Source organism: Miscanthus floridulus, chromosome 1 (assembly GCF_019320115.1).
Source record: "Miscanthus floridulus cultivar M001 chromosome 1, ASM1932011v1, whole genome shotgun sequence".
NCBI classification, from domain to species: Eukaryota; Viridiplantae; Streptophyta; class Magnoliopsida; order Poales; family Poaceae; genus Miscanthus; species Miscanthus floridulus.
In genome coordinates this window covers 184617717-184688154 of record NC_089580.1, presented here as the reverse complement: position 1 = coordinate 184688154, position 70438 = coordinate 184617717, and the positions used below count along the sequence as shown (strand labels likewise).

General features: G+C 47.6%; 4 protein-coding genes across 7 annotated transcripts; 3 read left to right on the top strand and 1 right to left on the bottom strand.

Moving 5' to 3' along the window:
* Positions 1–28148: 28148 nt before the first annotated feature.
* LOC136550734 (uncharacterized) lies at positions 28149–31979 on the top strand. Of its 4 annotated transcripts, none has more exons than XM_066542346.1 (4): positions 28149–28327; positions 28440–28492; positions 28972–29554; positions 30666–31979. In XM_066542346.1, the coding sequence occupies exons 3-4, from the start codon at positions 29003–29005 to the stop codon at positions 31512–31514; spliced, it is 1401 nt and encodes a 466-aa protein (XP_066398443.1). In that variant the 5' UTR covers positions 28149–28327; positions 28440–28492; positions 28972–29002; the 3' UTR covers positions 31515–31979. The 4 variants fall into 4 exon arrangements, with proteins under 4 accessions (XP_066398443.1, XP_066398450.1, XP_066398429.1 ...); XM_066542353.1 differs by having other exon boundaries at positions 28393–28492; XM_066542332.1 differs by lacking the exon at positions 28440–28492 and having other exon boundaries at positions 28150–28327; positions 30666–31975.
* Positions 31980–32486: 507 nt separating this feature from the next.
* On the top strand, positions 32487–35236 carry LOC136550762 (uncharacterized). Its single transcript, XM_066542362.1, has 4 exons — positions 32487–32830; positions 33523–33778; positions 34583–34676; positions 34757–35236. Exons 1-4 carry the CDS (start codon positions 32592–32594, stop codon positions 35089–35091), a joined length of 924 nt encoding a protein of 307 aa, XP_066398459.1. The 5' UTR covers positions 32487–32591; the 3' UTR covers positions 35092–35236.
* Positions 35237–37829: 2593 nt separating this feature from the next.
* LOC136505049 (peptidyl-prolyl cis-trans isomerase CYP65-like) lies at positions 37830–41401 on the bottom strand. The gene is made up of 11 exons (XM_066500131.1): positions 41131–41401; positions 40715–40777; positions 40502–40605; positions 40208–40299; positions 40037–40126; positions 39872–39947; positions 39417–39778; positions 39072–39328; positions 38685–38973; positions 38422–38526; positions 37830–38324 (listed from the first exon to the last, which is right to left on the bottom strand). The coding sequence occupies exons 1-11, from the start codon at positions 41256–41258 to the stop codon at positions 38121–38123; spliced, it is 1770 nt and encodes a 589-aa protein (XP_066356228.1). The 5' UTR covers positions 41259–41401; the 3' UTR covers positions 37830–38120.
* An 85-nt stretch (positions 41402–41486) lies between these two features.
* On the top strand, positions 41487–55378 carry LOC136505055 (uncharacterized). Its single transcript, XM_066500140.1, has 5 exons — positions 41487–41786; positions 54328–54472; positions 54559–54629; positions 54718–54921; positions 55028–55378. Exons 1-5 carry the CDS (start codon positions 41538–41540, stop codon positions 55058–55060), a joined length of 702 nt encoding a protein of 233 aa, XP_066356237.1. The 5' UTR covers positions 41487–41537; the 3' UTR covers positions 55061–55378.
* The last annotated feature ends 15060 nt before the right edge of the window (positions 55379–70438 follow it).

Sequence of the window (70438 nt, the reverse complement as noted above, 5' to 3'; positions counted from 1 at the left end):
AGACGTGTCCGGTCAAAGAAATACGCCTCAGGGAGCTTACTAGAAATGACCGGACACTAAGGTCTAGCGTCCGGTCAGTTGAAGCTGCTGCGTCCGGTCAGGTCAAGTGACCGTTGGAATCGGGACATGTGGCCGTCTGCAGGCGACCGGACGTTGTGGTCCAGCATTCGGTCAACATGACCGGAGCATTCGGTTGGCCCGATTTTTGCCCAGTGAAGGGGTAACGGCTAGTTTAGCCCTTGGGGCTATAAATAGAAGTGGCCTTCGGCCATGGCTAGAGCTGAGCACCTTGGGAGACTTTGTGTCCATGCCTGAGAGTGCTTAGGAGCCCTCCATCTCACACATATTTGATAGTGATCATCTGATTGTGTGAGTGAGCGATTCTAGTGTGATTGCATCATGAGGTTGCATCGAGTGGCACTAGGTGATCGAGTTGCAAGCTGGTGGTGCTTGTTACTCTTGGAGGTTGCCACCTCCTAGATGGCTTGGTGGTGGTCTCCGTCGAAGCCCGCTAGAAGCTTGTACGACGCTCTAGAGAAGTGCTTGTAAGGGGCATTGTGCTCGCCCCGTGAGAGCCGTGAAGAGCAACTCTAGTAAAGTGTGTCATTGAGCTACCCTCACTCAAGGGGTAGGTTCTTGCGGCGCCCGATGTGCAGGCTTAGTGGGTGATGCTAATTAGCCACCGAACCACCAAGTGAGTGGTCGACACAACGGGGACTAGCATGTTGGCAAACATGTGAACCTCGGGAGAAAAATCATCGTGTCAACCTTGTTCTTCTCGTTGGTTTGCATCCCCATTACACAAGCTTGCAATTACTTTTATACATATTAAGCTTGTGTAGTTGCTCTTGTAATTAGATAGCTTGTGTAGCTTGCTAATTACCTTCTTGCTTGTGTAGCATAGAAGTAGCTCCCTTGCATGGCTAATTTGGTTTTAGTAACGTTGTTAGTCACATTGCTTAGTTTGTGTAGCTAAGTATTTGTGCTCTTTAATTAGGCATTGGTTGCCTTGTTATTGAGCATTGCTAGTGAGCTTAGTTAGCTTTGTGCTTTTGCTTACTAGCATGTGTAGGAGCTCCCTTGTTGCTTAAAGTACTAGTGGCATAGGTTTGTGTAACCTTGCTCCTAGAATTGTTTAGGAGAGCTCTAACTAGCTCGGCACCTTTGTTGCATAATTGTTGTCTTTGCAAGGTGCTAGTGAACATATATAGCGGGGTATAGTCTTGGCTAGACTGGTAGTTTTAATTCCACATTTGTATCAGTTAGCCAACGTGATTAAGTTTTAGAAAAGACTATTCACCCCCCCTCTAGTCGCCATCTCTACCCTTTCAACAACCCTCCCCCCTTAGAAAAATCTCATCCCGAGATTTGGAAAGCGTACCATTTAATATAGAAAGCCGGATAATTTTCCTTTAGATAATCTTCCCGCTCCCAAGTTGCATCCCGTTCACTATGATTACTCCAAACTACTTTGTATAACTTAACTACTCGCGTACGAGTCACTCTTTCTTGAGTATCCAGAACCTACACTGGCTTCTCCTCATAAGAAAGATCAGATTTCAAGTTGACTTTCCTTGTTGCTATTCTTTCCTCGGGAATACGAAGACACTTCTTCAGCTGGGACATGTGGAATACTGGGAATATAGCTCCCATTTCACGTGGTAGATCGAGCTTATATGCTACTCTTCCACTTTTCTCGATAATACGGTAAGGTCCAACATATCGAGGCTCAAGCTTCCTTTTAATTCCAAAACGCTTGACTCCTTTCATAGGGGATACCTTTAGATAAACATGATCACCTACTTTAAATTCAATAGGTTTTCTTCTCTTATCAGCATAGCTCTTTTGTCTAGCCTGAGCGGCAGTCATATTCTTCTGGATAGTTCGGACTTGCTCTTCGACTTCTTTTACAAAATCAATACCATAGAATCTTCTTTCTCCAAGTTCCACCCAGTTCAAAGGAGTTCTACACTTGCAGCCATAAAGAGCTTCAAAAGGAGCCATTTTGATACTCTCCAGATAACTGTTGTTATAAGAGAATTTAGCGAGAGGCAACCAGTCTTCCCAAGAGCCTTTGCAAGAGATAAGACAAGCTTGAAGCATGTCTTTAAGAATTTGATTAACACGCTCAGTCTATCCTGATGTTTGCGGATGATAGGCAGAACTACGGATTAGATGAGTGCCAAGATTCTGATGTAAGCACTCCCAAAAGCGAGCCATGAATTGCGGTCCTCTATCAGAAACAATGGATTTGGGTACCCCATGGAGACGTACCACTTGTTGAAAGTAAATCTCAGCATAATTGTGAGGGTGATAGGTAGACTTGACCAGAATAAAGTGAGCAGATTTAGTTAGATGATCTATGATAATCCAGATGGAATCACAACCCTTTTTTGTAGTGGGTAATCCAACAATGAAATCCATGCTAATTTCTTCCCACTTCCAGCCAAGAATAGAGAGTGGCTGCAATAATCCGGGCCTCATGTGAATAGCCTTGACTCTGCAACAGTTATCACACCTTGCCATGTAAGCTACGATTTCTTTCTTCATCTTGGTCCACCAATAATACAGCTTGAGATCTTGATACATTTTACTGCTACCAGGATGGATGGACAATTTAGAAGAATGGGCTTCAGCCATAATTTGATTTCTAAGTTTTGTCTTTGGGTACCACAAGCCTATCATTAAACCAGAGAATTCCTTTGTCATTGACCCTAAAGTGCTTGGTCTCTTTCTCTTTCATCTTCCGCTTGATGTGAAACACACCCACATCAGTCTTCTAGAGTTCAATAATTCGACTTCTAAGAGAGCAATCCACAGTGATATTGTGGAGTACTATAGGATGAAGGAGGTGTGCCAGATGAAAGTCTTCACTAACTAAGGAATTGCAATGGGCCTTTTTGCTTAAGGCATCAGCAACCACATTTGCCTTACTAGGATGGTAGTGCACTTGAAGGTTGTAGTCTTTGATTAATTCAAGCCATCTTCGTTGATGCGTGTTCAACTCGGATTGAGTAAAGATGTACTTGAGACTTTTATGGTCAGTATAGATGTTGCACACATTATCCAGCAAGTAATGTCTCCAAATCTTTAGGGCATGAACAATCGCGGCTAGCCCTAAGTCATGGGTAGGATAATTGACTTCATGTTTTCGAAGCCGGCGCGAAGCATAAGCAATGACCTGGCCCTCCTACATAAGAACACACCCCAAACCGGTGCCACATGCATCATAGTAGACATCAAAAGGCTTCTCGATGTTAGGTTGTGCCAATATAGGAGCAGAGGTTAGTAAGGTCCGTAGAGTGTGGAAAGCCTCTTCACACTTCGGAGTCCACACAAACTTTTCATCCTTTTGAAGTAGTCGAGTCATGGGCTTGGCGATTTTAGAGAAATCTAAGATAAAGTGACGATAGTAGCCAGCCAAACCTAGAAAACTTCAGACTTCTATGACCGTAGTAGGTGCCTTCCACTCAAGGACTTCTTGCACCTTAGTAGGGTCAACCGAAATTCCATCTCTAGATAACACATGACCTAGAAAAGGTACCTTGTTCAACCAGAATTCGCACTTGCTGAACTTAGCATAAAGCTGGTTGTCACGTAACCGAGTTAAAACAATTCTTAGATGTTCAGCATGTTCTTCTTTATTCTAAGAATATACAAGGACATCATCAATGAACATGATGACAAACTTGTCCAGTTCCGGCATGAATACTGAATTCATTAGGTACATAAAGTGTGCCGGAGCATTTGTCAACCCAAAGGACATGATAAGGTATTCGAACAAGCCATAACGAGTAGAGAAAGCTATCTTAGGTATATCTTCAGGACAAATTTTGATTTGATGGTAGCCAGACCTCAAATCGATCTTGGAGAATACCTTAGCTTTGGAGAGCTAATCAAACAGAATATCGATGCGAGGAAGAGGGTATTTGTTCTTGATGGTAACAGCATTAAGGGGGCGATAATCTACGCACATGCGTAGAGATTCGTCCTTCTTCTTCACAAAGATGGCCGGACAACCCCAAAGAGAAGAACTAGGCCAAATCAAACCTTTCTTTAGTAACTCATTCAACTGACTCTTCAGCTCAGCCAACTCATTGGGCAGCATTCTATAGGGCCTTCGAGAAATAGGAGCCGTACCCGGAATGAGTTCTATTTTGAATTCTACATCACGGTCCGGAGGCAATCCAGGCAAGTCATCAGGGAAGACATCTAGAAACTCATAGACAACCGGTAAATCTTCAATGGCTTTGGCTAGGGTAGCATTGGCTGTATTGTGGATAGCGATATCACGAGGTAATTGCACTAGAAAACCCTTCTTATCCACAAGATCTCTCAACATTACCACACGGGTTGATGTATCGATCAACACTCCATTCCCACTCATCCACTTCATTCCTAGGATTACATCGATTCCTACCCCCGGTAGAACTACAAGATTCGTAAGGAACTCTCGATCCCCAATCTCAATCTTTACATCTTTAACTACTTGGTTAGTCAGGATATTATTTCCAGCAGCACTAATACAATAACCACCCTTGATAATTGTAATCACATTCATCTTATGCATAGACGCAAAAGTAGAACTCACAAAGGAATGTGAAGCACCCAAATCAAAGAGCACAACTGCAGGGTGATCATTAACAAGGAACTTACCAGCGGTGACCACTTCATCAGCAGGAATTTCCTCCACAGTAGTGTAGTGAACATGCCCCTGACGGATGTTTCCCTGAGCATTCTACTTGGAAGGATAGGGACACTTATTAGCCCAATGACCAGGCTAGTTACAGTTCCAGCATGGCCTGTTAGCTGGTGGGGCATTGGAGCTGCCCTGCCTAGAGGTATTCTTTGGCAAGGAAATTGTGTACCCTTTGTGAAAACTAGTTTTAGCTTGATTCTTCTTCTAAGGTGGGTGGTACCAGACATTAGCATTGAGTGGATGATACTGGGTCTTGGATACCACTGGTGCCTTAGACTGAGAAGCATCTGCCTCAAAGTTTCTTTTATGGGTCTTGGAAGCAGCATATATCTTATCATTATTCTCTTGAGTCAGGGTGTCACTGATAAACTCATTGAAGGTGACACACTTGCAGTTGCCCATAGACTTTATCAGTTTAGGGGAAAGTCCCCTCTTGAAACTAGCTATTCTTTTAGCATCAGTATCGATGAACTCGGGAGCATACCTTGCCAGGTTATTGAATGCCGAGAGGTATTCATTAAGACTCTTGTTGCCTTGGGTTAGCTTCATAAACTCGGTATGCTTAATGGCCATGAGACTAGGAGGGATAAAGTGTCCCCGGAAAGCTGTCTAGAACTAGTCCCAAACTATCTCAATGTTAGTAGGGAAGGTGGTCCTATGATGGGTCCACCAGATGCCTGCAGGGCCTTGGAGCTAGTGTCCTGCATACAAGGCCTTCATACCTTCTGTTAAATGGAGCAATCCAAACCTTTGCTCTATCGTAGTCAACCATTCATCAGCTTGTAATGGTTCTTCTACCTCATGAAAGATAAGAGGCTTTGTGTCCATGAAGTCCTTAAAGCTGCTGTAGTGGTTCGGCTCGAGTCCCTGGCGGACATGTCGGTCATCACGGTTAGCCATATGGTGCATAGCCTTAGCTAGCATGTGCTGACTTTCAATGACTGTCTGCATTAGCTCAGCTGGTGTGGGCGGTAGAGGAGGTGGTTGTTCCTCATCTCCCATGCTACGACCGCGACGAAGGTAATAAGCCATCTGCAAAAGGTATAGTTAATGAGCACTGACGATGTGGAAACTTTTGTAGATGAATTGTATAATTATGCCAAACTGATTCCATTGAAGAGAATGCATTTATATAATCAACAGAGGCACAATCATTCATCACAATCACACAACTCATCAAGCGCATCAATTGACACAGTAATGCGATGAACTTAACCAACAATGAGATCTATAGGCCGCAAAGATGGAATACATCAAAGGCTCACATACGTGGAGCATAATACGTTTGATAGGTTACATCCAAGCCATAGTGGTTCCAAACTTTCATCCAAGATAACTTAAGGTTCGATATTACAACCCAATGATTAACTTATTACAAAGCTACTCGTTCATGCATGAGGATCAACAAAAGACTAGCTCTTGCACATTAGCTAAGTAGTAAGCTAAACTATGCATCATCCTCAGAGTCAGTGTCGAAGATCTCTCCTCCATCTTCATCACTAGCAGGCTCTAACTCCTCATCTTCCTCCTCTTCAGGTGGAACGTCCTCAGGTCCATTGACCTCAATGCCATCATCACCTTCAGCCATGATGACACTAGAACCCATCTCATCCTCATCATCAGGTGGCAGGAGGGGGTGAAGTTGATTGTGTAACAGGTGAACCTCCTCATGGAGATGGTCATTGTACTCTTCGGCAACTGCCAACTGCTGCTCTAGCTCCACCTATCGTGCTCTCAACACATTCTCTTCGTGCCAGGCTTCATTCCGTTGGTTCATCACGTGAATCAACATACGTTCACAGTTGTGGTGAGCAACTGTCAACCTCTAAACCTCCAGGGTCTCTTGGTCCCGTTCCTGTGTTACTTGCTCCAAATGGTGCTGAGCCGCATTCCTCTCAGCAGTCACCCGGGCCAGCTCTGTCCTCAGCCTTTCCGCCTTAGTAGGCTCAGGACGGGGCTCACGAGGAGCTAACCGGTGATGAGGCGCCTTGCCTCCAGCGGACTTGCGAGCAGTGAGTTTCATGCATGCCATCTGTAGCAAAAAGTTGCAACGTAAGGGGAGAATCATTTAAGGGATACAAAATTTAATTAGTCAGGACAATCATATTTTAAAGGAGGGAGTAATGCAAGAAATGCCATGTATGCTTGAACATGATGCATGCATGATCCGTACGTCCTCACAAACCTAGAAAAATTTAAAGGCTAGCAAATATACAGTGGCATACATATGTTCTCTCATATACGGTAGCTAGTCGATCTACAATGATACGTTGTTAGTGTACCTGCAGAAAATTTCATTTCAGCCCAATAATTTCCCAAAATGCATAAAAAGCAAGCAGTAAACTAAATACTTTCATACATACATCCCCCGATGCATATACTCTAGTATCACAGCTACCCATCAGAGATACCCACATTTAAGTACTCTCATAGATACATGATCGAACATGTAGGTATGCGAGCAACCACAACTACTCTCCCCTAGACCGATGATTGGACGGTCATGCTCTTACAACTCCCACTTACCAGAGCATAGAGGTATTTTGATCCATACATTACCACCCAAGCAGATGGCATCCATACAATAGCACGCCGTATGGACGATGAAACAGAAACAAGCAAGAACCCCCAGTTTAGTACTTTAATAAGCCACCTAAGAGTCCTTATTTGGGCATAAGGGATATGACCACTGACAATACTTAGTATTTAATTTAGGATTTTCACAAATACTTTTGTTTTAAATACACAAATGATATGTTTAGTGTCGAATCTTGCTCTGATGCCAGCTATAACAGAACCGACCAAATCATAAGAACGTAAGTACAAAAACAATCACCGAAGTGATCAAATTCCTATACTTAAGATCCCATAATCCCAATAGTCCAGAAATCATGAAGGATTTCAACAAACTCTCGACATACAAACCAAGACCGTAGTGATTCAACACAACATATCATTCGTTACAATATTTCACAAGTAGCATTCGGATTACATCCATTAGAGTTCAAATAAAATATTACAAACCAAGTTTGAATGTGCGGAAGCAACATAGTTTAGTACATAACTTCATAGTTTTCAAATACATTGCCAAGTCTGAGTCATGTCCCACAAAAGCATCATCAGGTATGAGAACTACGAGAGACTGCACCCAATGGTCTAGTCTTCATCCCCAGCTAGGAGAAGGCAGTACTTGCAGCAACCAAAGTAGAACTGGTCATCTGCAATAGGTGGGAGATAAACCCTGAGTACGAGAAGGTACTCAGCTAGACTTACCCATCAAAACCAGAAATAAAAGACACCAAGGGTCATGTTTAGGCTTATGAGGTGGGCTAGCTTGACATAGTTGCATAAAAGAGCTTATGATTATAGTAACCAATTTAAACTTAGCATCAAACTTATCATCATTTACCTGTCCACTAGATTAGCACATGTACTAGAGCACTCACTTATTAGGAGCAAGCAATATTAACCATAGCAGGTATAATAAGGTTGTCATCATCATACCATCATTTCCGAACCATTAGGTTATTTAGTGTATCTACTTTGGAGATAAGCCCGTCAAGTTCTCACTAACCGGGAGAGACGGTGACTCGAATCGAATTATAACTCAGCTGAGGGGGTATTCCTAACTCTCACCCTGGCATACTTAGCAAGGGTAGCCGTGGGTTACCTTTGGGACAACTCAGGAACCAAATTCGCGGGTTCAATCAGCGCCAGCACTCTCAGGGATTACCCTTCTGCCAGGACGATCAAGACTTTTAAATCACCTGCCCTTGGACTCACGCCTACGACTCCCTTCTAAGGCGCACTTTATACTTATCGACTCCCGGTCTGAGTTGAGCTACTCAGCTTCACGGTCGGTCTTCAGACACGGCCAACTAAGAGAGAGGCATGCATTCAACATGAATAGGAAAGGCTCCAAGATTTAGTCCTTAATCGACACAGACGGAGTCACTGCAAACCGACAAGCCTCTGTCTGGTCTTCATTTCAAATTAAGACTGGTTCTTTTCCACGATAGCAAATATAGCCTACTGTGCCATATGTATCTTCCTATATCTCGTAGGTGATAGGAAATCACCTGACTTCTACCATGTTTAAGCAGGGCTAAGCACTACACGAGCCTGAGCCACATAGGATTTAGGGTAACAATATCTGGACAAGGATTGGATAACCAATGCAGCAAGTGTTTGCATCCAACACCTAAACTTAATGCAACAATATATATATGTCAATAATACTATAACTGCATTGCGGAAATTAGGAGGCTTAATATGCTCTGGGGCTTGCCTTTCACAAAGTTGGACGGATGGTGACCCGGGCACTCAACGGTGACCTCGTCTGGCACTTCTCCTGAAGGATGCACCTCCTGTACCTCTGGTGTCGGCTGCTGCTGCTCGCTCGGTTCCTTGAATTCCAGTAGGGTCACTCCTTCCAGTACACCTATTGCATGCCGATGCACAAGATAAATATCATGGATGCATAAGGAATGACATGATGCTCATGATGAATGAATCACAGTAAGTGTTTAACGAAACATCACTGGACACTCGTTTACTGAGTAAGAATAGCTCTATTCAAATCATGTTAGATATGTATCTATCTTAACTTGAAAAACAAGATTAACTTACCTAACTTGCATAACCTAAGATAAAGATGCTCATCTTTAGTTAAAGGCCTAACACCTAGGAATATTACCACAAACTTAGAAATAGTAAAGGCATACTTAAAACAACAGTTAAAGTTTCATATGCACACAAGTAGTCCCTTAATTCAATCACAACATGAGTTCTAAAATCCCAAATGACTTGCATGAGGACATTCTGGAAAGCTTATGAAATTCTCTACAAATCATTTGTAAACATCAAAGCATGATTCTTACATTAACTAATTTGAATTCTAGTAAACCTAGAATCTGTCCAGAAATGACAGGGTTACTAAATTAATTATTTAATGATGATGCAAAAGCATAATTGGACCAAACCAAGTTTACCAACATGTTTTACATACCAGAGAAACATTAGAAAGTATAGTGCCAACTTCTAAATAAATTATTTAATATCCTTTTCAAATTTATTTAGTTAATTAGGTGATTAAAGCAATATATAGTAAATCTATTCCGAAAAATCTACAAAAATTATAGTAGCTATCTCATGCTTCACATAGACTACCATAAAAATTTCAAAGCCATTGAGCAAGTAGAACTTGTTGTACCCAAAATAACAGGTGGCATGTCTATTTTTAGCATAATTAGGAAACCCTAATGAAAAGTGTCAAGCAATAGATTTCACATTTTTCCTAGCATCATTCTAGCATAAGAATATCACTCACCAAATTTTACCTTTACTGGACCTATAGAAAAATTATGAAAATTCACACAAGATCCATCCATGCAAACAAGAGAATTTTATATCTCCTACATACAGTGTCCAAAATATATGAGAATTTAACTACAAGCTATTCATGATATGAGAAGTACACCATAAAAATTTCATGCCATTTGGAGCTACATAGAAAAAAATATAATTATCCCTATTTCCTTTATGATTAAAAGAGATAAATAGAAACTCCCATTTTCATAACAGAACATAGCATAAATTATAATTTTAATAAAAACTAGACATTATCATGAACTCAGCAAAATTGGAACCACATCATTTAAAGCTACCAACTAGGAGATACACATTTTTGAATCTATACACAAATCTATGAAATAAATAAAACAGAAATGAATTTGAAACCCTAACTCTACTTGCTGGGCCGGCCTGAATAGATCCGGTGGCCCACAGCACATGCGCAAGCGACGCCAGCGTGGCCCAGAATGGTGTGGCCCAGAATGGCTCCCGCCTTGGCATCAGCGGCTGACAAACGGGACCCGTGCGACAGCGAGACAGATAGGGGAACGAAGGAAGATGATGGTGTAGCTCGTCGCCGGTGACTCCTCCAGTGAGGCCAGCGGTGCTACAGCTCACCTCACCTATGCGCATCTATTAGAACCAACGATTGAAGCGATAGGCGTGGGTAAAGACAATAGCGACGGCCATGGCGGCACATGGCCACGGCATGGCCGGCTCCGGTGAGACGATGGCGTCGCAGCCCTAAATGGTGACTCTACGAGCTTCAACAGCACTCACAGTAGCTAGTGCAAGGGATAGAAGGGATGGAAAAGGCTGCAGTGGCATTTGGCCATGTGGAACGCCAGCTCCGGTGAGGTCAGCCATGGCGATGGTGGAAGAAACGATGAATTCACGCTTACCAAGACTCAATTGAACCGACTAAGAGATGAAGGAGAAAGAAAAGCAAATGGAGCGGGCGAGTGCGTCGGGCAGGCACTGGCCTTCTTCAGGAGTGTGGACACACGACGTGGTGGCATCAGCAGAGCATGAGCGCCACACAGCGAGCAGCTCCTGCGCTGATCGGCCACGGCGGCTCTGAACGTTTTCTGAAACTTTTTGATTCAGTGCTCGATGACTATGACTGACAGCGCGACTTCAACATGTTGATATGGCTAAACGATTGATCCAATGCAAAAACTATATACATGAAAAATGTAGGCCTACCATCCATATACAACTTATTTTCAAGGACCATCATCTAAATCACCATGGATCAGAAGTTACATCAAGCCAAAGATGGCTCAATCAAACTGAAAATGGATTATGACTTAGCAATTTTTCCAAGTGTGAAATCAGCATGGAATTTTGACTTGTGGGCCATGTTTGAGCATGTTCTAGCCATTTTCATGAGATGATCATAAAACAACTTTTGTTCCTTGATAAGTTAGCTACAACTTTGGTAAAGAGTGCACAGCCATGGAAAGCCTCTAAGTTGGTCTTTTGAATCAGTCAAATTGTGACACTCTAAGGGTCAATTCAAGTCAAACCTCTCCCAAAGGGCAATTTTGTCATTTTGATCTACATGAACAATGTCCAAACAATTACCCTAAGTGTATTTAAGGTGTATTAGACCATGATCAACCACTTTACACAAATGCAAATGCCAATTTCTAATGATCACATGTGATGAAGCACAAAACAAGCAATTCACCCAAATGTTGCAATTCAATGTTTCACATGTTTCATGACTTTGTTGTTATTTTATACTTGTCACATTACTACCATGTTGCCACATTTCAAGGTATGAGAAATTCATGTTGCATTCACATGTTGCACTACCACCATTCATAAGCAATAAAGTATGAAACAAACAGAATATGCGAATGTTGCATATGTATGTTTCAGTGATAATGGTATGGTGACATGGATGATGCATATATTTATGAAATGAAGTGCAATTATGTGGAAGCCAAACACCTAGGGTGTTACATGCTTCCCCTGCATCGGATGATGCCCGGAATGTCATTCGAGGGGACGGTGCTTGTTGACGAGGCGCTCCCTTTTTCGGAAGTGGCGCAGCGCATTAAGGAGGCGACGAAGCCGACGAAGGATTCTAAAGGCAACGTCCTCGACATTGTGTATCTGGTGCCTGGACATCCCCCAATGTGGCCAGAACTTGGGTTCTTCGAATTCGTAAGCCCTCTTCTCCCGTGCTCTTTCTTTTTCCTGAATCTCCATTTTTTTATACTTGCTTTTGCGATGTTGGGACCAGCCGGGGGGGGGGGGCTAGTCTTCAAAGATAGTCCGGTTCCACTGCCGAAGGACAAGGCCGTGGCGGTGGTGAATCGACTCATGGCCGAGCAAGACAAGAAAGCAAGGGAGCACATGAAGAAGGCAAAACGACTAAAGCAGGAGGCACGGGATCGAGGAGAGGACGTGAGCAGTGATGACAACGATGACGACGATGATGATGATGATGATGAGGTAGTCATCGACGTGGATTGGGGCATCCTGGAGGACGAGGACACGCTGACAAGTGCCCACCCGTCCATGCAGGGACCCTTCCCGTTCCACGCAGAGGGAAGTGAGTCGGTGGAGGCCGGAGAGTCCACTGCTTCACATGGCGTGCCGGCCAAGGATCGGTGGATGGGGGAAGGCGGGCTTGCCACTGCCGACCACGAGGTGATGGTGGAGGGGAGTGGCTCTGATGCCACACCCCATGAGACGATGGAGGGGAGCAGCTCTGGTGCCACGCCCCACGAGGTGAGGGAGATGAGCCCCACTACCTCGGAGCAGGGGGCAGGCTCGAAACGGTCTCGCCCAGACAAGTCAGGGTAGGGATCTGGGGATCTGTCCCCAAAATGCTTCCACCGGCCGAGGGCGTCAGCATAAGCTGCCGATTCCCCTGTTTTCATCCTTTTTCCATTTCTATTTTTACCTAATGGCTATTACCTTTGTGTAGGTTCTTGCGGATGGGTCACCCCCTAGGGCTGGCGCCCAAGAAGAGCCTCACCATTCAAGTGGGATGGATGGCGTCGCCTGGCATCACCCCTGTTTCAAGCAGGAGTGGTGCCGATGTTGGAGCCGCGTTGGCCGACCCGACGGTGTCTGTGGTGGCGCCCACACCCACGGTGGTTATCGAGCAGGCGGCTTCCTCCATGGTGGACGTGGTACAGCCGACCAAGGGCTGCATACCGCCGGTGGAGGTGGTCATGATCATGCCAAGCTAGGATCAGCCAGGCGCAGCCATGGTGGCGCTCGAGGGCATAGTGCAATCCACGCCACCAGGGGCCCAGGTGGATCTGCCTGTGGCGCTCAAAGCGGCCCAGATGGAGGAGGGTCCGGTCGGAGGGTCCTCGAGCGCGGCGGTGGTGCTACATAAGGTCAGGAGGGAGCCGCCCCTGGCCCTTTTGTTGGGAGGAAGCCGCTCCCCTGCGTGGGGGGAGCCGCCGCTCCAGTGGATGGCCACCTAGGATCCGACGTCGGCTCTTTTCTGGCTCAATGATCATGCCGAGAGCATGGAGCGGGAGGGTCTTGACATCAGAATCTCGACCATGTTGGATGCCCTGGACCAGGCTAGATGAGCCCTGCGTGAAATCATTGTTCCTACTACCCAGGTATTCGTTTGGTTTTCTTCTTTCTTTACATGTTTTTGTGTTTTCACATTTCTGATACCAGTCTTCTTCCTCTTCAGATTCTTGTTGCTCGTAGCCAGAATAAATCCTGATTCCTCCATGAGCAGAAGGTAGAGTGGGATCACCTTTCTAAGGAGGCCCGGCTACGAGCAGACATAGCCGCACAGCTTGTTGCCACCTAGGAGCGGGAGGCCCAGGCACGTCAGGACGCAGAGGAGGCCCACGGGATGTTTGAGGATTTGTTGGTGAGGTCAAAGTTGGATGGGGAGGAGATCACCAGGCTCTGAAAGGAGTGAGATGAGCTGCTGCAGAGGAATGCCGCGGCTAATGAGAAGGCCGGCGAGGTCCTAAAGGAGATGGAGATGGAGCAGGACCTCAGGCAGAAGGCCGAGAGTAGGACCATGGCCCTTCAGTAGAAGGTGGACGAGGATGTCGAGGTGGTCCATTCTCTTTGGGTGGATCTCGGTGACACGGTGAGCCGAAGGTTGAGCGTCGAAAACATCTCGGTCAAGCTGGAAAAGGAGCTTGCCCATGTACGAAGGACCCTTCAGACTGAGAGCGACGCGCATGATCTTCTGCAAGCTATGGTCGGGGTGGTCCTTGATGCCCTGAAGGTGGTGGAGCCAGTGGAGACCAGCCCGCTCACGGCTCGTGCCACAGGTATCATAGCTCGGGTGGGCTAGCTTGAGGAGAGTGCTTTTCACGTTGGGATCACCTAGGCCTTCACTGTTGCCCACGCTCATTACGAGAAGGAGATCAACCTGAAGGTGATGAGCGAAGGTTTCCCGTCTACCTATGAGGATGATGAGCTGGAGGCAATTGAGAAGATGGTTGCTCCCCTTGCGAAAAACCTGGCGGATAATCTGAAAGAGATGGTTCTCCCTTTGCGGGAGTAGTTAGTCGAATAATTTTGAGAACAACTTATATGTAATATGTGAACAAGTGTTGGTATTTTTGAGTCTAGATGTAGTTTCATGATTTTGCTTCATAATTTTGTTTTGTTTGATTTTTTGCGATCTTACCAATCTGTTCCCCCGAATCTTGCCGCTGGTCTTGATGTGAGGAGATTGTTTCAAAAGAAGGAAGGGAGGTAGCCATACCTTAACAAGCCCCCGAGTAAGGTCCGACCCCCTGCATTTGCTTGGGTCGGGGGTTACTAGAGACCAGAACATTCAGATGGAATCTCATTCCGTGGTTTTGGCGATAGGGTCGGCGAAGTCCTTGGATGGCATTGTAATATTCCCCGCCCTGTCTTCCAACAGAATTCCCCAAATGGGGACTCTATGGGCTCGACAAGGTAGGGCCTTTGAACCTATGTCCCTATATTGAGCGGCTCGAGCCCCTAGGACTTGTCAGGGTTTGATAGGGGTCGGCCATAATTTGTGTGTTACCCCGTCCTCGATTTTCGTAATCAGAGGGGCTGAGTAAACGACACTTGCCTCAATGGCTCAAGTATCGCGCTCAATGAGCTCACTAACGGGTACGTTCGTGTGGAATCCGGGTCCATCATTTGCTGATGGGGTCGGTAGAGCCCTCTAGTGGCACTCCACAACTTCTTAACCCACCTCCCGATAGATGCCCGAGCCATTTGATAGGCTCAGGTGGCCCGATGGCCTCTCCTCGATGGAGATTCTGTGGGTTTGGCTCGGGGTTAGAATTGAACGAGAAAAGGTTGAAACGTCCCTGTCTGCTTCTGAGCGGGGTTGGGCAGGGCCGCTGGGGCTCATCTCAGTTATTTCTCCCTGGCTCTGTTCAGCACGAGGTGGCCTCGAGCCCTTCATGGGCCGGCCTTCGAACCTTGGCCTGCTGCCACCTATATCGAATGAGGCGACGGCCATTTCGTGATGCGACACGAAGCATTAGGATGTAATGTTTTGCATATGTAATGCTTGAATGTATAATTTAATCAAAATAAAGGCGGGGTCGGTAACGTTACCTTGGTGGCATGAGTGACGGAAAAGCTCCTACCAGATGTGTTCGTGCGGGGTTCGGGCCCTGATGTTTGTGATGAGGCTGGAGTAACCTACATAAGAATCGCTACTCTTTATTTTTCATATCTCGGTGGCGGTCTGAGCTATTTAATTAACTTGGGCAACCTGATAGCTTCTCCTTTGGGGGAGATTCCATAGGCGGACCCCTCCGAACCCTTCTTGAGAAGGCAGATGTCGAAGCTGGAGACGCAAGGGGTGTTGAGTATGATTTTTCTGGTCAACAGAAACACCATAGCTACCGAGGTGTAGGGTCTGCTAGTTCGTCTAGTTTTACTCAAAGTTCTATGCCCGTATTCCACACCCCTGGTTTCAAGCGTACAGAGGGGTCGGGTGAAGAGGATGTCTAGACTGGTAGACATCCTCAATAGCCCCCGAGTAATGTTCGTGTCCCCATCGTTTGACAGGGTCAGAAGTTCGGTAATAAATCTTTAACGTGTAAAGTAAGAAGGCAGAGATGCTTATCTTTCTTTGGACATTCGTTCATCATCTCTCCTGGGCCACATGGTCGACCTAGGAGAGCCGTTGGGCTCCCCTTTATAGAGGTCCTGTCGTCGGATCATTCCGTGGTCCTCCATGGGGAGCGAAGGGTCGTCTGCCTATGTGGGCACCTTAATTGCCATGTACAGAGCGGGTTAGTGGCGGGCCCTACCCAGGCAGTGACCAGTTTGACCGGGGGGACGCCTCATCGATCGGGGCGCGTCTTGTCAGTCAGCGCATCCCCTCAGGTGTCTATCAACATTGATTCTGTATTTAAGGAGGGGAAGGGAGAGGGTTTTTCGTCCAACCTTTCACCTTTCCTTAGCTGCAGTGTCTCCTCTTTAAATAGGGAGGGGGAGGGGAGTTCTCATCCCACCTCTTCTTTTGCCTCTGAGCCACTACCTCTCCTTCTCCCTTTCCACCAAATGCATCTGTGCGTCACGGCGGTTCCTGAGTGAGGAAGAGTAATGCTAGAGAGATAGAAAACTCACAAATCTGCTCATGAATCTGGAGCCTGATGTCGAGCCAGAGGTCATCCACCATAGATGAGATGGTGCGTGCCGCCCTTGCTGAGGAGTCGCTGCTGCCGAAGGAGAAGGAGCACTAGCGGGCACCGTACGTTGTCGACTTCACCGTCGTTTGCTGTGTTCCTCCCTTGGCGAGAGGCGATTCTTGCTCTGACGCCATTGTTAGGGTTGTGGCTGGAGACAATGGCGTAGTCCGCAAATGTCCTAGCGGAGGCGTCGCTGTCGAGGTTGCGGCTGACGATGATGGTGTAGTCCTCGGATGCCCCAGCGGAGGCATTGCAGATGATGGTGCCTTCGAGGATCTCGTGAAGCGGCGGGATGTCGCCGATGGAGAGTGTGGCGCGGTGGCCGTGGTACACAAGCTGGCCTATGTACATGCCCCGGGCATTGCCATTGGAGAGCATGGCGCGGCGGCCACAGTAGACGAGCTGGCCCGTGTACATGCCCTAGGCATCTCCGACGGAGAGCGTGGCGCGGCGGCCATAGTAGATGAGCTGGCCTGTGTACATGCCCTGGGCATCGCCGATGGAGAGCATGGCGCGGCGACCACAGCAGCACTTTAGTAAAGCTAAGCAGGGACTGTAATTTAATAATTTTGTGGGAAAGCCCCCGAGTAATCAGTCCTCTGAATTTATAAGTATATTAGTCCTTTTTGTAATAAAATCACTTTGTAAGTGGCGAATTTGTGCAAAAAATGAATAAATTTTTATCTTTTGCTTATGGCAAGCAATCTTTTTATCTTTCTCTTTTTTGTAGAAACGGTTTTAGTGTCCTCCGACCCTTCTCATGGTCTAAGTCGTAAGAAACTAGGAACGTGGGTGAACTAATTCTGATTGAGCTGGTGAGCAAAGAGGTTGCAGCCGTTGGGGCGTGGGTCTCCCACAATCCTACCAATTGTATTCAGAATTTGTTCCCAAAATCTTAGCCCTTAGGACTTGTTTATGAGAAGAATGGAAAATTAGAGAATGTTTACAAATATAACACAGGAGGTTTTTGCAAGCGTAATACTTGTATTACTCATTTCAGCCCCCGAGTGAGGTCTGACCCCTCGCGATTTGTAGGGGTCGGAAGTCACTAAGGATCGAGGTTTTGTAATGACAAAAACTGATAAGGAAGAGTATATGCTTATTTTAAGGGTAAAAATGATGTAGCTGCTCAATGTTCCAAGCGTTGGTGAAGACCTCGCCATTGATGGTTTTCAACATGTAGGCGCCTGGGCGAAGTACTTCCGCAATGACGTAGGGCCCTTCCCAGGGCAGGGAGAGTTTGTGGCGGTCCTTGTTGCTCTACACAAGGCAGAGGACGAGGTCCCCGATGTTGAAGGCTCGACCCTATACCCATCAGCTGTGGTACCGTCGAAACGCCTGTTGGTACTTAGCTGAACAGAGGAGGGCGATGTCGCGGGCTTCATCTAGCTAGTCCATGGCGTCTTGGTGAGATGCTTCAGCCCCCTGTTTATCGTATGCTCTGATTCTTGGTGCTCCATAGTCGAGGTCTGTTGGGAGAACAGCCTCGAAACCATAGACCATGAAGAAAGGTGTGTAGCCGGTGGCCCAGCTAGGAGTTGTCCTTAGGCTCCAGAGCACGACCGGGAGCTCAGCGAGCCAGCACGCGCCGAACTTGTTCAACCGGTTGAAAATTTTGGGTTTGAGGCCTTGAAGGAGCAAGCCATTTGCACGCTCGACCTGCCCATTCGTCTAGGGGTGTGCGACGGCTGCCCAATCGATCCGAATGTGTTGTTCATCATAGAATTGAACGAATTTCCTGTCGGTGAACTGCGTGCCGTTGTCTATGATGATGGAGTTTGGTACTCCAAAGCGATGGATAATGTTGAGGAAGAATAGCACAGCCTGCTCGGATTTGATCGTGGATATTGGTCGAGCTTCAATCCATTTTGTAAACTTGTCTATGGTGACAAGTAGGTGGGTGAAGCCCCTGGGTGCCTTTTTGAGTGGCCCAACCAGGTCGAGCCCCCAGATCGTGAAGGGCCACATGATGGGGATCATCTAGAGTGCCTGGGGCGGGAGGTGTGTTTACCGAGCGTAGTACTGACACCCTTCGCAGGTGCGTACAATTTGCTCGGCATCGGCTACTGCGGTGGGGCCAATAAAAGCCTTGTCAGAATGCATTTCCAACCAAGGTTCTTGGTGTGGCATGATGACCGTAGATTCCACCATGGATGTCGCCCAGCAGGAGCTTCCCCTGTTCGCCAGGGATATAGAGTTGCAGAATACCGATGTGACTCTATTTGTAGAGTTCGCCCTCTACAAGAACGAAGGACTTGGCGCGTTGTGTGAGCCGTCGGGCTTCCGTCTTGTCTACCGGTAGTATGTCATGGAGGAGGTAGTTGAGGTAAAGCATTCTCTAGTCATTGGGAGGGTTGGACTCCACTGCGGGGGTCCTCTTCAAGCTCCATAACCTCAGGGTCGGGCAGAGCAGTTAGCGGATCGACCCCTAGGGTCGAACTAGATGGGCCATTGTTGGCTTGTTCCGACCCCACATAGCATACCGAGGGTTTGTGTTGATCGCTGGCAAAGACGCCTATCGGGACTGGCTCTCGGCCAAACGCTGCTTTCATGAGCGTGTCGGCTGCTTCGTTGAGGCGCCTTGGGATGTGATTGAGTTCAAGGCCGTCAAATCTGTCCTCTAGCCATCGGACTTCTTGATAGTATGCCTCCATCTTGGTGTTGTGGTAGCATGACTCCTTCATGACCTGGTTGATGACTAGCTGAGAGTCACCCCTGATGTCGAGGCGTCAAATGCCTAGCTTGATGGTGATTCATAGGCCGTGATGAGTGCTTCATATTCTGCAGTATTGTTTGATGAGGGGAAATGGAGCTGAACCATGTACCTCATGTGGACCCCGAGGGGGGATACAAAAACTAGTCCTACTCCGGCGCCCTTCTTCATTAGCGATCCATCGAAGTATATTGTCCAGTACTCTTGATCGATGACTACCAGTGGCATCTGGACCTCGGTCCACTCCGCGATAAAGTCAGCTAGTACCTAAGATTTGATCACTGTTTAGGCCGCATAAGAAATGCCCTAATCCATTAGCTCGAGCGCCCACTTTGTGGTTCTTCCCGTAGCGTCATGGCTTCGGACGACCTCGCCGAGGGGGAACGATGTCACTACTGTTACAGGGTGTGATTCGAAGTAGTGGCATAGCTTCCTCTTGGTGATGAGGATGGTGTAGAGGAGTTTCTGGATTTGGGAGTAGCAGGCTTTAGAGTCGGATAACACCTCGCTAATGAAATACACAGGGCGCTGCACCTTGAAGGCATGCCCCACTTCCTCTCGCTCTACCACCAAGGCGGAGCTAGCCACTTGGGTGGTGGCCGATATATACAGTAGGAGGGATTCTCCGTTGCATGGAGGAACTAGGACCGGAGGTTTAGTTAAAATCGCTTAACCATGTCAAGCACCTCCTGAGCCTCGACTGTCCACTCGAAGTGGTCAGATTTCTTCAGGAGTCGATAAAGGGGGGGTCCTCGTTCGCCGAGGTGCAAAATGAATCGGCTGAGGGCGGCCAGGCACCCTGTGATCCGCTGAACCCCCTTTATGCTATGGATTGGGCCCATCCTTGTGATGGCTGATATCTTCTCTGGGTTGGCTTCGATGCCACGCTCGAAGATGATGAAGCCGAGCAGCATGCCCCTCGGGACCCCGAAAATGCATTTTTCGGGATTGAGTTTGATGCCATTTGCCCGGAGTTTTGCAAAGGTTTGTTCAAGGTCAGCGACAAGGTGGTCAGCTCGCTTGGACTTGACTACGATGTCATCGACATAGGCCTCAACGGTTCGCCCGATGAGTTCTCCAAAGCAATTAAGCATACAGCGCTGGTAAGTTGCCCCAGCATTCTTCAGACCGAACAGCATTGAAATGTAGCAAAATGATCCGAAGGGGGTGATAAAAGATGTCGTGAGCTGGTCAGACTCTTTCATCACGATTTGGTGGTAGCCGGAGTATGCATCAAGGAAGCAGAGGGTTTCGCACCCTGAGGTGGAATTGACTATTTGGTCTATTCATGGCAAAGGAAATGGATCCTTTGGACATGCTTTGTTGAGGCCGGTGTAATAGACACACATTCTCCATTTCTCACTCTTTTTTCACACAAGAATAGGATTTGCTAACCACTCAGGGTGGTATACTTCCTTAATGAATCATGCGGCTAGTAGTTTGGCTATCTCCTCGCCGATGGCCCTATGTTTCTCCTTGTCAAAGCGGTGTAGGCGTTGCTTCACCGGCTTGGAGCCCGGGTAAATTTTTAAGGTATGCTCGGCGATCTCCCTCGGGATGCTTGGCATATCCGAGGGTTTCCACGCAAAGATGTCTTTGTTATTGCGGAGGAAGTCGACGAGCGCACTTTCCTATTCGGAGGAGAGCGCGGTCTCGATACGGACTTTTTTACCCTCGGAGTTGCTGGGGTCCAAGAGGACCTCCTTGGGTCCTTCCACCGATTTGAACGACCTGGATGACCTCTTCGCGTCGAGTGCCCCTTCAATGACCTCCTCCCTGAGGGTGGCAAGCTCTTTGGAGGTGATGACTGTGGATGCGTGTCCGTAGCATTCGACTTCGCACTCGTAAGCGCACTGGAAGGAGGTGCCGATGGTGATGACCCCGTGGGGGCCCGGCATCTTTAGCTTAAGGTACGTATAATTGGGAATAGTCATGAACTTTGTGTAGCATGGTCGTCCTAGGATGGCGTGGAAAGTCTCTAGGAACCCCACTACGTCGAAGGTGAGGGTCTCAGTCCGATAATTGGACCAATCCCTAAAAGTGATGGGCAGATCAATCTGCCCCAGTGGCACAGCTTGCCTACCAGGCATGACGCCATGGAAAGGTGCTCAGATGGGATAGAGGTTCGTTCGGTCGACGCCCATCTCATCGAGCGTCTTGGCGTATATAATGTTGAGGCCGCTGCCTCCGTCCATCAGTACTTTCATGAGCCGCTTTGGACCGACGATCGGATCGACGACAAGCGGGTACCTTCCTGAATGTGGGACAGCATTCGGGTGGTCGGTCCGGTCGAAGGTTATGGTGGATTCTGACCACCGGAGGAAGGCTGGCGTGGCCGATCTGGCTGTATAGACCTCGCGGTGCGTGACCTTCTGGCGGCGCTTGGAGTCATAGGTCGTTGATCCTCCAAAGATCATGAGGGCGCTGGTCGGCGTTGGGAAGGCATCGTCCTTCTCCTCTGCGTCATCTATGGTGGGAACAGGCTCCTTCCCCTGCTCCCCTTTGTTAAGGCCCCCGGACAAGTATTTGTGCATGAGGCCACAATCCTTGTATAGATGCTTGACCGGGAAGGAGTGGTTTGGGCATGGCCACTCGAGCATTTTCTCAAAGTGGTTCGGAGTGCCTCCATGGGCTTTTGGCCACCTTTGCGGTCAGTAGCGGCCACGAGCGAGTTGTCGCGCTATTGCTTCTTATTTTTCCTTTTGGCAGGATGGTTGGAGGCGCCTTCGCCAGTGTCCTCGTCCCGCCTCGTCTTTCCATTGGAGCGATCAAAGATGGCTCCGACCGCCTCCTCTCTAGAGCCATGATTGGTAGCGATGTCCAGGAGTTCCTTGGTAGTCCATAGGCCCCTGTGTCCTAGCTTGTGGACCAAGGATTCGCAGGTTGTCCCAAATAGGAAGGCTCCTATCACGTCGACATCAGCGACATTAGGGAGCTCGTTGCACTGCCAAGAGAAGCACCGGATGTACCCGCGGAGGGTTTCATCGGCCTTCTGGCGATAGTTCTTGAGGTCCCATGGATTTCTAGGGCATTTGTACGTGCCCTAGAAGTTGCCCACGAAGATCTCCATCAGATCCACCCAACTTTAAATGGCGTTGGATGGTAAGTGCTCTAGCCATGCTCGCGCCGAATCAGCCAAGAACAGCGGGAGATTGCAAATAATAAAATCATCATCACTCGCTCCACTGGCCTAACATGCAAGCCAATAGTCTTCAAGCCAAAGCCTGGGATTTGTTTTGCCAGAATATTTAGGGATGTTGGTAGGCAGTCGATACCTTAGGGGGAACGCAGCATTGAGGATGTGCCGACCGAAGGCCTAAGGACCTGGTAGGCTGGGGCTCGGGCTTCGGTCCTCGTTGCTATCATAGCATCCGCCATGTCGGGGATGGTAGCCACGGCGTGCTGCTTCTCCATCGTCGCCATGGGTGCGTTTCTAAGCGTCGATGATGCTGCGTATGTCGCGGCCATGGCCGAGACGTTGATGCACTAGGATGGTGGAGGGCTACCTGCTGCTTGGCGGTGTTTGGTGAATAGACGCGTCCCTAGTGGGACGCACTGAGGTCATGCACTGGCTGGTGTCGGGTTCGCGTCATCGAGACAACAAACTTTTTGCTTGCTGCGCCACCGCACGCTCAAGCAACGTGCGAATCTCCCTGTGGGCCTAGTGATCCTCAGACGTCGTAGCCTTTGGGAGGCCGTGAAGCAAGGCCGTCGTAGCGGCGATGTTCTGGCTTGCCCGAGCGAAGTGAGGGAGAGTCCCATCATCAGTGAGGATCCTCCGATGCACATCACGGGCCGAGGCGCGTGCGTGCCCCCGCGACGCTTGATCTCCTCAATGTTTTGGTACTCCCGGACAAGCTGTTGTCCAGTGTCATCGATCTCCAGCTTTTGTGCTCTTAGTTGCTCCATCCTTACATGAGATGGAGCCACCGTCTTTGCCTCGATCTTGGCATTGGGGTTGCCTATTGGGGTTGTCTCCTCCCTGGAGATGCTTTGGACGTGCCCTTCGGGGGTTTGCATCATGAAGCATTCCCGGGAAGGATGATGGCTCCCCTTGCTAGAGTCAAAGCTGGAGGACGACTCTGGTTCCTCTGCAAGGAGCCCGCAGAGTGTCTTCGGATCATGTTCGATTACCCCCACGAACTCACTATCCATAAGTGGCTGAACCATGCGTAGAGCCAGAAGGTGGCTAGCGGTCGCCGCGGCGTTATGGAGACCGAACGGAAACGCTGTCGGGGCGCTTCATACGAGGCCTTTCGGAAAAAGGGTGATGCTGCGCGGGGGCTCCCTAGATAACTAGGGTCCAAGGGAGTTGCCCCGTGGGCCCTTAAGCCTCAGACAGCTGAGGTTGATGGAAGGGAGAGACAGTGCAACCATGTGGGTCAGCGCCAGTTCTCCTCCTAGTGTGACGATAAAATCTAGGTCACCAAAATGCACGTGTGCGCCTGGGGCCCAACTGATTGCGTGGGTGGTCATCCAAGGCCTGATCTGAAACACACAAGGCCCCTACCTGGCGCGTCAACTGTTGGTGTTTCGTACAAGCATCGACAAGTAAATTTATAGTAATACGCGTTAGGCTCGGATGGTGCGCTAAAGGACACAAGATTTATACTGGTTCGGGCTAAATGTCCCTACATCCAGTTTGTTGCTGCTCGTGTTATTAGCACCGTGAACGGTTCGTAGTAAGGGGTACAAACGATCGAGAGAGGAACTGGCCCCAAGTCTCTGATGGAAGGGTTGAAAGGAGGCCAAGAGCTTGATCGTAGCTTGACTGTGTGAGTGTTGTGTACTATCCTATCAAAGATCGGTCAAAAAGTCCATCTCTTTGATGGAGGAAGCGCATCCCCTTTTATAGATAAAGGGGCTGGCTTTACAAGGGTGAGGGCTTTAGGATGCGTACTCTACTTAGTCTTGTGGCTCACGTCTACCTGGCCTGGTTCTTCATTCTCATGAGTGCGAAGGAGGATAAGCACCTATAATAATATTGATGCCTCTATAGAATGTCAGGTTGGTTACATAATGCTGCCCTACATAGGGTATGGGCTGCAGTATAGTGGTTTTGACTTATGAGCCTCCCCCAGCCTTACTTCGTATGCCTTTTAGTTCCTATGAGTCTTCATCAGAGGGACACGGGGTCAGGGTCCAGAGTAGCGCCGTGGCCAAGGTCTTCTGACTTGGTGGACCTGAGGGGTCGGGAAGCGGGTGCCGCTCCCTTGGGCCCATAGCGTGGTGACGAAATATCCATCGTTCGTGGAGATAGCAAATCCTTTTCTGGAATGTAGTGGTTGTCGTATATCTTCATCGGGTTCCGTGTCCCAGAGCTGAAGGCGGCGCCTACAACTCTATAGGGCGAGGAGCATGCACCTATAATACTTTTTGGGCTCTGCGGCGCTCGAAAGGGTCTAAAGCACCTGTCCCGTCGTTCCCTGGCAGTACTTTTCTTACCAGGGCGTAGGGTATGGTCCTTGGAGCCATGGTTGACCCGAACATCTTGTCTTGCCCTGTACCCATCACCATGAGGGAACGGGGAGAAGTTGTCAGGTAAGATGAAATTAGTCTTTAGATACCGAGTAGGGCGAGGCTCGTTCCTGGCCGTCGGGTGAAGCAGAGGCCAGTCCTTATCTCTTGGTCGAGACCGAGCCCGCCCCTCTAGGGTTGAGCGAGGCGGAGTCTATCCCTCAGCTCTCGGGCAAAACCGAGCCCGCCCCAAAGGCATTGGGTGAGACGAAGACTAGCCCTAAGCCCTCGGGTGAGGCAGAGCTATCTCAGAGGTGTCGGGCGAGGCAGGGTCTATCCCTCAGCCCTCGGGCGAGACCGAGCTTGCCCCAAAGGCATCGGGCGAGCGGAACCAAACTCTTGTCATTCGAGCAAGAGACGTTATGGCGCCCTTATCTGTCCAGAAGTTTTTAACGCTCGATGGTTATTGGTTCCACCTTCTGGGGTACCCCGGTATTAGGTCCCTGACAAAGACAGATTTAGAGGAGAAGGAGGAGGAGCAGGAGCAGCCAGAGCTTGACCCTCACACAAGTTTGAGGTCCACCTTGTAGTCCATGAGGAGCACCAGGCGTGAGCGCCACACTTTGACCACTCATCGCTAAGGGAGGGTGGTGGTGTCTTCCTCTTCCTCCTCCTCCTTCGACGATGACGATGATGGTGGAGAGGAGGACGTTGTAGGTGCTAGTGGAGCTGCTGGTGGGGATGATGTCGATTGGGACACCATCCAAGAGGATGAAGAGTGAGTGCTGGTCTTTCTTCTTTTCTTCTCTTTTTGGTGCTTGATGCCAAAGGAGGAGAAAAATAGAGGGGTCAACAACTTTTTTGACGCCATAGACAGGAGGTTGCTGTAGCTAGAGTCATGTTCGTATCTGTTTAGAGTAGTCTTCGTTAGGTGAGAGTTTGAGAGTCCATTAGAAACTCTATTTATGTAATAATGCTACTTAAGTACTTTATATATGTGTGGGATATGGACATATATTAATCTATATTGTCGCTTGTGATACAATTGTGCTAGAATGTATATATTTATATGTATCACATGTTGTATGGTGTCTGTTCTGATCTGTACTATTACAGTAAGTGCGGTAGTACCGCACTCTGGTGTGGCAGTGCCACATCGAGCTGCAACAGCAAACCATGTTGTGCTTAAACTATCATTTGCACCATGTTTTACATACCTGACACAGTATGCAGCACTCCATAAGAGCATAGATGTAGGGGGAGCCCCATCGCTTTCACTAAAATATGAATCTTGGCTTCTTATGGCAATTTGAAAATTCAATTCTCTATTCACATACTTAGGGGAATGCTCTACATGAAATTATGGGTTTTGGTGATAATGACCACGTAATTAGAGAACTAATGAGATTTATTGAGATGACAAGCAGGGAATTCATGTTCGAGGATGCTACACAAAACGGAGGAGCCTCCAATTACAAATGTAGATGGCTTCAAACTCAAAGGAGGTTTAAATTCTTTTATATTTTGAATTTGAGTATAGAAAAAGCCATACTATAAAGGAAGACACAATGCTTAAGCTAATATGTGCTACCAAGTGCTCAAACATATACATGCATCCTCACATTTACAGCTAAGATAGTCTACACTTCATTCTTACCCTTGCTGTCTTGCGTGGTGCAACAATGCCGCACTTGAGCCGTGGCACTACCGTGACTTAAGTGACCATTGGGGCTAGGGGTACTTGTACCGTTCTCCTTCCTCCCCAATGGTACTTTGCCTCTTCTTCCTCACTCCAGCTCATCTAAAACAAAGTGGACTCTCTCTCTTCCTCACTCCAGCTCTCTCTCCATTAGTGACCTTGAGTCCTCAAGCAAATCCATTGATTTCTCCATCAATCCTTGAGAGAAAAGGGTCTAAAACTCGATTAGAGAGCAACTCCATTGATTTCTCAACTCAAAAGAGCACTTGGTTTACGTTTTGACCGACAATTGTGTTTGTTACTCTTGAAGCTTGGTTCCTAGCCGGCTAGAGCGTCGCCCGTGGAGCTTACCAACTTATGTGGTAGCCCTGGGTGGTTTGTAAACATTTTTTGAAGCTAGTAAACTGATCCCTCATCTCAAGAGTTAAGTCTCTTGACTTAAGAAGGAGGAAGGGCTGAAAAACCCTAAGCCTTAGTGGCTAACCTCAACAACGTGGAGGTAGACAAGCCTTGGTGGCGAGCCGAACTACGGGATAAATCATTGTGTCACTTGTGTTTGATTTATATGACTTGCATTTTATATTATTGGTTGAGGTGATTTCTAGGGTTTCTAGTCGATCTACTTGTGTGTGGTGTTCCTACAACTTTTAGCTCTTGATCTGTGACTATCATACCAGCAGTAGGCTAAGAAATTTCTCCGACCTAAGTTTCTATTCACTAATTTTGAACTGTGACTCGAAGTTGTCTGTAGGTACGGCAGTGCCGCTGTTCTGGTCCGGTCGTGCCGCCCTCCAGAGCGACAGTGTCGTAGGATGAATTTGATAAAAGTTTAAGTGTTTATTTTGATAGACCTATTCACCCTTCTATAGACCAACCAGAGATCCTACAAAGAGGATCACCCCAATCCACCTAAGACGACGAGCTGGCCGCCGACGACAATGGCCGACCGACGATGGGCTTCTCCTATCGACTGGCGACGGGCTTCTTCTGCGCCCAAAGTTGGAGGAGGGTTAAGGATAGGGGGTGGCAAGGGAGGAAGAGGATGGGGAGAGAGGGAGGCCACGCCACAAGAAAGCGGTGGCCGCGCTGGTGACAGGGAGGGGCGGCGGCGCAGTGGGGACAGGGAGGGACTGAGAGAGGGAGGCAAGGGAGAGAGGGAGCCGGCGGGGGAGGCAGGCGACACGAGCTGGGCGGCGCGGAGGCGGCTGCTGTGCGATGTGGAGTGAAACAGAGAGAGGAAAGGGACTGGGCCGCGGGCCTCTATTTCGCTCTGCCACGTCCTGACGGGTGGCGCGCCACAGCTACATCCAGATCGGTGGCGCGGCAAGGCCTGCCACGTCAGCGACCAGCGGGCTGGGATATTGCCACGTACGCACACCTGTCGCGCGGTAGCGTTGTTTCGTCGTGCCCTAGAAACATGTGCGGCTAAAAGTGTTCGTTTTGAAAGAAAAAATATCAGACTTGAAAATAGTTTAAAAAATGTTAGAAATAAAAAAAAATCACCTCTCCACTCTTCTCTCAACACGCCCCCACGCCGTACCCATCACGATGTGACGGGCGACCTTTCCAGAGCTACGCCGCTGTTCGTTGTTCGCCAAGGAAGCCAGCCACACCCCAGCCATACCAATTACCAAACCACTCATCAGGTCGCGTTGCCAGCCGCTCAAGCCAAGACAGCCCCCCTAATCTCCCCGGGATCGCTGCTCGTGGCAAGCTAATCGGGGCGCCCCAACCATCTCTCGCCAAGATCTCGACAGGACTAGCCCATGGTGAGCTGCGCCGATTTTAATATCTGCTAGCCTCTGAGCTTGTTTTATTTATTGTTATTCTACAGCTAGCTGGTAGCAGGTACTTAGCTGACGGGACTCGGTTTTGTTTTAGTTTAGCTTAGCTTCTCATTTGTCCTCTTCGCTTCTCTGGATCAACCTGCCATGGTGAGCATCGCTTTCTCTCCTTCTCTTTTTCGCCTCTTCATTTTTCTTTTCCTGCAAAGTGTGTGTGTGGTTCTTGCCGAATTATCTGGTCTCCTTACGAATCTACAGTATGGCTGAGCATGATGAGCTGTTTTACTGGATTCTTGATACAGTTCTCCATTTCGGTTGCTTCATTTTTAGCGGCGGCCAGGGAGCGGGTAGTAGACCATGATTAGCTGTTAGAATTCAGTTAGCTTGCCTCCGTCCTTTAGTAGTTCTCTGATTTGAGTGTAGACGGCGAATCTGGGTTGGTTGAATGTTGGTAACAAACCCATTTCTTTTCCGGGGAATTCCCAAGTTCCAATTCATTCTGCTCCACTCCAATTGCGTCTTTCTTGATCTGGAACGCGAATCAGCCTCTTCTTAGCACAAATTCCAACCGCTGTTTCTTTCCAGTCTAATTTGTGCAGTTTTTGAGCTCAACTCCACTTTTGCTGCAGCTTGTATCAATTGGAGTAGATAAGCGGCACCATGGGTATGAGGAGCAGGCACCCAAAGACGTTGGGTTTCCGCTGCTACCCGGCAAGCCACCGCTCCCTAACTCTGGTACTGTGGAGCCTAGTGGCATTGGTCGTCGTTGTGAATTTCCATCTTCTCATCATTCATAAGGAGGATGAGACTATGAGTACACACGAGATCCGCCGATCGATTATGAGGGAGCTGGAAGTGGTGGAGGAGGAGAAGTTCCGGCTAGCTCCTCCCCGGAGCCGGAGGAATCCCCGGGCTGTGCGTCGCAAGGGAGAGAAGAAGCCGCCTACAATAGTGGATGAGTTCTTGGATCAGTCTTCTGCGGTGCATGATATGTTCTTCCCAGAACTGAATACGGCTGTAGATCCAATCAACGGTGGAAATGACAGCATGTACTTCTACTACCCAGGCAGAATTTGGTTGGACACAGATGGAAAACCAATTCAAGCTCATGGAGGAGGTGTCCTGTATGATAAGAGGACCAACACCTATTTCTGGTACGGGGAGAATAAGGATGGCAAAACCTACAAAGCTCACAGCAAGGGAGCAGACAGGGTGAGTTGTACTTTCCAATGCTATCAACACCCATCTGTGGTCTGAGACAAACGATATCTGGCTGTAGAAGCACTCAACTTAATTGTTTTACCTTATGTGAATGACCTATGTCAAACTCATAAGGTACTAGCTATGTCAAATCGATTGAGTTGCTTTAGCATGCATAGCACATGACCAGAGCACGATCAAGTAGACACAATAGTGTGCTAAAAGTTTGGAGAAGAATAATGGAAATGATCAACTAATGTCTTGCTCATTTCAGAACTTCCGTGTAGGAATTTCAATTCGTTGCATCATTATCCCAAACTAATGTCTTGCTCCAAGATTTAGTAATCATATCGTTGGAGAGATAAACCAACTCGGAGATAGCTAGAAACTAGTATGTGGAACTCCTAAAAAGACTAATATGTACAACACCTAAAAAAACCAATATGTAGAAGAAGGTTTAATTTCTCTAAATATGACCGAGCATTTCAGTGCATATGTAGCTGTGTGTGCTAATGCATACATCTAATTTTCGTGACCTTTTAGATTCTATTGGTGAGGCCAAATTGCTAGGGGGCATGTTGGAAGTTATGGTCTGTTGGTAAGGTCAAATTGCTAGGGGGCAATGGCCAAACACTCACACCAGTGGCAGTGTATTGGGAGGTGCATTGTGCTGTGTGATTGCAGTTCCTTAATTGATTAAATCGAAAGTGACTGATAGTGTTACTGCATTATGGTGCTACCAACAACCAGAAAGTGCTTTCTTTTTATTTTTATAAAAAATGTCCTCTTGTGGACAGCAAAAACCTCTTCGGTGGTTATGAATTGAAGGCATTTCTAGTTAAGGATTCTCTGGCTAGACTTCGACCTGATTATTCTGATATAAAGAATATCAACATTGGGCACACTGGGAACCAGCATATAGTTTACTGAATTTTCCAGAAACACATAATGAGAACATTTGTTGCTGCTGACAAACTAAACTTGATGTGTGACATCTCAGTAGCAGAACTTTGTAGGTGCTACTTCGGTACTTAAAAGCGATGTTTGTTTTGTCCACCTTCCTATTTGGTACATTATTTTGTCTATTTCTCATCTCTAACCACTATGACAAATCATTTTCTAGGTTGACATCATTGGAGTAAGTTGCTATTCTTCCAAGGACCTGTGGACATGGAAAAATGAAGGGCTTGTCCTCCGTGGTGACGAGAAGAATGTAACACATGATCTTCACAAATCCAATGTCCTAGAGAGGCCCAAGGTGATATACAATGATCGGACTGGCAAATATGTGATGTGGATGCACATAGATGATGCTAACTACACCAAAGCTTCAGTTGGTGTGGCCGTCAGTGACTCTCCGACAGGCCCATTTACTTATCTCTACAGCAAGCGTCCACATGACTGCGAAAGTAGAGACATGACCATCTTCAAGGATGATGATGGGAAGGCCTACCTGATATACTCTTCGGAAGACAACAGCGAGCTCCACATTGGTCCGCTAACTGATGACTACCTTGATGTCACCGATGTGATGCGAAGGCTTCTCATCGCACAGCATCGAGAAGCTCCTGCACTCTTCAAGCATGAAGGCACCTACTACATGGTAACCTCTGGCTGCACAAGCTGGGCTCCAAACACTGCGCTGGCTCACGCGGCAACATCAGTGATGGGACCTTGGGAGACACTGGGGAACCCCTGTGTGGGAGGGAATGATGTCTTCAGATCAACAACATTCTTTTCCCAGAGCACATTTGTCTTGCCGGTTCCAGGGCTGCCGGGCTCATTCATCTTCATGGCTGATCGGTGGAACCCATCTGATCTTAGAGATTCGCGGTACGTCTGGCTGCCTCTGACAATAGGGGGAGTCCCTGATGAAGCCGCAGACTACAGCTTCATGTTCCCTCTCTGGTCCCGGGTGTCAATTTACTGGCACAAACGGTGGCGTCTCCCTGAGGAGTGGAGGGATTCCTGAAAGTCTGAAGTTTTTTTTAGAAGAATTGAGGTTCTTATACGCTGTTACATTGATAGATACCAAAGTATTGACATTTGACACGTTGGTCTACATTGTATAGGTCAGATGTAGATGCAGGGTTTGTAAATGTGCAGTTTTTTTGAGTTTGCACTCAAATCAGATAAAACTCTGTGGCCGTTTGGGCGAGGTGTTGTGGTGATCCACTCGTCTTAGTTTCAAGAATAATCTGGCTGCGCCTTCAGCATTGGTCTTCTCGTTTGATCTAGTTGGAAATGTGTGTTGACGGCTATGGGACCTGATTCAGGGTCTTCCATATTGGATCTGGTAGTTCTTTGTTCTTCCACTCATGATCATTTGATCATCCTTTGTGCATCTGAATTATAACTTGCTAGTGTACGAAGACAGGGTTGCGTTTTTTTGGAAAAAGAGAGAGAGAGAGAGAGAGAGAGAAAACTAGAATCGCCAAAGATACAGAGAAAAGGATGGTACAGTCCAGCCTGCATGCCATCGACTGATCAACCACTGTTGACGCCGTGAGAAGAGGGAATTGTTCTTATCCGTAGTACTCCAGGAGGCCAGCTGACCAGGACCGGGAGTGGCGACGGCCGACGGATGAGATCTGATCGAATCTGTTGCAAATCGGCTGATTAGCAACGTGATTAGTTACGGAATTAACGGCCCCCACGCGTCAATTCCGGAAGACATCGATCAACGCCGGGGATCCGTATCCCGTATTCAGCGCGCCACAACAGCAACAAACAGGTGCAACTCCCCAATCCAAAATTCCTTACCCATCGATTATAGATCGGACGGCCCATATATGATCCTAAACTCCTGTACCAAAAAATGAAATAAATATGTCTTTCCATAATTATGTTTTATTCACCACAGAATTTTTTTCTCTCCACTTTGCCATTTTCCATTTTCCTTTTTTTTTACAGCTGCTTTGCGGCCATAATAAATATCTTACCCAACAGACTTCCCGGCTCCTTCCCTTGCCTTGCCGGGTATTTCGTTTAGGGCGCTCGAGGGCGATCTCTCTCGCTCGCGGCGAAGCAAATCCATCAGCTACCGGCCATGGGAGGGGGAAGCATCCGCGCGGCCGCCAAGGCCGCGGTGATCGGCGGCTACCGCTCCGCAGCCTACATGCGGCGCGCCGTCACCCCGTCGTCCCATACTTCCTCTGCCGACGGCCGGAAGGCTTCCACGTTCGCGGCGGACGACTGGGTCATCACCGACCGCGAGGTGTTCGGGCCCGTGCCCACTCATGAGGAGGCCATGGCTGCCACGCTCGACCTCAAGGACGCCTTCGAGATGTGGGTGCTCTCGCTTGCACACATTCGTTATTCGCTCTCTCTCTCTCTCTCTCTCTCTCTCTCTCTCCTCATCGACGTCTCTCGTCTCTGCTTTTGCGATATCTTTATTTGGTTTTCGATCTAATTAAATATTTAGTCCAGTTCGGTATAACATTATTTTTTTTGCAATGTTCGTGGGCAGATAGAGTTGCAAATTGTTCGTGAATTGCATAAGCATGGTCGTTAGCTAATAATGTCATCCAATAAATTAATACGGTTCCTGCTAACAAAGTGATAAGTTTCTCTTCTGCTTGATTGCACTTCGTTATAAACAAAATGATCTGTTAGTTGGCCTCTGTCTTATGTTTAGTTGGACAATTACCAAAGGGCTTTTGACACTTCCGAATCGAGTTTTGGAAAGAGTTATCTGTGACTGGTACAATAAAAACTTTGCTTTACCGCACAATGGATACTCGCCCATGCTTCTAAGGGTTTCACGATGTCTCAGAGACGAATGGCACAAGAAATATACTGTATCCAGAATGGAGTAGGAAAGTCTATGATTACTAGTATATTAATTAAAGAAGAACCTTGCTTGCAGATTCTTTTGTTTGAATAATGTTTTCAGCGTAATTTCCTTTTTGCATGTGTCACATTTATTCTCTATAGTCTTATTCCTGGATCTAACTGGTGTTTCGTTTTCATGAAACCAGTGCCAAGGATAAACCTCATGTTGCTCACTTGGAAACCCCGAAGAAACATCTCTGGCCTGCTGAGCTGGATAGTCACGCAAAGTCTGCTCAAGAAATTGCACTTCCGGAACTTGTTCACTCTGAAACACCTCAGGACGTTGTTCATTCAGAACTGTCTAAGAAGGATGATAACTACGAAAATTTGCTCGTCTCATCCGGAACTCCGGGACGTGTTGTGCAAGCATTCACATTGCTACATGAGAGCCCTGAAGCTCAGGTTTGTCTTTCTGGCCTTTTAAGGCAAATTCCAACAGCCCAACATACGTGATGTTCTCCCTCTGTTTGTTCCTTCAATAGTGCTATCGTCAGTATCAGATTTGTTTGCTCTTCCAATAGTGCTATCGTGAGGACCGCACGTAGTGCGGTTGGCAACGACAGCAGGTGCGCGTCCACGCCCGCCTGCGTTCGACTCACGCAGGTGCTCACCGGGACTTTGTTCCCATTTTCTGCAGCCTCACACGTGGATACGCCACAATGGTTAGGGTGACGTGCCCATCACGTGCGAAGCCTGTAGGTCTAGCTTGCGCATTAAGGTATGTGTCGGTGTGCGTGAGTTCAGATGCGAGAGCTTGTACTTGAAGAGTTGAGGCGTAAAAAAAAAGTGCTATTGTCAGTATCGGATTTAGGAGGCACATTGGACCTTAGCAGCCTAACTTGATTCTTTTCATGAGGTTTATTATATTGAGGGATTAGAAGTCCTCCGAACAAACATTTTCATTATATGAAATGATTATACAACTTGACTATGCTATAAATTGTACTTCCTCGATTGAGTACTAACTGGTAACTGCATCTGCTCCTTTTATACATTCACATTCTGATTTAATGCACTCGGTTCATAATGAACCTTGAGCACAATAAACCTACGTTTGTAAGTGATGATGCTAAATTGATTTATCTCGAGTACAATTTCTGTTTCTCTCTCTCTCTCTCTCTCTCTCTCTCTCTCTCTCTCTCTTTTACCGTCAGTTTGAACAGATTGCTTGCCATGTCCATCTTGACAACCTTTGTTGCTACCCAGGATGTCGTGGCCTCACTTGCTTCTGATAAGAATGTCTGGGATGCTGTGATGAAGAACGAAAAGGTTATTAAGTTCTACAAGACATATGAGTCAAGTAAGCATTAATGTTAACATCCCTCAGTGATAAATTACTTGAGTAACTCTTAGTAACACATCTTGTTTTCCTTCCTACAGAGCTTAGCGAGTGTTCTAGTGTTGCTTCTAGTGTATCTGGGGATGAGGTGGAGGATGGTGAGGCAGCTAGCCTGCAAAGGAACACTTACCTCTCTCAAAGCGCTGGTGAATCAGTGAAGGATTATTTGGAGAAAATGAAGGCCCTGGTGTCCGAGATGATGGCCAATCTGTCAAACATGATGCAAGATCTTGTGGCAACCTCTGACGAGGGCCATAGCAAGGGGACGATCAAGACCCTGATAATGAGCTCCAGCAAAGATTTCCCGAATGCACCCTCTGCCTTTGTGCTCCTGGCTATTGCGTCGATCATGGTAGTTTTGCTTAAGCGTGTTTAGGTCAGTCAAACAGAATAGATAAAGGAACTTTGCACACATTAGCATGGTTATTTAGCTCTTCATTGGAACATTGTTTTCTTAGATCAACTAGTGGTCGAAGATAGTTTTGAGTGTGTATCTGTCTGTTCGCAAGATAGAATTTTCACCGAGTTGTCTCTTATTGGACATCTATTATCTGATGTCAAGGATATCCACCGCTCATCATTCATAGAGTAAAATTTGAGGGTTTGGCTGACACGATCATGTGTTATCGTTTTTTGCTGAGCCGGTTCGCAAAATTGTTACTTGTTCATGTTCAGAAATCAGAATGAACCCATAATCTTAAGCTAGGTAAGCACCACCATCCGTGATCGTAATTTGCCCCTTTAGTTCACACTTGTTGAAATCAGTTAGGCAAATGATGCAATATACATAACAGTCTGATGAGATTTCTACTCGTACCTTTTTCCTGCTGGACATGTTTTCCAGCATTTCAGTATGAAGCAAAATCTGAATCCAAACTCACAGAGCACACTCCCGTGTAGGCCCTGTGGTTTTGGGCAGTTAACAGACCACAGCACATGAATGACACATGTCAAATTTTGGGCAGTTAACAGACCGCACCACATGAATGAACATAAAGAGTACTGGCCACTGTTGCCCGTGCTTCGCTGCGGGTGATATGCTTGGTATAGGAAAAATCTTGAGAAATATGATTCACATGTCTAATATGTTTTCTCATTGCGTCGCTACGAAAGGCCGGTCTATTTGGTATATTAAATGGGAAAATATGGGAAGAAAATGTTGGTCTATTGCATGCATTCAGCCATTCACGTTGGTAGATGAACCAACAACTCATCCAAGTGTGCGCATGCACATTGAATGCAAACGAGAAGAGCATGTACTCCTAGCCATCTACCACCACCGTCCACCACTTTGGTGTAAGTAGGTGGACAAACATTTAATGCTAATTGTCTTGTACAAATAGAAATTTACTATCAGTAAGTTCAAAAAAATAAAAATGTATTAGTAGTAAGTAAAAACAAGTCGTGACTTTTAGGATCATAGTATTACCACGCATCTCTCTAGCTAAATTCACAAGAGACATATATTCTGTAACTAAACTAATAATACTTGCTTTACACCCTGCATGGCAATATATTTTTTTTTATGTTCGGAGAAGGTCGAAAGAAGGTGGGCACATTCAATGCCATCCTTTACATGCAGAGATTTTTTACACGCGCGAAGTAGGTCGAAAGCAGGTGAGCACATTTAATGCCTCTCCTTTACATGCAGAGATTTTTCACACGTGCAGAGACGCCGGCTCCTCCTACAACTTCGCATGCCTACCGAGGCTTATCTTGCCAAGCACAACCAACAGACACATTATATATGTCCCGTGGTTGCCTGCTTTTATGTTGTGAGCAGGCTACTGTTTACTTAGTCGTGTCATTGAAACACCATCGAAAACATAATCCAAGAGCAACCACAATGTTGCAGAAAAGTAGTCCATAGGCATTAGAATAGTCTACCAGCTAGCTGAAACATTGTAGACTTTGTATGTATCAGTATGTCTTTGGTTACATGACACACGGCAGGTAAGTTAATGCACTTATCGAATGTCCCTAGCTACACGTGAATTTTTTTAGAGTACTGCCACCGGGTGCCAGCGGATGTGCTAGTCCTTTATCGCCATAGGCAAGTGTGCTTGCCTAGAATTATGCTAATGATGCTTAGGCTTCAAGCGTTTTGTGGCCGAGTTACTTATTAACACGGTAATAGAGTTTGATTAGGAGATGCTCCTTCTCATTCAATATGGAATACATGTCATCATAAACGCGCACCACATGTATATATCTGAAGGTGGCAAACAGGGGTGGGTACATATGCGAGCTTACACATAGCCAAACTACTGCATGGATGAACTACAATGAGGGCTTCTCCAGTGGGGATAGAAAAGCGACTCATCATCCAATGTGGAGGCCAGAAAAATCGACCGACTGGACTATATGACTCACGCAGAAGAGAGAGAAAAATCGACTCACGTTTTATGGTCGACTCTTCCCAAATAAACAAAGAATTCGGCCCACTTGTAAGAGCCAAGAGCGGAGACGGAGCGACAGCGCCGGAGCCGAGCGGGGGCGAGCGACTCAGGCGGCGGCGGCAGGCGACGAGTCAAACGACGGCGGCGGCGGTAGCCAATGAGTTGAACGGCGGCGGCGATAGTTTGCATCGTCTCCACACAGAGGGAGCCCGGCCGTCCTGCGCGGCGGCGGCCGCCGTTTTGTACGCTGGCCCTGGCAGCGACAACGTACGTGAACTGCAACAACGGGTGAGCAGTTAAGATGCGCTGGCTTGGACGAACCTCCGTCTGAACCAGTCATGTGGCGACACTTCAGCATTCAGAACCGCCGGAGGTGGAAGAAAGCAGTACGATAGAAGAAACAAAGGTCACGTTGTTTATCATTTTTTAATTTGTCGTGGGGCCTGTGGTACTTGTTTTTATCTAATGGTAGCATGAATGAGAGACATTAAATGTGTCCACCTGCTTTCGACCGACCCTACGTAGGTGAAGATATCGAGTGCTTTCAAATTTACTGAGTGAATTTCTAGATAGCTTAGGAAGACACTCGTGCATGCATAAAATGAAAATTTACTGACTAGTATCTATCGATAGTAAATTCATTAATGTAAAGGGAGAAGACACATGTGATGTAAATTCTTCATGTTATAGTAATTTTTTTTTTTATGTAAAAGACATGTGAAAGAACAGTGATATAAATCCTCTACCATAGTTACCTTTTGTATGCAAAGTACACCTACAGTTTATATTGTCCTTACATGCATAGTCATTCAATTTTTCATCTACTTCATTAAATACGTCCACTTGCTTCATCTATCCACTGCCGAATACATAGATGAAGACTAATCGTGACGCGCTTCATCTGAGGGACCCCTGAGAGGCCGCCTAGACGGCGTGCCTTCGTATCTCTAATGGAACCGCCATTTTCTGAGAGAAGCACGGAAATCGACATACATACACATAACATCTACCATCCAGAAAAATCTTTGAACTCTACACTGGATGCAGTTGCTTTTCTCTTCTTGCTCGAATCATCGGCTGCACCAGCACTTCCAGTCACATCAACAGAGCCAGCTGTCCGAGCTTTTAAATACTTGCCAACCCCACCACCAGTACTCGTTGAACCAGCAACACCAGTTCCTGGGTTGCTATACCATGATCCCACCTTATCCTGAATCGATGCAACCACATGTTAGTACAATTGGGAAATTTAAATGCAAACAGTCCATGACTATATAGCTAAAACAAGATATAAAATGCAACATTACATAATCCTCATCCTTTTTCTTCTCCTCCTTTGCCTTTTCTTCTTCCTCATCTGGCTCTGTGTAAGGATTCATGAATATGCTGACTTTTAGAATCTTTATTTCCTCCTGTAAATAGAGGCCGTCACAGGAATACATGTTCAGGCTCTGTTGATATTGAAAAATACACTAGTGGAGAACACAGTATACATTCAAAGCTATAAAATAATTATCTCAATGCTTTAAATAACCATCATAATAGCAGAAATTGACTTGGCAATACTAACCAATGGCCGGTCGTCATCATCGACAGGAACCTTTTCCATAGCTGAAAGTGTGGTCAAACCACCCACGACCATGCCAAATACCGTGTGCTTGAAATTTAAGTGCGGTGCAGACTTGTACAGGATAAAAAATTGGGATCCGTTGGTATGAGGGCCTGAATTTGCCATGCTGACTACACCTCTTCCAGAATGTAGCAGCTTTGAGTTCGGCTCATCCTTGAACGGTTTACCCCATATGGACTCTCCTCCACTTCCTGTGCCAGTTGGATCACCGCCTTGAATCATGAAGTTTCTGTACAAAGGGAATGATAAAAAAACAACAAGAATTAGATAGCACCATAAGAATTAAAGGAACATTTGGAAAAAAGGACTAATGCAATCAGAACATACTTGATGCTCCGATGGAAGATAAGACCATTGTAGTAACCATTTTCACAATGCGTAATGAAATTTTCACAAGCCCGAGGAGTTATATCACAATGAAGCTCTAAATTCAAATCACCATGGGTTGTATGCAGCTGAATGTAGCCTTTCTTCTTTGGATTCCTTTCAACTTTAACATACTCATATTCATTTTTGGTAACAGGATCATAAGAAGTCGATGTGAAAGAACGTGATGCTGCTCCAGTAGTGTAACGACTTTTGACCTGAAATGATTGAATTATTACCATTAGACCACCAATGGATAGGTAAAACTTGGACACCATAACACATGAACATGAGATGACTGTATACCAGTTTAACATTTACAGGAGCTCGTTCCCCTGCCATATGCATAGCGATTCTAGCAGCGGTTTTTTCAGCAGAAGTTGCTTTTGCTGCTGCTGCACTCCTGCCATGAACAGAAGCAGAAGCAGCATCCACAATACTGAAACTTTGATTAGGTTTAGGTTCTTTTCCTGCTTTTGAGTCATCCTTCTCCTTCCTTGCTAAAATTGCAGCATGAGCCGCAGCTCTTTCCTTTTGAGCTTTCAGCCCACCACCCCCCTGCAAAAAAGCTTCCTTTCCTTTTTCTGTCCCAAGATCCTTAATCATTTGCTTAAGATCACCAGAAATATTTATGTTATAGGTTGGATCATCTTTCATCCGCTGCAACTCTGCAAAACACCCCGATTGTCAGAATATGTAAGCTAGTCGGGAACAACTGAAATGGGGAAAAAAGGTAATGGAAAGGGGGAGCATAATTGAACCTTCATCCTCAAGTTTGAGGCCCTTCTTGACATGGTCGAATTCCCCAAGGACCTTGCCATCAACCACGTTTGGGTTCTACCAAATTTACAAAAGGTCAACATAATTATCCTAAACAGCAAAATATTGACAAGAAACTGCGCAAGTAGATTCTTCATAGTTGTTACCTGAATCGTTATCAAGTCATTTCGAGTGAAGGGCTCATCAGTTAGCAACTCTTTCCAATTTTTTGGCTTGATGTTAAGTTCTTGGATTGCCTGTGTTTGTAAAGCATTAACATGTAAGCTAAGAAAATACCATAATATCAAGTCAGACACTTGAAAATAATACGAAGTCACCTCATAGCAGAAGACATTTCCAGTAGTTTTTACAGCAACTATGTGTGTGAATTCTGTAAAAACTTTGTTCAGAACAGGACACTGAAACTCACCTGCCAAAAAATATGATTGATTTAATATATATTTATGAAGTGGATGCAAACGCCAGATTGAAGGAAGACATAATTGTAGTAACACATTGATCTGGTACGAGCTACATTGGTATTCTTGTATCTAAAAGAAATTCACGATTCAACTAGCAGATCAACCTGGTATGAGCTGCATTGGTATTTTCATAGCCTAGATTTAACTCACCATCTGAGTTCTTGTGGAATGTGAGAGGAATCAGATCTTCGTGCTTGAGTGGTGCTCCGGTTACTGGATGCTTCCCGAACTTTTTAAGGTATGGGATTATGCTCCTACATAGAAATGCAACAAACTCAGGATTTCCATTTTTTTTTTACCCTTACTCCTTTTTTATTATAGAAATATAAACAGCTCGTTGAACTGGAATGCTAAGCCACTCACATTAAATCGAAGACGCTTCCATCGATGGTGCACACTGGATCCTCAAATGGAAGAAATGTGAGTCTACACCACCCAAAAAGATTATAATCAGCAGAGAAATAAGATAAATTAACATTCAGCTAGTAACAATCTTAATGACTTATACCAAATTTAACAATCATTTACAATCCACAAGTCCATGTCCTCAACTGCCAAATGTTAGGACAGAATAGCTCAGAAAAGTAACCACCTGAACTAATACAGCATCATCCAAGGAAATATGTTTAGCAGGAATCAACCATACACTATACGCAAATAAATTAAAAGCCCACAATCTGATGACGAAACCCTACAAGCTCAAGCAGACACACACACGCCAGACAATCTTTCTTTTGACTATAGAGGAACAGAAAGTAAGGGAAAGGCAACGTAGTTACGAGCAACAGTAGAAGGGGAGGCGCTTGAACGGCGTGCCGACGTCCTTCTGCTTGGCGCCGCCCCATTCAGTTGCCCACTCCGTCCGCGTGATGAACATGCGGTCCTTGCTGTGCTGCTTCTTCCCCATCTCTGCCCCCGGACTGAAGCCGCACTCTCAACTGCCGGTTGCCTCACCGCCGTGGATTTCGCTGGTGACAAGGTGAAGGCTGGCCTGGCCGGCGACTCGACGGCGGCAAGCGCGGGTCTGGATCGGCAGGTTGGCTGGGGAAGATGCGGCTTTTTTGTCATCGGCTCTGGGTCGGTCCGAAACCCTGGGCTCGGCCCACACCTACAATAGAGCCCACTAGTGGCCCAGAGAGGCACCGGCCGAACGAGTCCAGTCGGCTTGAGTAGCAGCAGTAATAGAATGGGCGGCGGCGGCGGCGGCGGGAACCCGGCAGCGAGTGGCGGCGCGAGCAGCAGCGAAGATGACGGGGACGCCGAGTGGAAGGCGGCCATTGACTCCATCGCCTCCGTTGGATTCAGCGTCCCTTCGTCCAACGGCGCGGCGAAGGCAGACTCTGGCGGCAGCGGCGAGGTGAACAACGGCGTGGAGCTGGAAGAGCCGCATGAGGGGAAGCCACAGGGTCCTGGGCTTAAGCTGTACCAGATCAAGGTAACTTTGTTTGCTCCTTCTCCTTCCTTCGTCGTTAGTCAGATACATCATGTGCGGATTTTGGTTCCCGGGGGCTTATTGATTCGTGAAACCTTCATTCCTTTTGCTCGGTGGAGGAATTGATGCCACCATTTTCTAAATTGGGACTTCCGGAATAAAATTTTGGGCTCATGAGAACACTTTGTGTCGGTGCAGAAAGTGATCAACCAGTAAATATTTGTAGTTTTGCTGTACGCTGCGATCGGAGGTGGCCTAACACTCAATGACACAGGATTTATACTGGTTAAGGCAACGTGCCCTACGTCCAGTCGGGGTCGGTTGGCGACTTTATTCCTGAGCCCAGGCGCTCGAAGTCTGTAGTGGGGCTACAGATGAGAAGGAGAAAGAAGGGGTATACAAGAGGTTCGGAAGGCTCCGATCGGAAAGGTTGCGGTCGGAACTCGGAGGTGCTGCGGTTGTAAGGGGTTGGTGTCGATCTAGTGAGTCTGAGCTTGAAGAAATCGATCTCTTTTTTAGTTGGAGGGAGCGTATCCCCTTTTATAGATGAAGTGGATAGCTCTTTATAGGTGAGAGGGAGAAAGTGCAGATATTTCTAAGCCTTGCTGCATACGGTGATAAAAACTGGATAATGGTTGAAGCCTCCCAATACTGTCGATGTCGCTGTAGGATGTCAGATGTGCACGAGGGGTTGAGATATCTTCTTCAGGAATGATGGACGCCGGTACCTGCAAATACTTCTGGATGCCTGGTGGCATGTGAAGAGCCGCGCTATGTTCACTCGGTATGGCAGATCCTGGAGCCCATACTGCGATCGATGTCCAGAGACACGTGGGGGGCTTACCGTATGGGAGTTTCTAGCGGCCCCTACAATACTTTGTGTCAGGGTGGCTGCAGAGCACTGTTTCGCGCTGGGTATGGTCCCTGGTACAGTGGTTTTGACCTGTGAGCCATGCCTTGCCTTTCTCCGCACGTCTTCTGGTTCCTTCCGAACGGGGAGCCCCCGGTCGGATGGCTCCAGTCGACCCTTAGTGTGCCGGCCGGTGAAGAGCGATGAGCAGGCTTCCCGCGAGCCGCGGTCGCGGGGTCGGAGTCGCGGGGTCGGAGTAGGAAGCAACGTTTTGGGCCAAGCCTTCCGTTTGGAGAGACTGAAGTGAGTGCTCCGGTCGGAGACGTGGGCCGAAGAAGCTGACGAGCGGGCGCCAGTTCTTACGGGTGGACCTTCCGGTCGACGACTTGACTGCCCTTCCGGCCTGCTGTGTTTTAGTTTTTTGGGTCGTCCCATGAAATATATGTTTGTTTTCCTGGGCCGAGCCCGAGCGTGGAAGCCGGTCCTCGAGGGACCTCGGGTTTATGAACCCGACAGGAGCCCCCGAGCCCCCGGGCGATTTGAGCCGAATCGTCCGGGGGATTTTTGTCTTGCTGGCGGATGCGCGCGAGCGCACCCGCGGGTGTAGCCCCCGAGCCCCCGGGTGGTTCGGGCGGAACCGGCTGGGGGGGTCTTTGTGTTGTGTCTGTGGGTACGCGTGTTTTGAGTTTTAAGACGTGATTTTGTTTAACCATGGCGTCGTTGTGCAGCCGAGGTGTTTTTAAGTGCGGGGATTGGATTGAGACAGAACTTATTGATCCCGGCGTCGGTGCGCGTCGGGGATCGGGCGAGGAGTTTTAGTTTTTGGATGTAACAGAGTTCGATCTTTGGCGTTGGTGCGCGCCGTGGGATCGGGTAAGGTGGAGTCGCGAGAAGACCCAGGCGTCGGTGCTCGTCGTGGATCAAGAGAGTTAGTTTTAGTTAGTGAAGCCGTCTGAAGCCACTACGCGAGTTTAGGAGTCGCGGTCCCAGGAGCCGTAGCCGGATGTCGCCGATCCTGTCAACGCGAGTTTAGAAGTCGCGGTCCCAAGAGCCGTAGCCGGATGTCGCCTATCCCGTCGACGCGAATTCGGAGCCGCGGTGCCATGGCATTTAAGCCCCCGAGCCCTGTCGGGCCTTCGTGGGGGTTGTGAGTTGTTTTGCGCTACCCCATCCGGTTCCTCACAACCGGAGGGGCTGAGTTTCGTCGCCTGTCCCGATCGCTCGGACTCGAAGACTAGCTCGGTGAGCTCGCTAACGGGTGTGATCGAGTGGAATCCGGGTCCGTCGTTCGCGACGGGGTCGGCATAACCCTCTTGTGGCATTCCACTACTCCTTTACCTGCAACCCGACAGATGCCTAGGTCTCTCCGCAGAGCGACCCGAGTGGCCTGACGGTCTCCCCTCGATGTAGATTCTGTGGGCTTGGCGAGAGGTTCAGGATCGAACGAGAAGGTTGAGATGACCCGGTTTGTCAGACCGGGCAAAGGCCGCACGGTGCTCATCTATGGGTTTCTCCCCTGACTCTGTTCGGTTGCTCATATCGAATGAGGCAAGCCGCCGCTTCGTGGCGCAACACGGAGCGTTCTAGTGCATTTCGCTGCACGTGCGATGCTTAGTTCCCGAGCCGCCGGGCGGTTCATGCCCTAACCGTCCGGAGGATTCAGGCGTATGGAATGAAATGCGCGTATGGATGCATGAATGTTTTAAATTGAAATAGAGAGGCTTTGATAGTGTTTTACCTTGAAGACTGGAAAGATGGGGTTCGTCGGGCTCCAGTCGGAAACGTCCGTCCGGGACCTTGATGACCTGAGAGACGGGGTTCGGAGAGCTTCAGTCGGAAATGTCCGACCGGGACCCGTGCTCGTCATTCGAGACGGAGTCGGCATGGCCCGCATGGGGCGCCCCTTCGCTTCCTACCTGTATCTCAGGTGCTTATCCTGAGTGAATCGATCGACTCAGGAGGGTCTGGTTGTCTCCCGGCGGAGAGTTCGTGTGGTGGGGCCTGCACGACTGAAGTGACGGAGTTCGAAGAGCTCCAGTCGGAAACGTCCGACTGGTACCTGCGCTTGTCAATCGTGGGTTAGCCCTTGTGTGAACTGTTTGTATTAATGAACACATGCTCACCTTGGCGACCTGAGAGACGGGGTTCGAAGAGCTCCAGGCAAAAAAGTCCGGCCGGGACCTGTATCTCAGGTGTTTATCCTGAGTGAATCGATCGACTCAGGAGGCCGGTTGATCTCTCTCGGTGGAGATTTCGCTGTTGGATCTCTCTAGGTCTGGCCTGGGGAGACGGGGAGTCGTCCGCGTGTGGTGGCGCTTCGGTTTTCGTGCCCGGCGCACGGTAGTGGTTGATCGTGCGGTAGTGGTGGGCCACGGCCAAGCCACATCCCGTCCGATCAGGAGCCGTTCCATCGAGCAGGGCACGTCTGATCTGCATTAAATGAAAGAAAGAGAAAGAATCTCGCCCCGTCGTTCCGGCTTCCCTGATCGGCGCGTCCCTCCGTAACCGCTGCTCCCTTTTCCTTAAGTAGGAGAGGGGAGAAGGTTTTCGTTTCGCTCTCTTGCCTGTTCTTCGTCTGCCGCCGCCTTCTCTCCTCCTCTTTGCCGTGAGTGTTCCTGAGAGCTGCGGAGGTTTCTAGAAAAGAAGGGGAGAGAGCAAGCGAGAAGAGAGGTACTCACAAAATGTCGGACTAGAGGTCGTCCACCGTGAGGGCGTCGGTGCTGGAGGCGTTCGTCGCGAAGGGGTTCCTGCCGCCGCAGGAGGTGGCACACTGGAGGGTCCCCGGGAAGGAGGAGTTCCCGCAACCTCATCCTGATGAGGTGGTGACATTCCTTACCTTCCACGAGCGTGGATTAGGATACCCCGCGCACTGGTTCCTGCGCGGGCTCCTCAACGAGTGGGGTCTGGAACTGCAGCACCTCAACCCGACAGGGGTGTTGCACATCGCTGGCTTTGTCATCGTCTGTGAGGCTTTCCTCGGGATGGAGCCGCATGTGGACCTCTTCCGGCTCTTCTTCTCCGGGAGAGCCATGGCGGACTGGAGTTCGGCCGAGATCGCTCCGGTCGGAGGCTTCGCCCTGCAGCGGAAGCCGCGCGCGGGAGGATCGTATCCCGCGTACTCCCCATGTGACTCCAACCGGGGATGGTATGGGGAGTGGTTCTACATTAGGAATCCGGCGGGGGCGCCGTTTCCGGCGTTTACCGGCGGGAGGCCGGTGAAGCAGAAGAGTTGGTCGTGGGGCTGCGCCCACACGGAGAGGCACAAGGTGGAGGCCATCGAGGAGGAGCTCCGGAAGCTCGTAAGGGACGGCCTTGACGGGTTGCGGGTGTTCCACACCCTTTACCGCCGCCGGGTCACGCCGTTGGCGGAGAGGACGCACCCGATGTGGAAGTACGACGGCCGGTCGAACCCCGACCGCGCGTCACCGGAGGAGCTGCCGGACGATGAGATCTGGAGTCACGTCGGCCGAGTGCTGTAGCTGAGGCCTAACGAGACGGTGGTGGGAAAACCCATACTGTTTAATGCCTCGATCATGCCCTCGCTGGTATGCTCCCTCACTTTGCTCGTGCTTCTTCCTCTGTCCCTCTTCTTTTTTTATTTTGGTTCATTCGTTCCGTAGGGGCTTGGGAGGTACAAGTCCCGGCCGCACCTTCCCAAGGGGACGGCGGGCCGGGCCTAGCAGGCCGCTCAGAAGGAGGCGGCAAACGCCGGAAGAAGAAGAAAACCAAAGAGGTTCAGCAGAAGGAAGAGAAGAAGGAGGTCGCCCGACGCGTGAGGGCCGGGGAACGTGCGAGCGAAGTCGAGTCGGAACTCGCGTCGGATGATCCTACGGATCTGGACGACATGGCCTTCTCCGACGAGGAGGGGAGTCGGGAGGTCGTTGCGACCTCGGCGGTGCGTCGTGACCCTGTGGCGACGTCTGCTGGCGAGGAGCAGGAGGCCGCGCAGCGCGCGGAGGTTCCTGCGTCGAGGAAGCGTGCGGCTAGCGTGGACGTCGCCGGCGAGCGAGCGGTGAAGCGGGCGCGGTCACCGCGCCCCTCGACGGCGTTACCAGCTCCGTCGCCGCCTGTGGCGGACGCGGCTGGACGGGCCGGGCGGTCCGAGGGGCGGCTCAGCGACCGTGCGGTGACAGGACCGATGTCAGCGCCGAACTTGCGGCCGGAGGAGGCCCCGCCTGCCACGGGCACGGTCGAGCAGTCCGGGCGGTCCGAGGGGCGGACTGGCGCCTGGTCGATGCGCGACTCGGAGTCGGGGGATGCCCCGCCCGCTGCTCCGGTCGGGGAGCCCCGAGCTAGAGGTCGTAGCGACCCGCAGGCCGGGCATGAGCGGGTTGGGACGACTCCGACCCCGTCTGAAGTGAGGGGGCGCAGGTCGCGGTCCGAGAGCGGTCCTCGTCCTGTGAGTCTGGCGTCGGAGCCGATCTTCAGAGTAGTGCCGCTCGCCACTCGGTATGTTTCTTTTTGTTGCTTCTTCGACTTTTGGTGGTCGAGTCTTTTTGGAGGGCGGCTTACCCATGATTTTTGTCAGCGGCCGGGGGACGCCGGGGTTGAGCATCGCCCCGGCCTCCGTGCAGGAGGTTTGGAGGCCCACTCTGCAGCGCGTCGCAGCGAGCGAGGGGGGCAGCAGGGTGGCAGCGGCGAACCCTTCCCTCCCGGGGGTGGTGTCCCCCGGGGCGGCTGCTGGTAACGTGACAGCGGCGGCGACGTTGTTGGCAGCGATCCCGATGCCGGTGGCGGAGGTAACCCTTGCGGCCCCTCCTCCGTCGGTCGCGGTGGAGGAGACGAGGGGGGGGGCGAGCTCCCCACCGCGCTGGGTGGAGGGCTGCACACCCCATCCCTGTCGTCGGAGCCGAAGTCACAGGAGGGAAGCATGGCCGGAACGGAGTTGGGACGCCAGGCGGCGTCTCATGCGAACGTGGTGGTGATCCCGTCTGACGACGAGGCGGATACCGTGGCGGATCCGCCAGTGTCGCCGTGGGAGCTGTCGGTGGTCCGGTTGGAGGCTGGGCCCTCCGGCGGTTCATCGACGGGTGACCTGGAGTGGCCCTTCCCCGAGGACCCGTCGAAGGCGAGGTTCGTCCTCCGGGATTCCCGGGAGCACCAGCTCTGGGAAATTTTTGGCGGACATGGGCATGCCATGGTGTCCGAACTCACCGAGCTGTCCGCGAAGCTGGAGAGCGCCCGGAAGCAGGCTCAGTTTGCCCGGCAGCTGGTTGAGGTCGACCTGCAGCTTGCCGCGGAGGTGAGTTTCTAGTATTTCTCCTTGCCCTTTGAATCTTTCGTTGGTTGTTTTTATAACGCATGTTCTCCACAGGAAATAAGGAAGGTGTCGTCCCGCAAGTCTCACTTCCTCCGGGCGGAACACGCCCGGATGGCCGAGCTTGAGCGCCGGGTGGAGTTCGCTTGCCGCGAGTCCCAGGTCCGAGCGGCCGAGGCGGCTGCGGCGCGGGCGGAGGAGCAGCGTGCGGCAGAGCGGGCGACTGCTGCCGAGCAAGGGCTTGAGACGGCAAAGGTCCACCGGGCGGAGACTGAGGCGGGGCTGCGCACGTCCCTGACGAGCACCGAGGCGGCGCTCCAAGAGGCCTTGGCAGCCCTTGAGCCGAAGCGAGACGCCTTGGAGTCGGCACAGAAGGCCCTGGAGGTAGAGCAGAGGGCCCGGTCGGAGGCGGATCGGGAGGTGCTCACGCTCCGGGACCAGGTGATGGGGATGGAGGACGCGAGTGCCCGGCTGCGCGAGCAGGTGGCTAGGCAGGCGGAGGATCTCTCCACCCATGAGGCCTCTCGCGTCGGTGCGTACCTTTTTGTTTTCTCGTGGTGTTGATTCCTTTTCCCCCCAGCCTGTTTCTGAGCTTGTCGCCCTTCTCGCAGAGCTGGGAGAAAAGGTGAAGGCGCTGGAGCGAGACCTGGAGACGACCAAGGCGAACTTCAGCCGGAATGTCGAGGAGCTGGCCAAGTCCCGTGAAGAGCGACGCGCCCTCGAGGGGGAGCTTGGTCAGATTCGCAACGCTGCCCGGCTCGTCGTCTCGGAAGTCTTCGGGTCGGCGCCAAGTACCAGCGCGCCCGCGGTTCAGCTGGCGGAGGTCCCGGACGCGGTCAAGGACCTCGTCAGGAGCGGGCTGTTTTATGGAGCGTCGGGGGTGCTGACCTCGGTGGCGACGTACCACCCGAACCTGGACTTCGCCACTATCTGCGGCGGGTATGCTGAAGGCCTGAGCATGGAGGACATCCAGTCAATCGGGGAGAGCCTGCTGCCGCACGCGCGGTTGGTGTCAGAGCAGGTCTCCGCCGAGTGGGTGATGGATGTTCGCCGTCAGGACATGGCCCGAAGCATGCGTGGAGAGGATGCCTCCGAGCCTGCAGATAGCCCGGAGCCTGGTTCAGGGGGTAACGTCGCATCGGCCCTGATCGAGCCAAACATCGTGCTGTCGGAGAGCGAGCAGCCTGCGCCTTCGTCGGTCACGCCGTCAGCAGATGCCGCCGGGTCGGTTTAATACCTTTTTTAAATACAAGTAGTTAGTAAATGTAAGAAGTTTAAGTTCGTGGGGGGGGGGAACCCCTGTGTAAAACGTTCGTGTGTGTGTTTTAATGACTGCAATCAGTTTTTGTTTTTGTGATGGAGTTGCTCCGTTCGGGAAAGCTTGTTCCCTTTCGTTCCTTAGTTCTCCCTTAGCATAATTTTGTTTTAAACTTCTTACTATCACGTACCTACCTGTTTGTTCCGTAGGTCGCAACTTTGCGAGCCCGGGGCGTGGCTCGCGAGGCTCGGCCGGTCGGAGCCGTAGGAAACGGCGGGGTGCAATCAGTCGGAATATTCTAAAGCAAAGTTACGTAAGGTAAAACAAAGGAACGAACTACCCTTTTGTTCAGGTAGGAAGAAGTTTCTTCATACAAAACCAAAAGAGTATTTAAGGTAAAAACAAAAACAAAGGGGTAGTAGAGCCCCCTAGTGGAGCCCCCGAGCGCCCCGAGCCGAAAAGTGTTCGGGTCGGGGTGCTCTTATAGGAGCGTTTGCTAAGTAAAGATAAGACTGAAACTTAGGAAGAGAAGAAAAGACATAGTTGTTCCAAGGTCGTCGGAGAGAGCGTCGTCGTCGTTGTCCTTCAGTTGGTAGGCTTCCGGTCGGATCCCTTCATGCTCCAGTCATCTGGATCCTTGTCCGCTGCGCCCCTTCTTCGGTCGCTGCCTCCTCGCCTTTTTCTTTCCTTGGCCTGCCGGCCTACCTCAGCAGGCGCCTGAGAAGCTGGCAGTCCTTGTAGAGATAGTTGACGGGATAGTTGTGGTTGGTGCACGGGCTCTCCATGAGATCGTGGAAGTGGCCTAGAGGGTCTTGCTGGGGCTGCGTGCCCGTGTGATAGGCCGCGGCGACCGACGCGAAGTTAGCCGGTTGGCGGCGATCGTTTCTGTTCCTTTTTCCCCTCTGCGTGGAGGGGCCCTCGTCTTGATCTTGGCGCCTGGCCTTACCTTTGTCGCGGCCCCCGTTGAAGCGCGGCAGAAAAGGCGCTTGCTGGGGGTGTTGGACAAAGGTCCGTGGTTCCAGACTGTCAGGGCTGGGACTCCGGTCGACGCTGCGCGCGTCTTGGTTCGGCCCGAGCCGCGCGTAGATAGGCGGTCGGCACGGGGCGGTCGTCAAGTCAAGATGAGGAGCGGTTGCGGCTTCTTGTGCCGCAATCGGTGGTTGAGATGATGACAGGGTGTAGTGCCCCATCTGCTGCGTCCCTATTCCCCGGACGGGGAGTGAGGTCGCGAGTCGGCGTCGCGATACGGAGTACTCCGCCTGTTGAACGGCGGCGGTCTCCAACAGTGCCCGGAGGTTCTGGTGGATAGCCCGTCCGCGAGGGTCGTTTGGCTCGGGCAAGTCACGCAGGAGCATTGCCGCGGCGGCAACGTTCTGATTGGCCCGAGCGAACTGTGGGGGGTTGGTCCCCCGGACCGGAGCGTTGCGCTGGGGTTGACGGGCGCAACCCCGGGCGCCGCTCGCAGGTCTATGCGCATGGGGTGCAGTGTGGTGCGCCGAGCGCGTTGGTGCAGTTGGTGGCTGATGCGGCCACTGTCGTCGTAGATCCTCCCTGTGCTCACGTGTGAGCTCGGGGGTCTCCGCGTGAGGGGCCGGCGGGGCGTGGGTCCGGAAGGACTCCGTTACCCCTAGCGGCCGTTCTAGGGCGTCCACCACAGCGTATTCCCGGGACCGACGGTGGCTAGGCGCCACGTCGCCGATGCTGGAACCGTCGCTCCCGACGTCGTCATCCATGATGTCGAGGAAGCAGGTGGGAGCATAGCTCGCCATCCCCACGAACTCAGACGTGAGAGGGTGCGGCGCCAGCACCTTTTGGAGTCCCCGGGCGTATGCGTCCGCGGAAGACGCGAGGCCATAGGGGAACCGGCCGTATGGCGGAGCGGGGTTTGAGCAGAGAGTTTGCTCGGAAAGAAGCGCAGATGCCACGCCGTTGAAGTCGCGCGTCCCGGAGTCAATGGAGGACGTCCCTCCGACGGGTGCCGGGTCGCGAGCCTCCTCGCGGAGGTGGAGTACGCCGAGCCGGTTGGCGACGAAGTCCAGGCTCCCGAAGCGGAAGGCCTGGGCTGGCTCGAAGACGGATGAAACCCGCATCCCGGCGGGCGAGAGTGCGGGGAACTCCAGCGAGCCGAAACGAATCGTATCGTCCGAGCCCGCCACGGCGGGGGTGACGGAAAAATGAGCCATCCGATGACCAAAAGAGTGTTGAACGTACAACGTCTCCCCCACGGACGGCGCCAACTGTCAGTGCAGAAAGTGACCAACTAGTAAATATTTGTAGTTTTGCTGTACGTTGTGATCGGAGGTGGCCTAGCACTCAATGACACAGGATTTATACTGGTTCAGGCAACGTGCCCTACGTCCAGTCGGGGTCGGTCGGCGACTTTATTCCTGAGCCCAGGCGCTCGAAGTCTGTAGTGGGGTTACAAACGAGAAGGAGAAAGGGGGGGCATACAAGAGGTTCGGAAGGCTCCGACCGGAAGGGTTGTGGTTGGAACTCGGAGGTGCTGCTGTTGTAAGGGGTTGGTGTCGATCTAGTGAGTCTGAGCTTGAAGAAATCGATCTCTTTTTTAGTTGGAGGGAGCGCATCCCCTTTTATAGATGAAGGGGATGGCTCTTTACAGGTGAGAGGGAGAAAGTGCAGATATTTCTAAGCCTTGCTGCCTATGGTGATGAAAACTGGATAATGGTTGAAGCCTCCCAATACTATCGTTGTCGCTGTAGGATGTCAGATGTGCGCGGGGGGTCGAGATATCTTCTTCAGGAAGGATGGACGCCGGTACCTACAAATACTTCTTGATGCCTGGTGGCATGTGAAGAGCCGCGCTATGTTCACTCGGTATGGCAGATCCTGGAGCCCATACTGCGATCGATGTCCAGAGACACGTGGGGGGCTTACCGTATGGGAGTTTCTAGCGGCCCCTACAATACTTTGTGTCAGGGTGGCTGCAGAGCACTGTTTCGCGCAGGGTATGGTCCCTGGTACAGTGGTTTTGACCTGTGAGCCATGCCTTGCCTTTCTCCGCACGTCTTCTGGTTCCTTCCAAACGGGGAGCTCCCGGTCGGATGGCTCCAGTCGGCCCTTAGTGCGCCGGTCGGAGAAGAGCGGTGAGCAGGCTTCCCGCGAGCCCCGGTCGCGGGGTCGGAGTAGGAAGCAGCGTTTTGGGCCAAGCCTTCCGTTTGGAGAGACTGAAGCGAGTGCTCCGGTCGGAGAGGTGGGCCGAAGAAGCTGACGAGCGGGCGCCTGTTCTTACGGGTAGACCTTCCGGTCGACGACCGGGCTGCCCTTTCGGCCTGCTGTGTTTTAGTTTTTTGGGCCGTCCCATGAAATATATGTTTGTTTTCCTGGGCCGAGCCTGGGCGTGGAAGCCGGTCCTCGAGGGACCCTGGTTTTATGAACCCGACACTTTGTCTCCGTATTTAAGATCGGCTGTAGTGATAAATGCTACTCGGGGCAAGAGCACAAGTCATGAGCTTAATTTTTTTTCCACGCGAAGAGCATTCTTCATTCCCATTTAAAGATAAACGGAAATACATGAGATTGTTTAAGAAGATAGAGGAAAGGAAATCAGTCCTGAACCTGAACCACTATAGACAGCTAGCTAGAGGAACTTAACAGAAAACAGATAGATCGTTTTAACAGAAGATACAAGATGCGCAACAATCCAGTTTAACAGCAGATCCAGAACTGGTCGCCCTCAACACAGATGCCAAACAACGAACAAAAGAACCAGTAGCCATGAAGTTCACTTCCTTCCATCGTCATGGGTTCTCCTCTTCATCATCACCGAGCTTCAAGCGCTTCGGGCCAGCATCAATTGGTTCCTTAGGAAGAAGAAGTCTTGCTGCCACCTGAAGCATTGTATTGAGTCCATTGACAAGCATCTCTCTATCAACTTCAGCATATAGACCTGTCCAGAACCGCATTAGTGCCCCAGCATGACATAAAATCTCAATGGGATTTTTAATGATTTCCCCTTCGAAACAAGCTTTGTTTCGAGCCTTCCAAATCGCCCAACAAATTGCAGAAACGCCCGAGAGATGAAACTTTTTCTCAGCAGGAAGCCAATGGTCACACCAACTCCAACACTGAGAAAGTGATGTAGGGATGTTATTTGCCCCGATTACCTTGGCAATGACTGCCCAGATCACCTTTGCAATGGGGCAAGTGAAAAAAAGATGATCAACAGTTTCATTTTGGTCACAGAAATGACAGCTTGGATTGCCTGACCACCTTCTTTTGATGAGATTATCTTTTGTCAATACAGCATTGTTAATCATGAGCCAGATAAAAATCTTAATCTTTGGGGGGACTTTCCCCTTCCAAATTATCTTGTGAGATGGACCAGCATCACTACTGGTCACAGCATTATAGAGTGATTTCACAGAAAATTTCATGTTCTTTTCAAATTTCCACAAAATGACATCTTCTGAATCCTGAAGTTTGACATTATCCACATCAGTTTGAATCAGATCCCAACATGTTTGCAGGTCACATCAGTCATTAACTTAAATGGTATGGTTGTTTCTTATATTGACTGAGCTCATGTCAGTGGAGTGCTGTATTGCCCTTCCAAGATGTAGCTTTGGGCTTGTTGTGTGTCTCAAAGACATACATAGCAGAGAGAACAAATTTCTTCGTTCTTTAGAGTGATCAAAATAAACCAATTCAAGATAGAGGAATCCTGAGGCTGGAAAGTGTAAAGGTGAAATGCAAGGGTTATTTCCTTATAGGGAAGAACAATGGTACTCTGTCTGTTTTCCTCATCATGAATGGAGTGGTTATTAGAATTTGGAACTGTTTTCCGCTATGTTCGTGCCTCATGCTTGCCCTTGGTGGTGAAACCAGTGAATTCCATCAACTATGTGATATACATATATATGCATTCTTTGCTTCAATGAATCTTCTCCCTACGTTAGTTAAGTCATGATCCAACCTGGCAGACCAATGTTCAAGTCCAACTAGGCAACAGTTGCACAATGTTTGATGTGGAACTGTCACCTATGGCATGCCCATTTCCATTCAATGAGCTTATCAGGTCCTCGCTCCTAGTTTCCTCTTGCCTCGTGCTTAATCCACCTCACCTATGCTTTTGTCTACATACTTTGCTTTTCTGGTCAAGAAATCATACCTTTTTAATTTTACATTTTTTATCTTACAACCTTCAAATTGTTCATTGCAGGTAAGAAACATGTTGGATGATATGTTAGAGAAAAACCTTGAAATAGTCAAAACTCCATGCTTGAACTTAGTAGACCCCACGGAAACAGGAGGAGGAATAAAGTTATTTAAAAAAGCGCCACCTGGTATTAGCATGGATTCTATGAGTATGTGAGAAACAGTCTTGTTAAATTCTATGATTATGGTCTGTGTCAAAAGTCACAACAAACTCAAGTGTAGCGCATATTTCCAGATAAACTGCATGTACAACTCAAGAGACCAAGAATTGTGCCTGGGGAAGAGGTCGATGAGAAATCAAAGAAGGTTGGGCATCAATTATTGCTTTAATTTGCCCTATGCTTGAAGTTTTCAGTCATTATTTCTCCTGGTCTTATTCCGATCTTTGTTTCAGTTCAGGCATATGCTCCGGTCTGTTGTTGTCGATGGCAGTGACATAGTTGTTTCTGCAAAGGAAGCATCTGAGAGATCATTGGCTAGATTGGAAGCGAGAGAAGCTGCAGCAAAGGCAAAAGCCAAGAGGGAGGAAGAAAGGGTGCAGGAACTGAAGAAGATTAGGGGAGAGAAATGGCTTCCTTCTGTTGCTAGACAAATGAAGGTAAGTTTTGGTATCAACATGTACTGCAATTAAATGTTCCATTTGCAACTAATTTGTTGTTATTGGTGTGCATATTGTATCGCTGTTCCATTCTTTTCTTGCACAGGAGGAAAAAGCTTGGGAGCTGCGAAGGCAATGAGCTGATGATGCGCCAGATCAATGGGGCTGCGTACGCTTATCTCTAAGTCCAGTTATCCTGGTGCCCTGTTCTGAGTGGCCACTGACATGAGTAGATAGAATGCTGCGCTGAAAGTTTTCTTCTAATTGAGAGAATGTAGCTCTGGATATACTATGCCGCTCTGAAAATTTTGATCTAACTGACAGAATGTAGCACTGGATATACCAGCGTTCATTTTCATTTTACTTCTGTAGTAAAATTCCATAACGTGATTTGGCATCAAACTCTTTTGGAAATGCATTGCAAATCATTGTCTTGGTTCTCTTTTCGTTACGCAAAAGACAGGCACATGAATGAATGATACTCCCTCCATTTCAAATTACAAGAAGTTTTTGCTTTTTTAATACACGAATTTAATATACGTTTATAGATATACAATATGTCTAGATATACAGTAAAAATAATATATCTAGAAAAGTCATGTAAAAACAGTAATAATATATCTAGAAAAGTCAAAACGTGTTATAATTGGGCTCACAACAAGGAGGTCAGCGGCCTGCCAACGCACTGCAACCCCGTGCTTGGATGGGCCTCCATTAAGCCCACCAAGTCCTCGTCTCCACCTGCCCTTTCTTCGATTCCTCCTCTTCCCTCGAGCCTTTTACCTGTGTGTTATTATAAAAGATGGTCTTGGCCTACATGCCACTAAAAAGTTCAAACGCACCATGATGCCATGACGCTAAACTTTGTTGTCTTCCATGCCATTCCGTACACTTTTACCTCTAATGATGTCAAACAGACAGATGAAATGACCATGTTACCCTACAGTGGGGCCCGTTTGTCAGCCACCCAAACCTTCCTCTTTTTTTCTTCTCTTCCGTGTAGCAGCGCCGCCCCGTGCGAATCGATGGCGCCCGAGAGCCCGACTGAAAGGTCCTAATGGCTAAAGGGGGATGAATAGCCTATTAAAAATTTCTACAACAACACTTAACAAACCGGTTAGACAAATATGAGGCGAAGCCAGTGTTGCGCTAGCCTACTAAAAATACAAGCCACCTACCACAATTCTAGTTTATATAATCTCTATCCACACAATGGCTATGTCACTACACTAAGTATGTGTGCTCTTAAAGACTAACTAAAGAGCCACACTAACCAAATTAACAAGCTCTCACGACTAGCTACACTAAAGAGCTTGACAACTAGTTTGCGGTAATGTAAAGAGAGAGCAAGATCGTTATACCGCCAAGTCGAGGAATGAACCAATCAATCACAAGAATGAATACCAATGAAGATCAATCACCTCAGAATCAAATGATGACACAATGATTTTTTACCGAGGTTCACTTGCTTGCAGGTAAGCTAATCCTCGTTGTGGAAATTCACTCACTTGGAGGTTCACGTGCTAATTGGCATCACACACCAAACCCTCAATAAGGTGCCGTACAACCAACATAAGATAAGGATCACACAAGCCACGAGCAATTTACTAGAGTACCTTTTGGCTCTCCGTTGGGGAAAGGTCAATAACCCCTCACAATCACCACGATCTGAGCCGGAGACAATCACCTACCTCCGCTCGATGATCCTCGCTGCTCCAAGTCGTCTAAGTGGCGGCAACCACCAAGAGTAACAAGAGAATCTCGCAGCGAAACACAAACACCAAGTGCCTCTAGATACAAACACTCAAGCAATGCACTTGGATTCACTCCCAATCTCACAAAGATGATGAATCAATGATGGAGATGAGTGAGAGGGCTTTGGCTAAGCTCACAAGGTAGCTATGTGAATGTAAATGACTAAGAGAGTGAGCTAGAGCTGGCCAAACGATATTTATAGACACCCCCAAATAATAGAGTCGTTGGCTCAATTATTGGGCTAACTGTGGGATGACCGGACGCACCGGTCGTGTGCACCAGACACGTCCGATGTGGCAACCGGACGTGTTCGGTCGCTGCGTCCAGTCGCAGCCAGACCCCCATGTGTCCCTTTCCAATTGTTTAGCCATTCGCGCCCAACGGCTATCTCTACGCACAGTAAATTAGTGATCGGACGCATGTTAGAAAACGACCGGACGCGGGAGACACAGCGTCCGATCGAGTCCAGAGAGCTCCCAGAGTCGCTCTAGGCCGACCGGACCGGACGCTCCCAGCGTTCGATCAATTATAGGCTAAAAACCTGAGTCTTGCTGGTTCACACCGGACGCGTCCGGTGTGGCGACTGGTCGCTGCGTCCGGTCGAGTCTAGAGAGCTCCCAGAGCCACTCGACTGCGACCGGACGGGTCCGGTGTGGCCGACCGAACGAGCCCCTACGTTCGGTCCTCTCTGGACCAACACCTACGCCATACGTCACCTCGACCGGACGCTAAACAGTGATTGCTCAGCGTTCGGTCACTGCTATGACCCACAGTCTGGTCACCTCGTCAACTCTGCCACGCTTGGCTAGAATATCGGACACGTCCAGTATGGATATCGAACGCGTCCGGTCCTCACGTCGGACACTTCTGATCACCCCGTGACCTACGCATTCAACTCCTTTTCAACTCTATCTTCTTTACCCTTGCTCAAATATGCCAACCACCAAGTGTATCACCTTGTACACGTGTTAGCATATTTTCACAAATGTTTTCAAGGGTGTTAGCACTCCACTAGATCCTAAATGCATATGCAATGAGTTAGAGCATCTAGTGGCACTTTAATAACCGTATTTTGATACGAGTTTCACCCCTCTTAATAGTACGGCTATCGATCCTAAATGTGATCACACTCGCTAAGTGTCTCGATCACTAAACCGAAAAGCTCCTATCAATTTCACATTTTCCTTGAGCTTTTTGTTTTTCTCTTTCTTCTTTTCCAAGTCTAAGCATTTGATCATCACCATGGCATCACCATCATCATGTCATGATCTTCATTTGCTTCACCACTTAGAGTAGTACTACCTATCTCATAATCACTTTGATAAACTAGGTTAGCACTTAGGATTTCATCAATTCACCAAAACCAAACTAGAGCTTTCAATCTCTCCCTTTTTAGTAATTGATGACAACCCTTTCACAAAGATATGAATTGAAATTTATTTGAATCCATGTTGCTTGCCCAAGCATATTTACCATGTGTAAAAGGATATGGACAAGTTTCATGAACCCCAAATGGTAGCAATTGCTCCCCCTACATATGTGCTAAGAGTTTGGATTATAGCTTGCACATATGCTTAGATAGGAAATATAGGAGACAATGTCTACCAAATGATGCTAAGGTATAAGAGATGGACATTTGAAGCATGATACCAATCGGAGTGTATCAATATACCATCCTTAGCACCAGGAGTAACTAGACATACATAAAAACTAGAAAACCCTATGAGATCAACATTAGAAGCAAAGGTCTAGTTTTTATAATGTGAGCATGAGTCTAGTTACTTAACCTATGTATGCTAGTATTTCATTTTATCATTCAATCCTACAACTAGCATATACCACACAAGCATGAATATTTAAATTTAAAACTTGTGCCATGCAAAAAAAATATATGAAATGCACATTCAAATGCATCATACAAGTTTATGAGCTTGCTCCCCCTACTTGTGTGCTTAAAATTTTAATTGATTCCCTTACTTTGTCATATCTCTCTCCCTATGTCAATTTCTCAATTTCTCACTATTTCCCCCCTATCACTTATATCTTTGCACACTACTTATATCTTTGTACAATATTTCTCCTCCTTTGTTATCAATAACCACAAAGGTTCAAAATATAGATAGGTTGAGATTGTCAATGTCAATCAATAGGGTGAGGATCATTTTCCCAAATATGATCCAATTTAGATCATTTGCCAAAGAAATTTAACTCGGTTTTATCCAAGGACAAGCTTCTTCATACCTCTAAATAAGGGTTATCTTGTACCATGTTGAGTTAAACACTTAGAGCTTATTTTCTAGATCAAACACTAGGTTTACAAGCCCACAAACATGTCATATGCTACCAGTAGACTAAATTAAGTATAGAAACAATAGTGGTACCATACAAACATCAAAATCATTTGATTTTCATGAATGAGCCTATTAAATGTGAAAACATAACTAGATGCACTAAGCTTGTCCTTAGCAAGGATATATGCCATACCAATCAACTTTTACCTTGGATTGCTTGAAGGAGAGGCATGTCATATAAGTAGAAAGGTGCATCAATATATATTTAAGAAATCCAATATGTTCAACACATTCCTTAGCTTGCAAAACCTTTTTTCATCTAATGGCTCGGTGAATATATCGGTAAGTTGATATTCGGTGTTTACACTCTCAATGCAAATGTCTCCTTTTTGTTGGTGATCTCTTATGAAATGGTGGTGGACATCAATGTGCTTTGTTCTTGCATATTGAACCAAATTGTTGGTTAACTTGTTTGCACTCTCATTGTCACATGGCTATGACACTTTCTTGAACTTGATTCCATAGTCATTCAAGGTGGCCTTCATCCAAAGTATTTGTGCATAATAACTATCGGCGGATATGTATTCGGCTTCACCGGTTGATAACGCAACACTATTTTTCTTATTTGATGACCATGAAACAAGTGATCTTCCCAACAATTGATATATGTCTGAGGTGCTCTTCCTTTCAACCTTGCATCCCGCATAATCTGAGTTGGAGTAATCAACTAGCTCAAACTTTGCTCCTTTGGGATACCACAAACCAACATTTTGTGTATGTTTTAAGTACCTCAATATTCTCTTTATAGCTTTCAAATGACTTTCTCTTGGTGAGGCTTGAAATCTTGCACACATGCATACACTAAACATGACATCTGGCCTTGATGCGGTCATATAGAGTAGGCTTCCAATCATAGATCGATACAATTTTTTATCCACCATATTGCCACTTGCATCACTATCCAAGTTACAATTTGTTCCCATTAGTGTACTAATGGCTTTGCTATCACTCATGCAAAACTTCTTGAGCATGTCTTCGATGTACTTGCCTTGACTCACAAATGTACCATTCTTCAATTGCTTGATTTGAAGATCAATGAAGTAACTTAACTCTCTAATCATGGACATTTTAAACTCATTAGCCATCATCTTTCTAAATTCTTTACAAAAGTCTTGATTGGTTGATCCAAATATGATGTCATCAACATAGATTTACAACATAAATAAGTCTATGCCAATCTTCTTGGTGAAAAGAGTGGTGTCAACCTTTCCCATCATGAATCCTTTATAGAGTAGGAAGTTCCTTAATCTCTCATACCATGCTGTAGGTGCTTGCTTCAAGTCATACAATGCCTTCTTTAACTTGTACACATGGTCGGGCTTCTTGTTATCTTCAAAATCAGGAGATTGCTCAACATATACTTCTTCATTGATGTAACCATTGAGAAATGCACTATTGACATCCATTTGATAGAGTTTGATATTATGGGCACAAGCATAGGCTAGTAAGATTTTAATTGCTTCCAATCTAGCAACCGAGGCATATGTTTCTCTAAAGTCAAGACCTTCAACTTATGTATATCCTTGTGCTACCAATCTTGTTTTGTTCCTTACTACTATCCTATCTTGATCTTGCTAGTTTCTAAAGACCCATTTGGTTACAATCACATTATGTCCCTTTGGTCTCTCTATCAATTCTTATACTTGATTTCTTATAAAGTTATTCAATTCTTCATGCATAGCATTCACCCAATCAACATCATTCAATGCTTCATCTATCTTCTTTGGTTCAATAGATGACACAAATGAGAAATGCTCATAAAATAAGGCTAATCTTGATCTAGTTTGCACACCTTTTGAAATATCATCAATGACAGTGTCCAATGGATAATCCCTTGCAATATTGGTTGGTTGGAATATTGAAACTTGAGTGCTTGCACTTGCTAGATCATTGGGTTGAGATGATGTACTAGCCACTTGATTTTGTTCATTGTCATAAGAGCCATTTGTACTAGCTTGATTTGTATCATCTTGCAAATTTATGTTAGAGAGCACTTGCACTTGATCATCTTCATCATCATTCACTTGCCTAGGCCTTAATTCACCAACATCCATGTTCTTCATGGCATTTGAAAGTTGAATACCTCTAACATCTCTTAAGTTCTCATTCTCTTCTTGTGAACCCTTGGTTTTATCAAATTCAACATTATAAACTTTCTCAAGAGTACCACTATCCAAATTCCAAACTCTATATGCTTTGCTTGTAGTGGAATAACCAAGTAGGAATTCTTCATCACATTTCTTGTCAAACTTGCCCAATCTAGTGCCTTTCTTTAAGATATAGCATTTGCAACCAAAGACCAAAAAATATGTAATGTTGGGCTTTCTACCATTCAAGTGCTCATATGGTGTCTTCTCTTTCAATGGGTGACAATAAAGGCGGTTGCTACAATAGCAAGTCATGTTGATAGCTTCGGCCCAAAAAGATTGACTCACATTGTACTCACTAAGCATAGACCTTGCCATATCAATAAGTGTTCTATTCTTACTCTCAACAAGCCCATTTGATTGTGGAGTGTACTTAGCCGAGAATTGATGTCGAATTCCAAATTCATCACATAGCTCATCAATTCTAGTGTTCTTAAACTCACTACCATTGTCACTTCTAACTCTCTTGATGGTTGTTTCAAACTTATTGTGAATGCCCTTGACAAATGATTTGAATATTACAAACATATCACTTTTGTCCACTAGAAAGAATACCCAAGTATATCTAGTATAATCATCCACTATCACAAAGCCATATTTGTTTCCACCGATGCTAGTATATTGTGTTAGCCCAAACAAATCCATATGCAATAACTCAAATGCTTTACTAGTGCTCATCATGCTTTTCTTAGGATGGGTGTTTTCAATTTATTTTCTAACTTGACAAGAGCTACAAAGCTTATCCTTCTCAAACACAACTTCTTTTAAGCCTTTAACCAAGTCATGCTTAACTAATCTATTCAATTATTTCATTCCAACATGACCAAGCCTTCTATGTCATAATCAATCCATGCTAGACTTAGTGAACAAACATGTAGATAGTTGAGCTTCACTAGCATTGAAATCAACCAAGTATATATTCTCATATCTAAAGTCCTTAAAGATCAAGTTAGAGCCATCTACACTTATGATCTCTATATCATCTACCCCAAATATGCATTTGAATCCAAGATCACATAATTGAGCCACGGATAGCAAATTAAAGTTCAAGCTCTCTACTAGCAACGCATTGGATATACTCATGTCATTGGATATTATAATCTTACCAAGCCCTTTGACCTTGCCTTTGCCATTGTCACCAAATATGATACTATCATAACCATCATTGCTATTGATATTGATTGAGTTGAACATTCTTGCATCACCGGTCATGTGTTGAGTGCACCCACTATCAAGAACCTAATGCCTTCCTCTGGCTTTGTAATTGACCTACAAAAGAAGATTAATTCTTTTTAAGTATCCAAACTTGCTTGGGTCCTTAAAGGTTAGTCACTAAGCTCTTTGGTATCCAAATGTCTTTCTTCTTTGAGCCCATCCATGGTGCACCATTGAACTTAGCCTTCACACCATTTGTACCCTTAGTAAGCGCATAGAAAAAATTAATCTTAATTGAGGATATATTAATATTTTTACTCTTGTTCTTGCACTCATGCTCTTTATGACCAACTTGTTTGCAACTAGTGCAAAACCGACCATTGTTCTTCACAAAACTAGTCTTGTGAGGAGCAAAGGTCGCCTTGCCTTTCTTAGGGGTATAGCCCAATCCCTCTTTATAGAGAGTGTAACACCTCGGTGTTAAGCATGCACTAGCATTCCATCCCATGAACATAATCATCATCACCTCATGCATAAGCATCATTCACGCATTTCATTTCAAAAGAAATGAAGTATCATTTCATGTGATGCTTAAGTTGATTGAAAATTTATTCATGTTTCAAACAATGTGAAATGTCATGCTCATGTTTGGATGCCATGATTCTTGTTTTGATCACTAAGATAGCTTATAAATGTTTAGGATACAAATTGGAGCCAAGTTCATATTCAAAGTTTTGCCAAATTTTGCTTTTAAACAATTCTTCAAAATTAGGGTTTTGAATTAATATTGACGTTTATTTTGTAATTCAAAATCTATTTGGAATTGGACCATGGTCATAAAAGCAAAGTTGTAGATCTTGAAAAATGGAACAACTTTCATTTTTACACCAACTTTTAAAACTTCTTTAAAAATGCTCAAAATTTGCATTGAAGGAAATGGGGATAGAAAATAAATTAAAAAATCACATTTCACTTGAATGGGCCACGGCCTCGCTTTCGGCCTAGCCGCTCACGCCGGCCCAGCCTGCCTCCGCACTGGCCCGCTCACCCGGCCTGCCTTAGCGCCGCGCCACACCTGTTCCCCCACGCCGCGCCCGACCGCATCAGGGCGCGCTCGCCGCATGGCCGCCATGCGCCGACGACGCACGCTACGCGGCAACCCCAGCCTGCCCCGCGCCCTCCTGTCGTGCCTTCACCTTCCCGGCCGCACTGCGCTCCTTCTCACTCCCCACTTCACTCTCCCGCTCGCTCAGCAGCAGCAATAGCCGCAGCAGCGCTCGCTCCACCGCACGCCATCGTCGGCGTAGCCATTCTGGCCATGCCTGACCACCAGAGCCCGCTACGTCTTCGCTACGCCTTCGCCCCGGTCTCGCACAGCTCATGCTCATCATAGTTCGGCGTGGTAAGGCCCAAGCTAGCCGCTATTGCTCACCGGAGCATGGTCGAGCTCACCGATGAGCTCCGTTCCTGTGGGCTTCTCCGCTCCGCTTCCTTGCCCACCTTTCTTTCTCGCGCACGAGCACCGCACTGCACCATTGAGTCTCCCGAGCACCTCCTCTCGCCCTACCATGGTCGGAGATGCTCCACCAGTGATGACCCACACCGCTGCTCCGCCATGCACGACAGTGGTCGGCTTCCCGTGCTCTTTGGCCCATGCCATGAGCACCGCGAGGTTCGCGCGGGTGTGGGGAGCACGCCGGTCACCTTCACCGGACCAAAGACGAGCTCGTCGCCGGTGATCTCCTCTGTTTTGGTTTGGCTGACAGGTGGGGTCCCGCTGAACCCCGAGCCTGTTTGTCTATCCCTGTGTGTGCACACGCGTGTTTAGATCCGGGTGCACCCAGCATTTTCATCGGCTGGTTTTAAAAAGGATTTAAGAAATGCTTTTTTAGAATTCTGTTAAATGCTTTGGAAATTTATAACTTGCTCAAATTTGCTCCAAATTTGTTGAAACAAATTTTGTTGTGTTCCTTGTCACCAGATCTACATGATAAAAATATTGCATGTCATTTTTGAGATACTTTTCTGTAGAGCTTTATTTAATCCTTGATATTGCTGATATCTTATAAAATGTATAGTAAAACCTATATGTATCAGAAAAATATGCTTCCAAGTTTGTTACTCTTCTTGTGTAATGTACTTCCTAGGAAAAATATATGACATGCATGTTCTATAGAAAAATTGTGAAATGTAGTCCAAGTGCCTTTAATGGCTGAATTTTGTTATTTTTGCTAGAGAGCAAAATTTGTATAAAACATGCATGTGATAATTTTTGTATAGTAATTATTTGCTATGTAGAACATAGGAAAAATATTACATATGTTGTTTGACACTTTTCACAGTACAAAGTATTTTCATGTTCATAATTATGCCATAGCTTGTCATTTTTGTGTAGGTTATTCCACTTATCCAAATGCCATAAAAATCTAATGGTAGACTACTTAGGGTAGTACTGTGCTATGGTAATTTTCTAAGATTTTTCTAAGCTATAAAAATAGATGTTGCTATTCAAATCTATTATTAATAAGGGTTTAATCAAATGTTGCTTTATGCATGATTAAGGAATTAGTGAAGCTTTGGTGTATCTTTGAAGGATTTAATGAGATGTGTTGACTTAGCATATTAGTAGTAGAAGAGAATGCAGTAGATGACATGTGATTGTAGTACATGTTCTTGGATGATGTTGACTACCTTGCATTCAAGCATATCCATTGTGCTCATTTCATCCGATGCACCTTTTGCATAAGCACTTACACACATGCATCATACAGGATCACAAACCGAGAACCCAGTCGTCATATCCAAGGAGCTCGAGGAGTAGCTCGAGGTGCAGCCGCAGGAAGTGACCGAAGCAGACGAGGAGGACGTTGAGGAACTTCTAGAGTGCCCCGATCACCGCCCGAGCTCCTTCGAGAGAGGCAAGCCCCGGAGCATTTTTCTCCCTGGTTTGCAATTATTAATTAAATGCTTTACTTTAATTGATGTATTACATTTAGGAGTTGTTTGCAACCGTTGCTGCATTATACCTTGTCTACCTTTGTTATACTATATCCTTGTTACCCTGATATCCGCAATCAAGTCAATGCTTAGCTGGCTTAGACCAGTAGAAGTCGAGTGATTTCCTGTCAGCTACGAGCTATAGGTGGTTACCTAGATCTGCTTGGATAACTATGTAGTCATGGTATAACTAAGTGTTAATTTGAAGTTGAGACCGGACGGAGACTTACAGAGTTTTGGACTGTAGTGCTTTCCGTCTGTGTCGATTAAGGACCGACCATTGTTGGGCCTTAGGTCATATTGAACGCATGCTTTACATTTAGCTGGCCAAATAAAGTACCTTTCGACCGTGAAGCTGGGAGATTATTCGGGCCGAGTAGATTGCTCGCAGCGCACTATGCCAGAGCAGGTGTGGTAGGACATGGGGGCATGATGATAAGACAAAAGAGCAGTCGGTCAGCCCTCGGGTACATGTGGTTTCTGGCAAACTCGAGATTCCCGGATAGTTGACTCAATGACCAATACCTCACTTTAGCGGGTGAGTGAGGTTTGTGTAAGAAATAAATCACCAGCTGGTTAGGAATCGATTCGAATCGCCATCGCTCCTGGATAGTGAGCACTTGACTTGAGTGACTTCATCATAGTAATGTTGATGGAACACTTGGACAGTTATAATGAATATGACATTATGGAAGTTGTTAATGGTCATTGGTTATCATTATTTGCTTAATCACATGCTTGCTCTAGTATAGGTGCAAATCTAGTCGACAGGTTAATAATAATTAACTTGATAATAATGCTTTTGGAAAGGTTCTTGAAATGCTAAAAATGCCTCTTTCCGCAGTTGAGTCAGCTACCCTACTATAAAGCCCTTCATAATCCTTGGTGTCACTTTATTTTTGGTTATGTCGGGTAAGTCTAACTGAGTACCTTCTCGTACTCAGAGTTTTATTCCCACTTGTTGCAGATGGACAGATGTATTATGGCTACTGTATCAACTACCTTTATCCTACGATGGGTGATGCTTAGGACCATGAGCATGGTCATTCCGTACGTCTTGTCTGATGCTTTTGTTGGAGATAATCATTAGCTAGCACTGTATTTGAACTCCGTGTGAGTGTGTGTGGTTTTGAACAAATAGCTTCCGCTACTTCTATTTGAACTCGTTTTGTAATAACTATGTTTAAACTCTGATGTATCTGAGATGCAAACTTTTATGTAATATGTGATGGTGACTGCTAAACTTATTATGATCTTGGCTGGTATGTGAGTTGGTTTGAAATCCTTCATAATTTCACGGACTACCAGGTTATACGGGCTTAAGTTTGCTAAATCGTCTGCTCTAGCGGGTGATTTTCTTACTTAATTTTGTATAATTGGTCGGTTCTATTACAGCTGGCATCAGAGCATGGTTTAGCGTGTTACTGTTCACAAGTGTATTTAAAACAAAAAGGCATTTGAAAAATGTGATTTCCAAACGAAAAAGTGTACCAGTGGTCATATCCTTTATGCCCAGTTAAGGACTCTAGGTGGCTTAATTAAGTACTGACTTGGGGTTCTTGCATCATATTTCTCTTTCGTTGCTCATACGGCATGCTATTGTGTGAGTGCCACTTATTGGAGTGGTAGTGTATGGATCATTGCCTCTACGCCTCGGTAAGTGTGAGTTGTGAGAGCATGATCGGATACACCGTTGATCTAGGGTGAATGCTTATATGATGCTGGAGTAATTACATGTTCTACGCATGTTTTACAAAGGTATCTCATGTGTGGGTATTCCATCTGTTGAGGTGATGCCATCAATAGGACGATGGTTCGGGTAGTTACTACCGTTGTACATGTATCTGGGGATTCGTGTAGAGCGTATAGATAAAATTTACTGCTTTTGTGCATTCATCGAGAATTGGGCTAAAATGAATCTTCTATAGGTACATAACAGTGTTATCATGTAGAACGTATTAGATATGTATTTGAGAGATCGTTTGTATGCCACCGAATTCATCGCTAGAAATTATTTATTTCATAAGTTTGGGAGAACATACGACACGTACATACATCATATTACTTGTGCATTTCATTCATGTCATGCATTCCTCCCCTTATAAATTGATTATCTCATTTTGATAAAAGTTGTATCACCTAAAATATGTTTCCACGGAGTAATAAAAGAAATTTTGCTACAGATGGCCTGCACGAAGTAGACCGCCCGTAAGTCCACCGGAGGAAGAGCACCTCGACATCCGTTGGCCTTGAGGGAGCATCGCACCATGGACACCTTCTTGAGCGAGTTTGGCATGCTGACCTTGCTTTAGAGAGTGCTCCATGATGTGGGGTACCTAGAGGGTCAAGAGTCGGTGTACTCTTGGAATGAGAGCCAGTTAGCAGAGGATGAACTTACAGTGGTAGAGATCATAGTTCCTGCTCTTGGTGATGCTCTAGAATGGGATGGTTGGCACTTGGAGTTTGAGGGTCGCACTCCTGTTGAGGGTGCAGAGGGAGCAGCTTTCCGTGTCATCAGGGATATCATGAGCAGATTTCCTAGTGAGCTTGTAGCAGCCCTAGCCGGCACCTTTCCTAGGGATGATCCTTGTGATGCTATTTAGGTTTAGCCTCAGGAAAGTGCCTTGGTCAGAGGTCCAGCTGAGGGACAGGCTAGCGACAACCATGCTATGAGTGCTATGTTCACCACCATCAGAGCATATGAGAGTCTTGAGAGTACCTACTGGACATTGACTGGCTTACGTGGTCATGATAAGCTCAAGGTGAGAAAGCAGAAGAAGAAGCAGGCGCGTGCTATAGCTAGTTTGCAGGAGCAGTTGGCTGATATGAGCTTACAGTGAAACCAGGCGATAGAGAGAGGTGATAGAGCTATGCAGCGGGTGCATACGTTGACTCAAGCCAACAATAATGCAGACCGCATGATTGGACAGTTGGTTCAGGAAAGGAATGAAGCCTGGGACAAGAGGGACCTTCTACTACAGAGGGTCAATGAGCTAGAGGAGTACAACGTCAACCTGCACAAGGAGTTTCATGCGCTCTATAATGAGGTTGGCCCATATGCTCCTCCAGACGCTGCTGGCATGGACATCGACGATGAGGATGAGGACAAGCCTGTAGTTTCACCTAGGGGCGATGGTGACGTCTCCGACCCCAACGATGGCCCCGAGGAGTAGGCTAGTTGCCTTGCGCTAGTGTTTAGGTCCTGTCGCGATGACCTTTCTTTTGTTAGCATGTAACCTAATGTATCTTGCTTTGAACTTATGAGACTTGGCATGTGATTGGAACTTGGCTAGTAATGCAATATCTGAACACATAAAAGTCCAGTGTATGTATGCTGACAATTTGGTTGTATGGACGTGATGTTTACTGTTGAAATAATTTAATTACTGACGTTGTTTTAATTGGGATGCGATTATTGTGCCTCTGTTTTATTGTATGAATTTATTCTCTCCAGTAAATTTAGTTTGGCATAATTTTTTATTCACTCACGATTATTACAGCTTCACTCAAGCATTAATTGTTGCTGAAATATGTAGATGACAAATACTCGTCGTACCACGTATGAGGCCACTGAGACTGGTGCTAACGGTGCGGGGACTGGTGGTGGTGGTGGAAACCATGTCAACAATAATGAGCCTCCCCATGAACCACATTTGCCACCTCTCCCCCATTTACCCCAGAGGTGTTCCTCGCACAGTTGCTCGGGAGTCAGCGCAACACGGAACAATCCCAGAAGAACATGGAGGATTTTCTATGTACCATCGCCAACAATGTTCAGCGTGGTAACAATCAGGGTGGTGGCATTGGGATGAATCAGTATAGCAGCTTCAAAGATTTTATGGACACCAGGCCGCCGATATTCAAGGAAGCAACAGAACCACTTGATGCTGAAGAATGGATCAACACTATGGAAGATAAATTCTATGTGTTGAGGATGACTGAGGTATTGAAAACTGAGTATGCTGCACATCAGTTACAAGGACCAGTGGGAATGTGGTGGAAGCACCATCACACAACCTTCCCTCCAAATGCTTAGATTACATGGAGAGAGTTCGCTGAGGCCTTCCGTGGAGTTTATATTCCACCTGGGCTGACCGAGATGAAGTTGGGAGAGTTCTTGGCGTTGAATTAGGGCACCAAGACTATGACACAATATTTGTATGCCTTCAATAACTTGTGTCGTTATGCTCCCGACATGGTTGACAATAATGCTAAGAGAATTGCTAGTTTCAAGAGAGGACTCAATCCAAAGATGATGAAGGATGTGGGTACCAACACCCACGCTAGATTCAATGACTTTGTCAGTGATTGTTTGAAGCAGGAAAAGAACAACAACGCCAGCACTATAGCTAAGACTCGCAAGAGAGCCCTAGAAGGTGGTCTGTCCCAAGCAAGAGCACCTGTGGGAGGTCGTCCTCCCTATCGTCCCTTCACACCTGGCGCTAGGTTCAGGCCACCACAATAGAGGTCAGAATTTCTGGGGACCCTAGAAGCCTTACAAGATGGTCGTACAGTCTAACAAGGCAGCCGCAACTGCGGTACAGGGCAGTTCCAAGGGAGCTGTGGGATCTACTGGTACAGTAAGGGGGCCCTGCTACAATTGTGACCAACCCGGCCACTCCTCAAGGTTCTGCCCTTATCCGCCCAAGAAGAAGCAACAGACCTATAATGCTCGGGTGCATAGTATGACTATGGATGAGATTCCTGAGGAAGAGCCCGTAACCGCTGGTAAGTTTCCTGTCAACGAAAACCCTGCAGTTGTTCTATTTGATTCTAGATCATCGCATTCTTTTATGAGTCAAGCATTTACACAGAAACATGAACAACTATGCACATAATTGGGTTATGGTTACCGTATAAGTTCAGCAGGGGCTGATGTTTTGACCAATCGGATGGTTCAAGGGGCAACCCTTGAATTAGGTAGCAGAAAGTTTCGAGTGAACTTGATAGTTATGCCTGGACTAGTTCTGGATGTCATTATAGGTATGAATTGGATAAAGGATTGGGGAGCAGTTATAGATACAGGAAGTCGGGTACTTACCCTTAAGGATCCCCTGGGTAAGGGTACTTTCCAAGTACCATTGCCTCAGAGAATAGACCTTATAAGTGTGA

Bases quoted from the DNA above. Each gene is read 5' to 3' on its own strand.
- LOC136550734 (XM_066542346.1), top strand. From the start codon at position 29,003: ATGGGTATGAGGAGCAGGCACCCAAAGACGTTGGGTTTCCGCTGCTAC. The intron at 29,555-30,665 runs GTGAGTTGTACT...ATCATTTTCTAG, and splicing joins ACAGCAAGGGAGCAGACAGG to GTTGACATCATTGGAGTAAG.
- LOC136550762 (XM_066542362.1), top strand. From the start codon at position 32,592: ATGGGAGGGGGAAGCATCCGCGCGGCCGCCAAGGCCGCGGTGATCGGC. The intron at 32,831-33,522 runs GTGGGTGCTCTC...TCATGAAACCAG, and splicing joins CTCAAGGACGCCTTCGAGAT to TGCCAAGGATAAACCTCATG. The intron at 34,677-34,756 runs GTAAGCATTAAT...TCCTTCCTACAG, and splicing joins CTACAAGACATATGAGTCAA to AGCTTAGCGAGTGTTCTAGT.
- LOC136505049 (XM_066500131.1), bottom strand. From the start codon at position 41,258: ATGGGGAAGAAGCAGCACAGCAAGGACCGCATGTTCATCACGCGGACG. The intron at 40,300-40,501 runs GTGAGTTAAATC...ATTTTTTGGCAG, and splicing joins ATTCCACAAGAACTCAGATG to GTGAGTTTCAGTGTCCTGTT. The intron at 38,527-38,684 runs GTTAGTATTGCC...CTCTATTTACAG, and splicing joins ATGATGACGACCGGCCATTG to GAGGAAATAAAGATTCTAAA.
- LOC136505055 (XM_066500140.1), top strand. From the start codon at position 41,538: ATGGGCGGCGGCGGCGGCGGCGGGAACCCGGCAGCGAGTGGCGGCGCG. The intron at 54,473-54,558 runs GTATGTGAGAAA...GCATATTTCCAG, and splicing joins TATTAGCATGGATTCTATGA to ATAAACTGCATGTACAACTC. The intron at 54,922-55,027 runs GTAAGTTTTGGT...TTTCTTGCACAG, and splicing joins CTGTTGCTAGACAAATGAAG to GAGGAAAAAGCTTGGGAGCT.